Below are 72,089 nucleotides of genomic sequence, written 5' to 3'. Positions count from 1 at the left end.
CTGTAGAAATTTTCAATAGTGCACTGGGATCCTTCCTCAAGGAAGCTGAACTGTCTATATTCCAGGGGTTCTGGGTCTGTAAACTGGCTCAAGTCTGGCAAATGATGGAGGGACTGTGTCTGTGTTCTTATGATTCAAGGCAAATGTGTGTTCCTTTGTCCCAGAAATGTTTAGTTTATATACGTGAAGTAAGAAGTGAGTAGGCTTTCTGTCTGTTTCACTCCTAGGAATATCAGGAGGAGCGAGCAGATGCCATCAGGGCACCAGCCACACTACTCTGTTACTGAGGCTGATGTCCATTAAAGAAGCCACACCTGCCTCAAGGCCTTTGGCTACTGAGTGTTACCACTTCTCCATCTTAGAATCCAATTATGCTCATTATATTAAAGTTTTCACATTCAGAGACTGCAGTTTGTACTCTGAACTCCTAGCCTCATGGAAGCAGAGGAGGTAACAAATTCTCCAAGATTTCTCTTATAAAGTGTCTAAAGCACTCACATTCTGAGAACCTGTAAACAGAATGCTGGTTGCCAGGGGTCAAGGGGGTGGGGCAGTTTTGTTCAAAGGACATAGAATTTCCATTTTTCAAGATAGAAAAGTACTAAAACTCTCTTGCACACCATGTACTTATAGTTTAACAGTATGATTATATATATATATATATATATATATATATATATATATATATATATATATATATATATATTATATATATATATATTATATATTATATATTTAAATATGATTTTAATGATGAGTGCAGTGGTGCCCACCTGTAATTCCAGTGACTTGGGACACTAAGGCAGGAGGATTGCAAATTCAAAGACCACCTCAACATCTTAAGGAGACTCTGTCTGAAAACAAAAACAAAAACAAATTCAAAATTACTACAGATGTAGCTTAGTGGTAAGTTGCCCCTGAGTTGAATCCCCAGTACCCAGTATCCCCAGCAAAATCATTTGAATGGTTAATTTGAAGTATTTTTGCTACAATAAAATGTTAACCCTATCTTCTCTCTTTATTGTCGAGCCAACCTACATGCCCTTCAATAGATGAATGGATATACTCTGGTTTATACACACAATGGACTATTATTCAGCATTAAAAAATAATAAAATTAGGCCTTTGCAGATAAGTGGATGAAGTTGGGGAATATCATGCTAAGCGAAATAAGCCAATACAAAAAAAAAACAAAGGCCAAATGTTTTCTCTGGTATGTGGACACTGATCCATAATGGGGCTGGTGGGCAGGGGAAAAATAGAGGAACTTTGGATTGGGCACAGGGGAGTGAGCGGAGGGAGGGAGCATGGGACTAGGAAAGATGATGGAATGAGATGTACATCATTACCCTAGGTGCATGTATGATTGCATGAATGGTGTGATTCTACATCGTGTAAAGAGAAAGGAAAAGTTGTGCTCCATTTGTGTATAATAAATCAAAATGCATTCTGTTGTGTGTAACTAATTATTACAACCAATGAAAAAAAGTTTATCCTATTACTAATTTAGTTGTTTGTGTGTGTATGTGTGTGTGCGCATGTGTGTGCACGGGTGCACTCATTCTTGCTTCTGCCGATGGCACCCTAGGATGTTCTTACTGATTGTATCCCCAGCCCTCATCACTCCAGTTTTTGAGACAGAATTGCACAAAATTTCCCAGCCTGGCCTCAAAATTGTGATCTTCCTGCTCCAGCCTCCCAAGTAGCTGGGATGGTGGTTCTGCCTCAGATACAGAAGCCCAGTCGAGACGCAAGTATGTCAGAAGGGCCCAGAACATATATTTATTTTGAAGAAATAAAAAGTAAAAATAAAATAAATTAAAATCAACAAAGTCAGAACTTCTTGAATCTTACAAATAGCAATATTACCCAAGTTAAATTAATAAGTGCTCCACAGAAAATTATCAAAAGAAAATCAAAGGAGATTATTAACTCCAAGGAATGCTATACCAGGAACGAAATGGTATACTGGAAGTGGAAACTATGGAACTTTATATATTAGAATAATTGTCATGGAAACAGAAACAGAATGACTGAGCTGAACATAATTTATGTATGAAAACGTTGGAAGATGGAGGAAGGGCAGGAGTAAGAGAGAACAATTCCTACTGACTTCTGTGTCAGCCATGGTGCACTGCAACAGAGCCTGCAAAGGAAAAGGCCAGCAGCCTTAACAGAGGCCTTGTATTTAGAGTTACAGAGGCAAAAGTTTAGGGCCGGGTGTGCAGCTCAATGGTAGAGCATTTGCCCAGCTTGTGTGAGCCCAGAGTTCCATCTCCAGCACCAACAGAAACCACAAAGATGAAAAGTAAAACTGAAAAGAATCAGCTATAACACTCAAAGTGGTAGCACCTAAGAAAATAGAAAATCAAGAGGAGACAAAGAGGGTCCTGCCTTTTCATGAAATAACTAATGTAAATATTTGACTCTTTCTGTTACAAAAAAATAACTTGAATTAAAAATAGAAAGTTTATGTAAAATGAAAACTCAATATAACAAATAATTCTTCAGGATAACCCAAAACAATACTTAAATACTTAAATGTATAATATGCTTAAGTGAAAACATGAAAGATGATGTCAATAAATACATGTCTGGATGTATTTATTGAGTGTCTGGCTGTAGTACACACACCTGCAATCCCAGCTGCTCATGAAGCTGAGGCAGGATTGAAAGTGTGAGGCCAATCTGGGCAATTTATTGAGATCTTGATTGTCAAAAAGGGAAAAGGGCTGAGGATGTAGCTCGTGGTAGAGTGGGTTCAATCCTCAGAACAACCAAATAAAAAAAATGCATGAGTGAATTCCCTACCCAGCTTCCCTATTGTTTCCCCTAGGGAACACCAGCAGGAGGGATCAGGACCCAAGCAAGGTCTCTCATCAGGCTTTTGCTTCCAGGTGGAACCTGTACCCACTCTTGCAGCAGACAGAGTGTGCATACCCCTGGTAAGTCTCTGGGCTAGATGCCTCTGGAGACTCCAAGACCAGCAGTCAGGAAGGATCAAGATGGAGGGTGTAGGTCTGCCTCCCCACCACTCTGCCTGCTTCAGTCTGCAGATTCTGGTCACTTACTCTCATCATCTCAGTCCATAAGCACCTTCTAGTCACTATTTTCCATAAGCACACTGACCCCTATTGCTCAGCACCAGGATACCCCCCAAAGCTCCAACCCTGTCCCATCAACCAATGTGACCTTCCAGTTCTTCATAACATGAGAGCTCCAACTCTTCAGGGCAGATGTGCCTCACAGCATCACCCTGGAAGGTTGGCCCCAGCTGCAAGGTGCTGTTATGGTTCCTCATCACCATCTGCTGATGATTCAGGACTTGTGAGCTCGTGAGCTATGGGAGAAGGGAAGAGTCAGTGTTCAATTCGCGGCAGAATATGACCTTTATCTCTCAGAACCCCTGTCTTCTCAATCCCTCCAAATCAGATTCAGAGTTTCTGTGAGAAGAAAATGCCCCCACTAGTTTTACTCAGCAGCCTCCTCTCCTAAATCTGCCAGCAGCCTCACCTGCCTCAGTTTCCACCATGCATCACTCTAGGGAATGAAAGACCAAAGAAGTAAACAACAAGATCCCAAAGTGAAGCCCAGTGCCTGCTCCTCTGCCCAACCATTCCTGACAGAATAGGGACCTGCCAGAGAAGGCAGTTCCTTCTGCTAATTCTGGGCACAGGGTTCACACACAGGCCTTTACCCCCTTAATATCCAGGCCTCCTCTGCTGCAGGGGCAGGTGCTCACCCAGCAGGGTCTGCTCCAGCAGCAGCTCAGCATCCTTTCCTCTCAGCCCTGAGCCAGTAGCGCCTAACTGGAAAGCCCACCAGGAAGCCCAGGGGCACCAGCAGGTCCAGCCAGGAAAAACATGCTGCCACCTGGTCTACTGCTCACCTGACCTGAAGCAGCCCACACAGAGCAGATGCAGAATCCCCGACCCCCAACACTTACTCAGGTCTCTAATCTGTACTTTACCCTCCTAAGGCCTACTTGACCCATCTGCCCAAGGAAATCAGCTACTCCCCAAGGGTTCCTGCTTCCTGAGACTGCCTCACCTTCTTTCCCTCAGCTGCATAGGGACTCACAGAGGCCACAAGCCTGGAGGTGTAGCTCAGTGGTAGAGCACCCCTGGGTAAATCCCCAGTACTTCTAAAAGAAGAAGAAGGAAAAAGAGATGAGCTGAAATTAGGTGTCAACATGAGGAGCAGAAATTTGGAGATATGAGGCACCTGACTTTCACTCTTCCCAGCAAAAGCTCCAGGGAAATTTCAGGCAACTATTTTTCCCTACAGAGAACCAGAACTAGCATTCATATACCAGAGGCTGCAGGTGAGAGCTGCAGAGAGCACTGAACCATCAGCCCTGGCAGGAGAGTCACCTGGACAACTCCTACAGTGAGGCAGTCTTCCTAGGCCCAAGGGGCCAACCAACACTGAAACTGGGTTCAAGGATGAAAAACTAACCACCACCCCACTGCTGGCCACACAGAAGGGGCAGAAACAAAAGAAAGATCCTCTACATGAGTAATTGTTCATTCTTCAACTTGGTTCCCTGCTGAAACACCAATTTGCTGTTTTCTCTTTTCCTGACCCCTCAAGCAACATGACTGGTCATAGCAGAATGGTTTTGACCATCCCTTACTCCAAATGCACAGATGAGTGGCCATCTTAAAAAGGAAGAATGACCCAGGAATGGCAGTGTGATACAAGGTCATAGGGTACAGACCCAACACCGAACACACACAGCCCTTGGGGACTGTGCCCCCTGAAGGTGGACAGGAAAAACTCAAGTGTCACAGTCAGTTTTCACTGCTCTGACAAAATACCTGAGGTAAAACACTTAGGAGGAAAGATTTACATTGGCTCAAGTTTCACCACTTTCAGCCCAGAGTCACTTGGCCCCATTGCTGTGGGCTAGTGATAGGGCAAAAAATAATGGTGGGCAGCACATGACAGGGTGCCACTCCTCACCTCATGGTGGCCTGGAGGCAGAGAAAGAGAGAGCCAGGAGCCTGGGTCAAGATGTCCCCTTCAAGGAATGCCTCTTCCAACTAGGCCCACCTGCTAAAGCTTGCACACCTTCCAGTAGGACCAACACCTGCAGCCAAGCCTGCAACTCATGAGCCTTTGGGAGATATTCCACATGGAAACTATAACACCACGTAGGACAAAAACAGGGACCACAGCTTCCTCACAATGGCTGGTCTCTTTCCCCAGATGTCTGAAGCATCTGCTTTTTCATTTTTCCATAACATCTGTGAAGCCACTCCTGATGGATGACCACTGTGGTGGGGCTAGTGACCTAGTGGACACACACAGGAGAGACCCCTGAGGAGAAAGGAGAGATTCAGAGAAGACAGAAGAGAACTACATATGTTGAACCCCCCAGGCAGGCTCTACATGGGCTCTTCAGGGGCAGGCACTGTTTGCACGGGCTGAATGGGTCTTTTTATTGCTTTGCTCATGACAGGTGGAGAGACCATAAAAAGTGAGGCAGACAGGAAGGAACCAGAGGCATTAGCCTTTGTGGGATTCCTCTAGAGTTTCTAAAGAACACAAATCACAGATCCTTTTACTCTGTGTCTGCCTGAGTATGTGATAATCTAACCCACACCAATCAGCCCACCATTCCCCTGGTTAAGCCCCCAATGCCTGAGACAGAGAAGGGGACAAGGACAGAGCAGGAGTAAAATCACACTGAAGCTCACTCCTAACCCAGTGACAAGAATACAGTGCAGCTCGACCTTTGAGGATGTTCACGGCCCTGGATTTTGACAGGACTAAGGGGAGTAGCTGGAGACCTGGCTGGCCAGCCCCTCACAAATAATGGCACTTCTATCCCTGTTCCAGAAGGCTGGTCACCTCCACTGCTCTCTGTGCAGTGGGAGTCACGAGGGACCCTACAACCCAAAAACCTGCCATCTCCGTCCACTGCTCACATTTCTCACCTGAACCCTTTGCAGCAGATGTTGTCCTCTTCTTCTTGCACCAAAGGACATGAAGAGGAATAACAACATCAACAGCAGCATTCACAGCCAGAAAGGCACTCCATCAGCTGTGAAATGGCAGGGCCAATCCTGAAAGCACACATATTACCATCTGGGTTCCAGAGCCTCTAGATTTCTTCCCTCTCACCACCTTGGTCACTGACCTACCCACTTGGAACCCCTGCTGGGACACCCAGGTTCACCACAGGACACAGTGCCAGTGCTGTCTTTCCTGCTGGGTCCCACGGGGCAGCTGAATTTCTCGTCTTGTACTTGAGGAATCCTGGTGGACAGCCAGGTCTGGTAGGTCCCATTCCCATAGAGAAAGAAACTCCCAGACTGCTGTGTCTCCTGGTTCAGGGGTTCCCCATCCTGGTGTCAGGTCAGAGAGATAATCTTGGGATAGAAGCCAAAAGTCCAACCTGTCACATTGATGGTATTGTTCAAGGCCTCACCACAGGTCACAGTCACTGTTGAGGACACTGGAGAAGAAAAGCAGAACCAGTCAAGCATAGGATCAAACCTCACTCCCCTCTAAAAGAGGCAGAGGGAACAGGGCTGGTTCTCTCTACTCTTCTCTTTCTGGCCAAAGTCCTCATTGACACCAGGCCTGCTGCAAATCTGTTCTCAGCTGAGGGCCTCAGTTCTCTGACTAGCAGAAGGATTGGACTTTGGTTTGTTGATGTTGAGGAGGGGGTGTTACAGAGACTCCTTGTTTGTGAGGCCATAAGGGAGCATGATAATAGGGTTGGCAGGCAGGTGGGCAGAAGAGGCCTCAAGTCCTACCTTAACCCAGTCTCCTGAGGCTCAGGGTGCTTCCTGGTTATGGCCCAGACAGTGCATATGTAGCCATAACCTTTCTTTATCCAGTGGTTTAACAGGACAGGGAACTCAGAATACATCACAACAACAGAAAACACAAGCAACCCATACTACCCAGGAGGTCCTCTAGATCAAGGCACAGAGGAATGGGGGCGATTATCTCATTGAAGGCTATTCAGGAGTTCAGATATCTCTGGAATCTTCCACAAACTTTTCCCAGCCTGGAGCCCAGTAAGCCTTGCTTGGACTATCATCTGATTTCCATGGCGTCTTGACTTCCATAGCCAAAGTCTGAGTGGAGGAAGGGTACTTCATCCAGCTTGGAGTGTCCGGGTAATAGGAGAAAAAGGGCTCCTCATCATAGAAATCCCAGAAGCCCCTGGTGCCATTTTTCTTTTGTATCTCACAGCCCCAAGTCTCCTGGAGGGAATGAGACCCTGCCCCCACCCACCAGTCACTTCTACATCCTCGGACCTCTCTGCCTCCCTGCCCACCAGGCAGAAACTCCAGCCCACAGAGGACCCCAACATGGCTCTCTCTCTTCAATGTCCTTTATATTGAGCTCCACAGACCCCATTGCTTGCCCTTCTCAGACAAATGCAGTGAGAAGAGAGGTCCCTGCTCTCTGCAACCAGCCTTCCTGCAGAAAGCCTCACATCATGCTTGCCTCCACCCACACCCACCTTCTTACTGTTTCTGCAGGGCATTGATATCAGCCAGGGTCATTCTGAGGTACTTCCCACTTCCTGCCAAGTCTTAGGTCTCTGTGTTCCAGGTCTCAGCTCCCGGGACTATCTCTGCCTACAGTGCCCGAGGCTCTTCACTGCCTCTCTCAGTGTCCTAGTGCAGGAAGTGCTGATGATCCAAAAGAACCTTGGGTGTGCTAAGTAGTCTAGAGACCTCATTTTTAGGTTATAATGAAGACTGTGTGCTCCTCTGCAGGAAGATACCACAGATGACATTTCTTCCTGGAATCAAGAGCTCAGGAACGTTCACCACTTATTTTGCCTCCTAGGCCACACTGAGAGAATGAACAGAGACAAAGGCCCTTGAATATGGATTTCCAATATAAGGAAAACAGGATAGGAGGAAAGAAGACATAGGACCTGAAGAACAGAGGAAGGGAACATGGAAACAGGACAACATGTAGTTTGGAACCAAGACAGAGGCACAGGCTCACTAAAAGTACTGGTGGAGAGTTGAAGGGGGAGCCAGGCCTGTAGCAGAAGGCCTGCACAAAGATGAGAGGCTGCAGACAGCGCTTGTCAGAGGGCCAGAGGTCAGGAGGAGTCCAAGGTAGGAGGACCCATGGCCAGAAGGTTTGGAAACACAGGCAGGTCAGGGGACAGAGAGGAAGGTACAGCCCCTTTGCAAGCTCCTTAAAGACAAGCTGGGGCAAGTAGGGTATCTTAGAGGGGCAGGAGGGGATGCAGATCACAATCCAAAAGGAGTTTAGAGTGGGTTGGTTTTGAAGTATAGGGCTGGGTGCAAAGCAGAAGAGAGGCCATTTGTGGCCCTAGGTGGGAAGATAAGTGGTCCTGTCAGCATCCCCTGGGGACAGCCAGGCAGCAGTGTTCCCAGAGAGCTGCTGTATCTTTTCTACACATGGTGCTGTGAAAACTGGAGATTCCCATAAAAATAAGTGAGGGTGGAGCTTTTTCTTACACATACACAAAAATGAATTCAGTGCTGGAGATAATGCTCAGTAGCAGAGCTCTTGCCTACCATGTGCATGTGCTTGATCCCAGCACCACAAAAACAAAGAGACAAAGAAGAATCCCTATGGACCTCTATCCTAGCTGGTGACCTAATGCTGGGTCCGCAAAATCTGACTATTCCAACAATTTAAGCAAATGACAAAGAAAGCTTGCAAATATACAGAAGTACCTTTTGAATTATCCGGGGACGGCTCTATGAATTTATGTGTCCCTGGAAAGAGAGAGAGAGAGAGAGAGAGAGACTGGAATTCTTTACTCTTATAAAGGGGTGGTTCCAAGGAACATTCTATCCTGAAAAGACCAAAAGGGTAGGATTACAAAGGAACAGGTGAGTGTAACTTAACCCCAGCCAGTGACACCTACACCTGTAGCCACACCTTGTTACCTGAGCCAGGGAATGCCCAAGTTACTACAGAAGTCAATAATTGTTCAGTGCCTGGGGGCATCAGGACTTAAAGGTGTGTCCATCCAGGGCAACTCCTGACAAATCCCTATAAATCAAAAGGGACAAAGCATTCAACCTATTTGAAGCTGAGCAAAGGATCCCTACACAGTTCCTGAAAGAGATATACAAATGGTGCCCTTCCTAGGAAGGGCAGCAGAATACAACAGACACTAGTATGGCAGTATGTAAAAAAGTGGATGTGTAACCGATGTGAATCTGCAATATGTATGCGGGGTAAAAATGGGAGTTCATAATCTGCTTGAATCAAATGTATGAAATATGATATGTCAAGAGCTTTGTAATGTTTTGAACAACTAATAATAAAAAAAGAGATATACAAATGGCCAATAAAAACAGGAAAAGAGAGTTAACATTAGTAGTCATTAGGGAAATACAAACCAAAAGCACAAGATACTACTTTGCCACATCAGGATGGCTACTGTTTTAAAAAAGCATGCAGAAATAACAAGTTTGCAAATATGTAGAGAAAATGTCTCTGGGAAAACCAAATATCCACATACAGAAGAATGAAAATGAACACTCATCTCACCTTTCATCCAAGAATCAACTCAAAATGGATTAAAGACATGAATGGAAGAACTGAAGTTGAGTGTGTTAGGGAGAATTATAGTCCCAGCTACTCTAGAGGCTGAGGCAGGAGGATCACTAGAGCCCATAAGAGTAAGACCAGTCAGGGCAAACTAGAAAAACCCTTTACAAAAAAAAAAAAAAATCAAGTCCTAAAACTATTAAATTACAAGAAGAAAACATAGGGGAAATGCTTTCTTATTTGGTTCACACAGAGTTTTCTTAGATAAGATCCCCAAAACAAAGTCAAAATAGACTGTTGGAATAGCATCCATCTACAATACTTCTGCCTGGAAAAAAAAGAGACAAACCATAAATTGTGGGGAAAAAATTACAAATCATATGTTAGATAAGGGCTTAATACACAAAATATATGAATAACCTTATATTTAACATGGGCAAATAAGTTGAAGAGACATTTCTCAAAATAAGACATATAAATGGCCAACAGATATGGGAATTAAAGCAAATCAAAATTAAAACCACAGGTGATATCATGTCATACCTATTACACTAGTCATTGTGAAAATACATAGTAAGGAATATTGACAAGGATGTGGAGAAAAGGGAACATAGCTGATGCTATAATTTAGTAGAATCATTCTGGAAAACAGTATGGAGGTTCCTCCCAAAACTAAAAATACAATTCCTATGTGATCGAGCAATCCCACTACCTCATTCACACCAAAGGAATTGGAGTCAGGAGGCTGAAGGGAGACCTGTACTGCATGTCCATGGTGGCATCAGTCCCAACAGTCAAGATACAGAAACAACCTAAGTGGCCACCAATAGATGAATGGATTTAAAATTCCCCTTTAAGACAGGGGAGGCATTAGTAAAGGACAACAAAGTTTCATTTGGGTAAGAGGAAGAGTCTGGTGTTCAGTAGCACAGCAAGGCGACCCCGCTTAATGCTACAGAATATATTTCAAAATAACTAAGAAAAGATTTTAAATTTATTTGAATATTTAAACAAAAAATATTTGAGGTGATGTATATGTTAATCCCCCCCAAAATTGATTATCCTAAAATGTATCCATGTACCCAAATGTGATATTGCATCCCATAAATAGATACAACTATTAAATTTTTGATGAAAAAAAACGAACTAACAATCATTTTTTTCTTTTAATAAAAAGATTGGGTCTCTTGAAAGTTGGGGAATGGACAGTGGCAGCAGTGGATAAAGCTCCTTGTAAGCAGTGGCCCCTAAGAACAGGAGGAAAGACCTGCAGTGGGGAAGGTAGAGGATCAAGTGTGCAGAGAGCCTAGAAATGGATCAGAGAACCTCACACAGCAGAGGAGAGCAGAGGGAGAGGGGAGGCCAACAGGGCTGGGGAACAATGAGATTGCAGGGGAGCAGGCATGGAGAGATCTGGGGAGAACACATGCATATTAGAAAATTAGAGATCATATTTGGGTGAGAGGAATACAAGAGGGGCAGGACCCTCAGGGAAGCAGAAGCCCAAAGGACAATGTGGGTAGAAATGAGAAGTCATAAGAAGAACCTCTTGGCCCAGCTGTCTTCTGCTGCTCACCTCCCTCAGTCTCACAGTATCCCCACAGCGACAAGAAGGGCCGTGGGGGAGCTGGGATGTCCCTACCAGCTCAGGGCAGGAAGAAAGACCCCTAACTCCTGGTAATGAGGACTCCAGTGAGCTCATCAGAAAACACACTTATGACTCCGAGGAAAAGGTAGGGCTTCAGGAGCTCAAACTGTCCCCAACCCTGGTGGGAAGTGGTTCCAAAAAAGCACCTTTGATTACAGATTCACCAGGTGGGTTAGATGCACAGGTGAGCCCAGCTGGATGAAAGCTGGAGGAAAGGATTTTCAACAGCTGGCCCCACCTACCCTTAGAAGCACACCCCAAATCACTGCCAACTAGGTTGACTCCCTTTCTAAGGAGCAGTGTGGGTCTCCTCAAGTTTTAGTAGTCAGACACCCTAAGTGGCCATCCATAGCTCACTTGTTTCTTCCAGGACACCCCTGAAGAAGAGCCAATACATTGTGATTTTCCCAGCACAGTTTACAACCAAGCACAGCCTTCCTGGCAATGTCACCACTAAACATTTAAAGACCTCTTTACATCCATCTCTGCCTCTTAGAAGCAGCTTGCACATTCAAATCACCCAGGATCCAAACTCTCTTAGTACAGCCATTCCAATCTCCTCCTCCCTCTGGCTCTGAGAGCAAGTCAGTTCTCTGTTCTTCTAGCTACATCTAAGTACCTGAGATTTCCCAGAGCAGCTAACAAGCCCCAGGGAGGACTACTCTCTCAATAGCTCTCCCTCCAGTTGACCTCTCCTACATCAAGCACAGCCCCTTTTCCAACTCCCCTTAGGACACCTGTATCTCTCTCTCTCTCTTTCTCTCTCTCTCTCTCTCTTTTTTAATAATAATATTGGCTCTTATATTTACATTTGTTTTTGTACTTATGAGTGTTTTTGTTTCTTCATGTGGAGTTCATTTGTTGTCTAGCATGAAGAATTCCCTTTAGCAAATGTTGTAGGCCAGATCTGCCAGAGACAAACTCTTAGTTTTTCCTTTTCTGTGAATGAATGTTTCCATTTTAACAAATAGTTTGCCAGATATAGAATTTTCAAAATTTATTTATTCATGAATTTATTTATTTTTTGTGGTTCTGAGGATTCTTTGTTAACAGTGTTGTTCTGTCAGCATTTTGTATGTTATCCCCTATCCTCAGGCTTCTGTGGTCTCTAGTGAGCAATCATTTGTTAATCTTTTTAAGTATTCTTTGTAACTAATGATTTTCTATTCCCTTGCTGCTTTCCAGAATCTGTCTTTTTTAAAAATTTTTATTGTTGGTTGTTCAAAACATTACATAGTTCTTGATATATCATATTTCACACTTTGATTCAAGTGGGTTATGAACTCCCATTTTTACCCCATATACAGATTGCAGCATCACATCGGTTACACATCCACTGTTTTACATATTGCTATACTAGTGTCTGTTGTATTCTGCTGCTTTTCCTATCCTCTACTATCCCCCATCCCCTCCCCTCCCATCTTCTCTCTCTACCCCATCTACTGTAATTCATTTCTCCCCCTTGTTTTTTTTCCCTTTCTCCTCACTTCCTCTTGTATGTAATTTTGTATAACCATGAGGGTCTCCTTCCATTTCCATGCAATTTCCCTTCTCTTTCCTTTTCCCTCCCACCTCTCACCCCTGTTTAATGTTAATCTTCTTCTCATGCTATTCCTCCCAACTCTGTTCTTAGTTACTCTCCTTATATCAAAGAAAACATTTGGCATTTGTTTTTTAGGGATTGGCTAGCTTCACTTAGCATAATCTGTTCTAATGCCATCCATTTCCCTGCAAATTCTATGATTTTGTCATTTTTTAATGCAGAGTAATACTCCATTGTGTATAAATGCCACATTTTTTTTTATCCATTTGTCTATTGAAGGGCATCTAGGTTGGTTCCACAGTCTTGCTATTGTGAATTGTGCTGCTATGAACATCGATGTAGCAGAGGACACCTGTATCTCTATCCCTCAAATCAGGCAGGTTACAAGGCCACTATAACTCCCCACCACAACAGCCTCCCCACTTCTCTAATTTTCTTAACAACTTCATCCTTGGTCCCTTCCACTAGGCCTTTCTCCTTGCCTCTTAGGACTCAGAGACTTTTTCAGTCCCATGGTTGTTACTTTGGTCTAGACGTCATCTCTCTTCATCTTAGAATACTGCAAAGGCCTATTCCTAAACACTGTGCTGGGATATTCCCAGTTGCCACCATAATGTCCCAAGCCATCCATAGCTGCCCCATTTTCTGACTTAAACACAGGATGCCTCTATTCTCCCATCAAAGTCCACAGTTGCCACAGCCTTCTGTCTAGCATCACCCCCTTCCCCCCATTTCTCTGGTGACATCTCTGCTGGGCTGAGGTCAAAGCAAACTCCTCTGGTTTCTTCTCCCTGTCTCAACAGGATGTTACTACTAAGTCTCCCTCCTGGGAATTGCTCCTGCCTCTGCCTTCCAACCATCCAAACTCTTAATATCCTCAAAATCATCCCATGAAGATAGTAGTGAAGATGGTACAACCTCATGATTATGTTATAAACTACTGAATTGCACATAAGAACATCTCATGAAGATAGTAGTGAAGGTGGTACAACCTCATGATTATGTTATAAACTACTGAATTGCACATAGAAGGACATTTCTGGTAAGCATGATTATTACTACTATAATATAATCAAGATAGAATTCATATATCTTATGATATATGAAATATATATATATATATATATATATATATATGAACTTATGATATATGAATTCTATCTTGATAATAGTAGTAATAATCATGCTTACCAGAAATGTTCTTCTACTGTAAACCTCCTTTGTCCCAAACATATATCCCTTGGTCTTTGGAATGTGCAGGGAATCATCCTCAAACTTGGCTGCTTAGTAGAATCACTTGGAGAGTAGTTACTATCCATGACCAGGCCACAGCCAAAACCACTTGAGTAGTAAAGCTAGGTTTGAACTAGGCCTTAGCATCCATTAAAATCCCCTAGGTGATCACAATGTTCAGGCAAGTTTAAGAAGCCCAGGTCCAGCCCATGTTTTTGATCTCCATGATGGTAATAATTGCCTACCATGAATGACATTGTCCTGTGGACCACAAACAACTCTAGGGTCAGGAACTGTATTCATTTCAACTTGTCTTCCCTAAAAATGCCATTTCACAAGTGAACAATACCCAATACAAGTGAACTATTCCCTAAGGCCTATTTTACACTTTTTCTGTGAGTGGAAATAGCATGAATCACAAAGTTTTGGCAAGTTTTTGTGTCTTTGTGTTTATTCCTGTTGTGAGACAAATCATGTGAGAGAGCCCTCACTCTATGGGGCTTCCCCAATTTCTTTTTTGCTGGCTTGACACAAGTGATTCCATGCACCCTTATTTTACTTGAACTTGTTTGTTTTTGGTGAGATCATCCATTTTTTTGCTATAACTATAGTTCATGAATTTTTGTATCTGTAAAACTCCATTCTCCAATATTATATTTCTCTACCAGTGGTATCTGCTGAAAGTCCCATTGTTTTTCTCAGGCTCCCAGCTACCACTATGAACTTGACAAATACTTTGAAACAGAGTATGGCCAAATATAGCGCTCACATTCCTAGGATTTCCCTCCATCTGAACTCTGGTCTCATAGAGTCTTCAGTGCCATCTTGTATCTCCAGCACCTTCACATGGATTTTCTTACCTACTGACCAATTCATTATTGTTCCTGTGGGTAGGGAGGGATTGAAACAGGCTGGTCTGCCATCTTTGGAAGTGGATCCTGTCTAATAGACTAAGAATGTCTAAATCTTTACTCTCTAGTTACCTTGAATGATTTCTGAGCTGAGAGGAGGAAACATGCATGAATTAACAAAGAGATTCAATTCAGAAAGAAAGGAAGGATCTCCCAGAAGACCAAAATTGACCACAAATGTAGGTCCTTCTTCTCACAGATGAACAAGACACAAGACTGGAAAATTTGTTTTAATTTCTAGCTTAGAACAGCTACAAGTTAATGAATTTGCTCTGTCTTGGTGTCAATGACCTAAAAATGAAACACACACACTGGCCATAGATAAATTTGTGATATTTTTGAATATTTGTTTGTTTTACTTTTACAAGTTGTGTGTGTATATATGTATATTTGTGGAGTTTCCTCTCAGTTTTCAAGAGGGGTGCTATGTACCCCTAAGGAAGTCTTGATTTTAATTGCTACTCATTTTAGATGGAGGGAGATATTATTTCACTCTGGTGTGCATTTGTGCATATTGACATTGGTAGTGATATGAGTCAACAATGTACAACTATTCAAGTTTAAGGCACATGTGCACTGTAGTGCAAATCATAGTTGTGCTTGTTCCTATTAAAGCAAGTGAACCTTATACATACATATACATAGTGATTTATGTAATGAGAATATATATATCAGTTTGTCTATATTGAAGTGTATTCTTTGTAATTTTTAGTGCTAGGAGTTTTGATAAATGCATGGAATCCTGTCTACACTATTCCATGTGTTAGTCATCTTTCCAACCTATGATAAAACATCTGAGATAAACAACTTCATAGGTGAAAGATTTGTTTTTACACATGGTTTTAGAAGTTTCAGACCATAGATGTGCTGCAGTCCGGCTGCAGCAAAATAACCGGGGGGTGACGAATAACTTGTAAACGTTGATACAGCAGGAGTAGGAGCCGTTTATTGCAGGACAGGAGCAGTATTTATACATTCCACAGAGCTTATCTAATTAGCATAAACTAGATACATCAGTCAACCAATAAGGAATCTCCACACTTAATGGTTAGCTTTTGTTACTTCTCAAACCACTCCCTCTGGCATTTTGCCAGGCACCATCCAGACTTGTTTACGAACTCTAACATTCCCCTGGCTAAATGCCAGGTGTTATTTTTGACTTGTTTACAGACTCTAACATTTCCCCCTTTTGTTTAATTTAAATAAGACCATAGTGGTTTTTACAGAAACACCATAAATAACCTGCTACAAACAGAAAGGGAGGATACAAAATGCCACAATACCAAGCCAATTGATGGCTCCATGCAAGAAGCCCTTGGAAAAATTATACCAGCAATGACACTGTTAGCAAAGATACCGAGTTACAATTTGTTATAGATTACAGTTTGTTATCTCAGTCCAGGTAAAGCAGTGTCTCAATAGATTAACTCACAGTCTAGGTAAATCACAGTCCAGGTAAGTTCTGCAGGCAGCTAGCTTAAATCACAGTCCAGGTAAGTTCTGCAGGCAGCTAGCCTAAGCTGTAGTAGCAGAAACAGCAACAACTCCGAAGTCTCGTCCGTTTCTCAGCCGAAGTTTTGTCCGGTTCTCAGCAACACTGGAAATTCTTCCACCTTCGTCTTCACTGACACTGGGACGAAGGCAGGAACTCCGGATGGCTAAAGAAAATCCTGTAGTATTCCAGCAGGCACTAAGAAAACAACCTTCTGAACAATTTAGTACATTATCTCAAGGTTTTTTTGCATTTGAAATAAGCATTAATAGTGCTCATTACTCATCAGCTTCCAGGTGTGGGAGAACCATTGTAGCTTAGTTATTGGCATTGAAAATGACCAAACATCAGGGACGCCTGTAGCTCTTCTGCGGGCTGTAGCGTCCCGGGCAGCCCCAGATGGCCCTGGGGAGAGTCCCGGACTCAAACTGCTACTGGGCACAGGGAGCAAGAGCCTACGAGAGTGTGCCTCCTGGTCAGGTCTAGATTTGGGCTCCCGGCAGTGGAAGAGCCAGCTCCCCGGGCCAGGAGGCGGGGAAGGGCCAGTCGCCTCCGCCTCTTGGAAACTCCTTGCTGAGCTGTGACCGGCTTGCACACTCGGCAGCCGCCTCTCTGCTTCATGCACCCTCCAGTAACGAAAAGTATTTAGTAATAGCCTTTTGCTGCAACTTTTTTCCTGATAATCCTTCCTCCTCTGATAATCTTTCTTCTTCTGAACTTTCTGTTTCTTTCTGACTAGAGTTCCTGGGCTTCTATCAACATATGCCCTAACTATTCTTGATTCCACTGGGGTGCCTTCTTCCCTTAGAAATTTACTTCTCACCCCTTCCATATTTTCATCACAAAGACAATACAACATTTCAAGACAAAACAAGACACAAACATACTGTATCAATCTTCTCCATTTTCTTGAAATGGTCATTTTTCCTCCCGTCCTATCTATGGACAGGCAGCTTTTTTTCGTCACTTACCCCCAAGTGTCCCGGGGCTCCCCGTACGGGCCACCATCTGCTGCAGTCCGGCTGCAGCAAAATAACCGGGGGGTGACGAATAACTTGTAAACGTTGATACAGCAGGAGTAGGAGCCGTTTATTGCAGGACAGGAGCAGTATTTATACATTCCACAGAGCTTATCTAATTAGCATAAACTAGATACATCAGTCAACCAATAAGGAATCTCCACACTTAATGGTTAGCTTTTGTTACTTCTCAAACCACTCCCTCTGGCATTTTGCCAGGCACCATCCAGACTTGTTTACGAACTCTAACATTCCCCTGGCTAAATGCCAGGTGTTATTTTTGACTTGTTTACAGACTCTAACATAGATGCTTGACTCCATCCCTGTAGGCTTGCAATGAGGCAGAACATCATGGTGGGGAGCATGTTATAGGGAAAACGGCTCACTTTACAGAAAGGGGCAGGGGAGACAGAGGAAGAGAGAGAGAGAGAAGAGAGAAGAGAGAGCATGCAACAGGTGCTGGGGACAATATCTACCCTTCAATGGTACATACCCCACCCCCCGCAATGCACTTAACTACATTCTTCAACTAGGTCCTATATCCTAGAATTCCCACCACCTCCCCAAAGTGGTGTCAGTTGGCAATCAAACCTTTAACATATGAGCTTTTGGAGGATATTTAATATCCAAACCATAACAACCTAGAATTGTGTAGAACAAGTCCTTCATACTGAAATTTTTTCTTGAAACCTGTTTATCACTCTCGTCCAACTGTTGATAACAACCTCAATCTGTTTTTCTTTTCCCAGAATGACATATGAAAATAGTCAGATAACATACAATTCTCAAACCTATCCTCACTTTAAGTCACCTGGGATAGCTTCAAATAGCCCCAGACCAGGATCACACATTAAACCCTTCAATCTGATTCACCAAAAGAGCAATTCAGGTACCAATCATGTCTGTGAAACTCGCCAGGGGATTTCAATGAGCAGCTAAGAGAAGAAGCAGTGGCTCAGAGCAGAGGATTTCAGTATTAGATGTGAATCAAAACCAGCCAGGAATTGAAGCAAACCAGTATTAGATGTGAATCAAAACCAGCCCAGAAATATCCTTGTCTGCTGTGTAGAGAATTTTGTGAAAACCACCAGCCAATACCAATAAAGATGTATTGCAGTTATGTAACTCAGATAAATCCTAGAGGAATGTGTCCACAGCAGCTCAGAGATGGGAATGTGAGAGGCAAATATTATGTAACTCCTGTCTCCTAAGAGAATACAGTCCTATGTTCATCTTGATTAAATTTGCCTTGGCTAATATTCATGTATATTTCCATATAAGGCTTAGAATCAGCTAACCTAGTGTTTCAAAATGTCTAGTGGCTAATTACTTGAGATTTATTAGAATTCTTGCAACATTTTCAGAAATTAATGCCATTGTGATATTGAACCACAAGCCAGATTTTTGGCAATTCTCTTCAGTTAATTAATTGTCTTCTCTACTGAATAAGGTTGATAAAATGTTCCATTTGCTATTTGGAGGAAAATTTGCAGGTCTCATTCTAAAAGTGTGTAAAAGTGTATTTTTACTATTTCAATAATTTTTTGTTAAATTCACATTCTGTTTGCTTCTGGAATATAAAACACTGAAATAAACATATTTATCTAGCAACCACAGGAAACTGTTATTTTTTAAAAATTTTTTTATTAGTTGTTGATGGATCTTTATTTTATTTATTTATATGTGGTGCTAAGAATCGAACCCAGTGCCTTACACATGCCAGGCAGGTGTGCTACCTCCAAACCATAGTCCCAGTCTGAAACTTATTAATTCCAAGGATTTGAAATGATTTGGGACTTTATGAATTCAACATATTATAATTTGAAATTTATGAGAATTCTGTATCTCTCTTCAAACTCTTCTAAATTTATTTATTTTCTCTTTTGTCTACATTAACGAGGTCTTCAATTATAATGCTTAATAAGAGTATCTGAAAATAGCACCTTAATGCACATTTTGGTATTCAGATTTTCGGATCATGTATGTTAAAGTAGAGCTGTAACCCACAGGAGAACTGGCTGACTGATTCTAAAGGGACAGCCCTTGGGGCCCATTTCAACACAAGGGATCCCTGGTGTCCCACATATGCCCTTTGCAGCTTTACCCTCAAGCCCTGAGAGGCTCCCAGGCACTGTCCCAGCCAGAGACACACCCAGGACAAAAGCACAGTGTACTTAACTTCTTATTCTGGATTTCTGCCTCTTGTTCCAGGCCTAGTAAACCTTCAATGCTTTTTCCACCTGTCTGCCCTTTAGCATATTTTTTAAGTATGTGCTTTTCCCCTCAGTTTTCCAGTTGTATTCCATGGGAGGAATGGTCCAAATTAATTGGCCATTGTGAGAAACCAATGAACAGAGTACAATTTTATATGTTAGCATCAAAAATCAAGGAAGAAAACCATAAGCACCAATAATGTCCATTTAAGCAAGTGTAACTTGGATGTAATGAAAACAAAATGCTCCATAGCATCTCTATATGCCATAATTAAAATACATATCAATAATGATGACTTAAAAATTGTAATTTAGCATGTGACTATGATCCTGATTGACAAGCATGGAGTAAAGGAAACATATTTGAACACTAAATTGAAAAACACATGCACAGTAAACATCTGGAAGTTGGAACAGTGAGTGGCAGTGTGAGTTGAGCATGTGCCAAGGGTCCAGGGACAGCAGCAATGGCCTATGTTACACAAGGGCATGAAGACTGTGTGGGCATTCTGTAGAGGTTTCTCTGACATTCTGGAGAGGCCCTTGCATATTGAAGTTTCAACACCCAAATGACAATCTTGCTAATGAAAGGAGGAAGTAATCTGATCACAGCAGGGTTTACCAGCCCCTTCACTGTACAAAGTAAACCACACAAGAGAGCTCTGGATTTGTGCATGCCATTCACATTAGGCTATAAAAGAGGAAAAGGTCTTCCTTGGAGGCTGTAGTTGAAGTTTTGTGCCTTTGTCATCTTCAAATTCTTGCTAAGCAATCCCTGGGAAAAGGAAGTTATGCATGTTCAGGGTGCCCCATGAGAAATCCTCCTGGATGGCTCATCTCTGGCAGGCTATAGAGCAGCTGTCTTGCAAAGGACTAGCACCAACACCTCAGCTGTTATAAAGACACTGCCAAATTCCTCAGAATTTGAAGCTAGCACATTCATTCAACATCATCTGCAAAATGCCAGACTCTAGATATGAAAAATTGTGCTCTGTATGTGTAATAAGAATTATAATGCATTCCGCTGCCATGTATTTAAAAAATAAAATCAATTAAAATATTTTTTAAAAATGCCACAGACTCTGGCTCTCTTCACTGTCTATGTTAAACATATGTTTAACTCTCTGTACAAAGTAAACCACACAAGAGAGCTCTGGATTTGTGCATGCCATTCACATTCCTAGCCTGGAAAAGCATGCCTGCCACACAATCTGTTATAACCCTGACCTACAACAGCCCATGCAGAGGAGACTCAGAATCACTGAGCCTCTGCACCTGCCCAGGCTCTCAATCTGCACTTTTGCTTCCCCTACCTGCGTGGTTTACCTACGGCTGGGAATCCAGCTCTTCCCCAAGGGTTTCATTTTCCTGAGGCTTCCCTGGACTCCCTTCCTCCATTCCTAGCAGGGACTTCTGCAGGCCACAATCCTCACAGTCCTCAGAGGTCTTCTTCCCAAAGAAAACTAGGGTTTTCCTGAGATTCTGCAGTGTGAACTGTAGGCCCATCTTCTGTTCCTTTGCATTATTGTGGTCACAATCCAGGTCTCTCACAGGGTGCACTCCTGTAGAAGGATCTCGAAGGGTGACATTTAGTGCATATTAGTATATGAGTGCTGGAGAACTGCTTATTCACATGATACAGTTGGAACTGGGAACATCCTTACTGATTCAACATTCAAAGTGCAAAAATAAGCAACAGGCCTTTCCCACTCTTTCCCTGGGCACTGCCCTAGTGACATTCCAGGCAACCATTTCTGACCACAAGAAAGTAGAACTAGCATTGCCCTTGTTCCCCCTCTTGGAAGGCCATAGATGGGAGGAGCAGAGACCACAGAGCTGCCTACCCTACTTGTAGACTCACCAGAATGGGCCCCTGCTAAGGGACTGTGTGCCCTAGCCTGTGGAGACCAACACCCCTAGGGGCTACACTGGAAAATTCCAGACATAAGAGGAAAACAGTCACCACAGCTGCCCTAAATAGGCTGGTCTCTCTCCCCCGATGGCCAAGGACATAAGCCATTCTCCTGTCCATGTCATCTGCAAGGCCACTCCAGAAGGAAGAGCTGTATAACGGGGACAGGATGGTGACTGGCATGCCCAAGTGACCAGAGGAGACACTCAGGAGACAGCTCCTAGGAGGGCCTGCTCTACACAGGCCTCCCAGGGGCTGCATTGACAGGGCTCTGGCCCTATGGATCTTTTTCCTGGTTTGCTCCTGACAGCCAGAGACAGTGGGGGAGAGTGAGGGGAGGGACCAGTGGCATCACCATTCATGAAATTCCTCTCCAGTTTCTAAGCACCCAAAGGTTACAACTCATTCATTCTATGTCCCCTGAGGACAAGATAATCTAGCCAGCACCAATCAGCCCTCCATTCCCAACACAGTCCTCTGGTCAACCCAGGAAAGCCTGAGAGACAGAGGGGACAGCAGAAGCCATGGCCCCCACTGCTGCTCACTCCTCACCCTGCAGCCAAAGAGGCTGCATCTGGACCTTCAGAAATGTTGTCAGTCCTGGCTTTTGGCAAGATTAAGGGGTGTGGCTGGAGACAGTACTCCATCCTCTGTTCCAGAAAGCTGGTCACCTCCACTGTTCTCTGTGTAATGGGAGGCACAAGAGACCCTACATTCCAAATAGGCCCTGCAATTCCCAGCCAATGAACGCTTTTCTCACCTGAACCTTCTGTAGTAGATTTTGTCTTCCTTTTCTTGCAGGAGCAGACACAAACAATAATCATAATCAGAACACCAACAGCAGCAGCCACACCCAGGAAGGCAGCCCATTGGCTTGGAAGCAGCAGTGCAGTCCCTGAAAGCAGGATTGTTACACTCTGGGTACTGAGCCTCAAGGCTTCTCCCCTCTCACCACCCTGGTCACTGACTCACCTGGTTGGGAAACCCTGCTGGGACCCCCAGGCTCACCACAGGACACAAGGCCAGTGCTGTTGTTCCCACTGTGTCCCACATGGCAGCGGAACCCCTGCTCCTGTCCTTGGGGAATCCTGGTAGACACCCAGGTCTGGTAGGTCCCATTCTCATAGGAAAAGATACCACCAGACTGCTGGGTGCCCTGGCTCAGGGGTTCCCCATCCTGAAGCCAGGTCACAGAGATATTCTGGGGATAGAAGCCAAAAGCCCAACATGTCACATTGATGGTGTCCTCCAGGGCCTCAGCACAGGTCACATTCACTACTGGGGACACTGGAGGGACATAAAGGCAAAAATATTCAGGCATGTGACCAAGCCTCACTCCCCTTCTCCATGCTTCTGACTCTGGCCTAAGACCTCATTGAACTGAGGTCCACAAGTCTGTTTTCAACCTGGAGCCCGAGTCCTCTGACTGGCAGGAGGATGGTCACTGGGCTTGTGGCCTCACATTCTCACTTTAACGTGTTATGTTAAATAGGGGGTGTTATAGGAATTCTGGTTTGTGAGGTGATGAGGGGTATTTTGGGGGGTCCAGGGTTGTGGGGCCAGGTGGGAGCTCTCTATTATAGCAGGCAGGCAGGGAGGTGAGGGCTCACTAGTGTCTGGGCACATACACCCTCCTGTCTCTATCTAGCGGTGTGACAGGACAGGCAAATCACAACACGATAAACGCACACAAGGTCCTCTGGGCAGAGGCTCCAGGGGAGTAGGAAGAGCCCTTCCAGAAGACTAGATATCTCCTGAGTCTTCCACAAAGCTCTCCCTGCTCATGGGCCCAGTAATCTTTGCTTTGCATGCCATCTGCATCCCAGGAATTCTTGACTTCCATAGCCAAGTTCTGAGCTGAGGATGGCTCCACTGTCCAGCTGCGTCTCTCTGGATGATAGGAGAGGAAGGGCTCCCCATCATAGTAGAAATTCCAGAAGGCCCTGGTGCGGTTGTCCTTGTGAATCTTGCATCCCCAAGTCTCCTGGAGGAAATGAGACCCTGCCCCCACCCACCAGTCACTTCTCCATCCCCTGGGCTCTCTGCCTCCCTGCCCACCAAGTAAAAAATACTAGCCCACAGGGCACCCCAAACTGGCTCTCCTCCAAGTCCACTGTGCTGATCTGTATAAAGCCCATTTCTTGCCCTCCCCAGTCAATTGCAGTGAGAAGACACAGGTCCTGGAGAAAGCCTCACATCACACTTGCCCCTGCCCACACTCACCTCCTTTCTGCTCTTGCCAGGCATTGATATCTGCCAGGGTTGCTTTTAGATTCTTGCGGTGCTCTGCCAACTCTTGGATCTCTGTGTCCCAATTTTCAGTTCCCAAAGGTTTTTCTGCCCATGGCCCCTGGGGCTTTACACTTTCTTTTTTGTCACTATCAAAATGAAGGAAGAGCTGATGGTCCCAATAACCCTTGGCACAGGACCTTGATTGCACTGATCCACCTTGGGACCTCACTGTGAGGTTATAGTGAAGACTGTGGGTCCCTGTGGAAGAGGAAGCAACAGATGACCCTTCTACCTGTGAACAAGTGCTCACCAATGCTCACCACAAAGGCTGTGCTGTCCTGAGCACCTGAGGAGGCAGCAAATGTACACAGACAAAGGGACAGAAGAAAGGTTCCCAATACAAAGAAGACAGGAAAGTAGAGAGGAAGGAGAGGGGAAGTGAGGAACGGAGAAAGGGGAAATGGAGAGGGGCAGGCAAGTTGGCCAGGGTCCAAGACATAGGCATGGGTTCTTAAGGGTACAGGTGGGTGTTCAAGGGGAGAGGTTGGCCTGCAGAGGCAAGGGAGGTGTGGGAGGGGCAGAGGTGCATGGCAGGGCTTGTCAGAGGGCAGAGAGGGCACAGGAAGGGCAGAGGGTAGGTGGACCTATGGTCACTGAAGTGGAGCCCAGGCAGGGCAGGTTTCCAGAGGGTGTGTGTGCTGTCTATGTGCAGACTTCTCATGGATAAGGTGAGGCAGACAGGGGGTCAAAGTGAGTGTGAAGGTTGTGGCCCCAAAGTGTTGAGTGGGGTTGTACCCTAAAGGGAAGTGAAGCAGTGGGCTTGGTCCAAAGTAAAGGATAAGCATCTGGAACCCTCAAGTGGGGGACTTAAATTGTCCTAGTAGCATCTCGTGAGAAAAAGCAGGTGGCAGTGTTTCTAAAGACCTGATATAGCTTTTCTTTTTTCTTCATGTATTTATTTATTTATTTATTTATTTATTTATTTAATTTGTTCTAATTAGTTATATGTGACAGTAGAATGTATTTTGACCCATCATACCTATATGGAGTATATATAGCTTCTCATTGCTTTGGTTGTATATGATGTAGAGTTATACCGGTCGTGTAATCATATATGCACATGGGTAATAATGTCCGATTCATTCTACTATCATTCTTTCTCCATACCCCCTCCCTTCCCCTCAAGGGTAAAGGTGGGTGTTCAAGGGGAGAGGTTGAAACCCTCTTGCCTATATATACAATGGAGCAGCTGCTATGAAAATGGTATGGTGGTTCCTCCAAATATGGAAAAGATACTTTCCATAAATAATATAGAAATTTCTATATATAATATAATATACTTTCTATATATAATTCTATATATAATATATATATACATAGAAAGATACTATATCTATCTATCTATCTATATATATATATATATATATATATATATATATATAATAATCCAATTATTAAATGGGCGAATGAACTAAACTTATCAAAAAATACAAATGGCCAACAAATACATGAAAGCATTATTAGAAATTATGGAAATGCAAATCAAAACTACACTAAGATTTTTGTCCCGCTATAATTTGACTGACAGCCATCATGAGTATGTCACTTGCCTCTATCTAATCCAAAGTAACTCTATTTTTCCATAGCCCCCCACAAACACATTGTATCTCACCAATAGATGTGCTAGAAAATTTGGATTTTCACAAACAATGAAGATGGATCCTTTAGTTACTCATGTATAGAAATTAACACAGGTCTGGGGATGTAGCGCAATGATAGAGTTCTTGCCTAGCTTCTGCAAATGCCTGCATTCCAATACTCAGAGTGTGTGCCCTCGTGTGTGTGTGCGCACACACACATACACACACACCACACACACAAACTCAAAGTGAAAAAAAATGCAGACTATAAAACCAAACATTCTTATAAGAAAACACACTGACTGGTACATATTGTGATATGTGCCTGTAATCCCAGATACTCAGGAAACTTAAGCAGATGAGTGGAAGTTAAAAGCCAACCTGGACAACTTAGCAAGAGCCTTTCTCAAAATAAAAATTTAAAAGGCCTGAGGGTAGCTCAGTGGGGACCACATACTAGAATGTGAGAGAACCTGGGTTCACCTCATGGTACAAAAATAAAACAAATAAAAATTATGTATAATATATGATAATCTTCAAAACAAAGGATTTAACCACATTTTCCATATGGTGCCAAAAGCACACAGTAGAGAAAAAATTGATAAATTAGACTCATCAAAATGAAAACATAAAAACATCTATGCACCAAAGGTCACCCACAGAAATGGTGACGTGTGAAATGGGAGAAAATATCTGCAAGTCATATATCTAATAAGAGATGAACATTCAAATATATCAATGTATCTTGGGTTGGGGTTAGCTCAGCTATAGAACACCTGCCTAACATGTACAAGGGCCTAAGATTGATCCCAGCTCCATAAAACAAGCAAACAAAAAAGAATCTCAAAAACTCTAAAATAAGAAAAATGATGAATCTATTCAGAATTGGGCAAAGTATCACTACAGCCAGTTGTCTGATAGATATACAAATAGCCAATAAGCACATAAAGAGACACTCAACATCAGCAGTCATTAGGGAAATGAAAATAAATGCACAGTGACATTCTACTTTGTACCCATGAGGATGACTACTATTTAGAAAAAAGAATGCAGAATGAACAAGTTCATAACTACAGAGAAAACTGCAGCACAGTGCATTGCTTGCCTACATATACAATGGAGCAGCTGCTATGAAAATGGTATGGTGGTTCCTCCAAATATGGAAAAGATACTTTCTATATAATGCAGTAATTGTATATCTGGACATAAACACAAAAGTTGTAAAGACAGGGAAATCCAGAGGTATGTGTACACCCACATTCATAGCAGCATTGTTCCCAAAATCCAAAAGGTACAAGTAACCACAGTATTTATCAACTGATGAAAACCTAATCACAATATGTCTTATATGTGAAATGAATATTATTTAGCATTGAAAAGGAAGGACATTCTGACAATTGCTACACCATGGATGATCTTGAGGACATTAGCTAAGTGGAAAAGCCAGTCATGAAATGGCAAATTCTGTATGATTGCACTTGTATGGGATCTAGGGAGTTAAATTCATAGAGACAGAAGGTAGAATGCTGGCAGAGAGACGACAGGGACTGGGTTGTGGGGATGGATGCTTACTGTTTAATGGGTACAGAGTTTCAGTTTCCACAAAAATGTGAACACACTGAATGGCACTGAATTGTACACTTAAAATGGTTAAAATATGAAGCTGTATATTATGTCTATTTTACAATTAAACACCAAATAGAAATCAGGGCAGTGTACTACAGATTAATGCAGAATCAGAGAGAAGACGGAAGTAGAGGCCTGGGAAGAGAGGATCAAGGCAGGTGGACAAGTTGCACAACCTGGGGGAGGCCATTCAGAGTGGGAGGGGGTGTGATAGGAAGAGTTGATGTGAAGATAAAAGAGCCAAACAATTAAAAGAAAAAGAGAAAAGACTGAAATTAATAAAATTAGAAATAAAAAAAATGAAATCACTACAGATATCCCAGAAATCCAGAGAATTATTAGGGACAGTTTTGAAAACCTATATTCCAACACTTGGAAAACCTAGAAGAAATGGATATATTTCTAGACCCACATGACCTGCCAAAATCAAATCAATAATATAGAAGCGGAAGTAAAAGCCATCTGTTATGCTTTAAATACAAAGAATTCCCAGAAGCTCATGTGTGAGACAATGCAAGGATTTCTAGAGGTGAAGTGATTAGAGAGGCAGTGACCTAAGCAGTGGATTAATTTAGAGGTAACTTTAGGTGGGTAGGGTTGGCTACCTGGTTTAAGTCACTGCAGATGTGCCTTAGGGGCTTATATTGTATAAATGAAGCTCTCTCTGCTTCTTGATCGCTATGTCCTGAGCTGCTATTCTACTCCATGCGATTCCATCATGATATTCTGCCTCACTTAGGGCCCAACATATTTAGTCATATATGGATTGAAATCTCTAAAATCATGAGTGCCAAATAAACTTTTCCTCCTCTAAAACTGTTCTTGTCAGAACTTTTGGTCACAGTAACAAAAAGGCTGACTAAAAGACCATTCAACAGAGGAAACCCCAGGAACACAATGATTCTCAGCTGAATTCCCCAGAACTTCAAAGCAGAACTCATGTCCATGCCCCTCAAATTACTTAAAAAATAGTATGCGGAAAAAAAACACTTCAAATTCATTCTATGAAGACAGTATCACCATCAGACCAAAGCCAGTATCACAACAGATCAATATCTCTGATGAACTTAGATGAAAAAATTCTTAATAAAATAATAGCAAACTCTATTCAACAACATATTAAGATGATTATACATCATGACTAAGAAGAATTTATCCCAGTGATGCAGTGATGGTTCAATGTTCTCAAATCAATACATGCAATATACCACATGAATTGAATTAAGGAGAAAAATCATACTCATCATAATAGATGCAGAGAAAGCCTTCAACAAAATTCGGCATTCATTCATGATAAAGACACCAAGGAAACTAGGTATAGAAGAAACTTACCTCATCATAAAGTCTATATTCAGAGAGAGAACTGGGACCAAACACAGAGCAGGCCCAGCAGCCTGCTGAGGGGCAGAGCCGCCCCCCACCCCCCTCGCCTGCCAGGTAGGGGAAGGGTGACCACCGACAGAAAAGGCCCAGTGGCCCAGGGCGGGACAGAGCTTCCAATCACTCCTGCAAGGTAGGCGGGCCTGCGACCCACCGGCAGAAGAGGAGCAGCCGCCTGCTGAGAGGCTGAGCCGCCCCCTCCCCCTGCGCCAGCATAGTAGAGGGAACTGGGACCAAAGACAGAGCAGGCCCAGCGGCCTGCTGAGGGGCAGAGCCGCCCCCCACCCCCCTCGCCTGCCAGGTAGGGGAAGGGTGACCACCGACAGAAAAGGCCCAGTGGCCCAGGGCGGGACAGAGCTTCCAATCACTCCTGCAAGGTAGGCGGGCCTGCGACCCACTGGCAGAAGAGGAGCAGCCGCCTGCTGAGAGGCTGAGCCGCCCCCTCCCCCTGCGCCGGCATAGTAGAGGGAACTGGGACCAAACACAGAGCAGGCCCAGCGGCCTGCTGAGGGGCAGAGCCGCCCCCCACCCCCCTCGCCTGCCAGGTAGGGGAAGGGTGACCACCGACAGAAAAGGCCCAGTGGCCCGCGGCGGGACAGAGCTTCCAATCACTCCTGCAAGGTAGGCGGGCCTGCGACCCACCGGCAGAAGAGGAGCAGCGGCCTGCTGAGAGGCAGAGCCGCCCCCTCCCCCCCGCGCCTGCAAGGTAATCGGAACTGAGACCACCATCAGAACAGGTCAGACCTGCAACCGAGAGACAGAACAGGCCCAGTGGCCTGAGGAAGGGTAGAGCCGCCCCCCCCCCACGCCTGCAAAGTAGGCGGACCTGCGACCCACTGGCAGTACAGCCCCAGAGGCCTGCAGAGGGGCAGTGCCGCTGCCTGAGCCTGCAAAGTAGGCAGAACGGCGACCACCGACAGAACAAGCCTAGCGGCCCGCAGAGGGACAGAACCGCCGCCCGCGCCTGCAAGGACGGCGGACCTGCTACCGACTGGCAGAGCAGGCCCAGCGGCCTGCCGGCGTGGTAGGCACATTGCCCCAATTGGCGGAGGGGCAGAGCCGCCGCCCGTGCCTGCGAGGGAGACTTTGCAACTATACAAGACCAATATAAATATATAGGGGGAAAATTCAATAGCACAACAGTTTCACCAAGAAGAAAGGAACGCGAACAGTATGAAGAGACAAGGAAAGAAAGGACCACAAGCATTGCAGGTCAACTCAACTTTAGAAGAGGTAATAGCTGCAGCTGATGGAATGTCAGATAAAGAATTCAGGATATACATGCTTCAGATGATCTGGAGTCTCAAGGAAGACATCAGACAGCAAAATCAGACAATGAAAGATCACTTCAACAATGAATTACATAAACAAATCCAAGAAGCAAAAGATCAACTATACAGGGAAATAGAGGTTATAAAAAACAAACAAACAGACATCCTAGAAATGCAGGAAGCAATAAGCCAACTTAAAAACTCAATTGAGAATACTACCAGCAGAGTAGAACACTTAGAAGACAGAACATCAGACAATGAAGATAAAGTATTTCAACTTGAAAAGAACATAGACAGCTCAGCAAGACTGTTAAGAAACCATGAGCAGAACATCCAAGAAATATGGGATAACATCAAGAGACCAAATTTAAGAGTCATTGGGATACAGGAAGGAACAGAGTTTCAAACCAAAGGAATGAGCAATCTATTCAATGAAATAATTCGAGAAAACTTCCCAGACTTGAAGAATGAGACAGAACCCCAAATCCTAGAAGCCTACAGGACGCCGAATGTGCAAAATCATAAGAGACCCACACCTAGACACATTATAATGAAGATGCCCAACATACAGAACAAGGAGAGAATTTTAAAAGCTACAAGAGAAAGGAAGCAGATCACATTTAGGGGTAAGCCAATCAGGATAACAGCTGATCTTTCAACACAGACTCTGAAAGCTAGAAGATCCTGGAATAATATATTTCAAACACTGAAAGAAAATGGGTTCCAACCAAGAATTGTGTTTCCAGCGAAATTAAGCTTCAGGATGGAAGATGAAATTAAAACCTTCCACGATAAACAAAAGTTAAAAGAATTTGCAGCTAGAAAACCATCTCTTCAAAACATCCTTGGCAAAACATTACAGGAAGAGGAAATGGAAAATAACAATGAAAACCAACAGTGGGAGGTAGGACACTAAAGGGGGGAAAATAATCAAAGTGGAAAACAAACCATGTTTAGTAACATAAATAAACAAATATGGCTGGAAGAACAACCCATATCTCAATAATAACCCTAAATGTTAATGGCTTAAACTCACCAATCAAGAGACACAGGCTAGTAGAATGGATCACAAAACAAGACCCAACAATATGCTGCCTACAGGAGACGCATTTGATAGGAAAAGACATACATAGGTTGAAGGTGAAAGGTTGGGAAAAATCATATCACTCATATGGACTTCGGAAACAAGCAGGAGTATCCATACTCATATCAAATAAAATAGATTTTAAGCCAAAGTTAATCAAAAGGGATAAAGAGGGACACTACATACTGCTCAAGGGAACCATACACCAACAAGACATAACAATCATAAATATATATGCCCCAAACAATGGTGCAGCTATGTTCATCAAACAAACTCTTCTCAAGTTCAAGAGTCTAATAGACCACCATACAATAATCATGGGAGACTTCAACACACCTCTCTCACCACTGGACAGATCTTCCAAACAAAAGTTGAATAAGGAAACTATAGAACTCAATAACACAATTAATAACCTAGACTTAATTGACATATATAGAATATACCACCCAACATCAAACAGTTACACTTTTTTCTCAGCAGCACATGGATCCTTCTCAAAAATAGATCATATATTATGTCATAGGGAAACTCTTAGACAATACAAAGGAGTAGAGATAATACCATGCATCCTATCTGATCATAATGGAATGGAACTGAAAATCAACGATAAAAGAAGGAAGGAAAAAGAATATATCACTTGGAGAATGAACAATAGGTTACTGAATGATCAATGGGTTATAGAAGACATCAAGGAGGAAATTAAAAAATTCTTAGAGATTAATGAAAACACAGACACAACATATCGGAATCTATGGGACACATTGAAAGCAGTTCTAAGAGGAAAATTCATTGCTTGGAGTTCATTCCTTAAAAAAAGAAAAAACCAACAAATAAATGATCTCATACTTCATCTCAAAATCCTAGAAAAAGAAGAGCAAAACAACAGCAAAAGAAGTAGAAGGCAAGAAATAATTAAAATCAGAGCTGAAATCAATGAAATCGAAACAAAAGAAACAATTGAAAAAATTGACAAAACTAAAAGTTGGTTCTTTGAAAAAATAAACAAAATCGACAGACCCTTAGCCATGCTAGCGAAGAGAAGAAGAGAGAGAACTCAAATCACTAACATACGGGATGAAAGAGGCAATATCACAACAGACACTTCAGAAATACAGAAGATAATCAAAAATTATTTTGAATCCTTATACTCCAATAAATTAGAAGATAGTGAAGGCATAGATAAATTTCTTAAGTCATATGATCTGCCCAGATTGAGTCAGGAGGATATAGACAACCTAAACAGACCAATATCAATTGAGGAAATAGAAGAAACCATCAAAAGACTACCAACTAAGAAAAGCCCAGGACCGGATGGGTATACAGCAGAGTTTTACAAAACCTTTAAAGAGGAACTAATACCAATACTTTTCAAGCTACTTCGGGAAATAGAAAAAGAGGGAGAACTTCCAAATTCATTCTACGAGGCCAACATCACCCTGATACCTAAACCAGACAAAGACACTTCAAAGAAAGAAAACTACAGACCAATATCTCTAATGAACCTAGATGCAAAAATCCTCAATAAAATTCTGGCCACTCGGATACAAAGGCACATCAAAAAAATTGTGCACCATGATCAAGTAGGATTCATCCCTGGGATGCAAGGCTGGTTCAATATAAGGAAATCAATAAATGTTATTCACCACATCAATAGACTTAAAAATAAGAACCATATGATCATCTCGATAGATGCGGAAAAAGCATTCGACAAAGTACAGCATCCCTTTATGTTCAAAACTCTAGAAAAACTAGGGATAACAGGAACATACCTCAATATTGTAAAAGCAATCTATGCTAAGCCTCAGGCTAGCATCATTCTGAATGGAGAAAAATTGAAGGCCTTCCCTCTAAAATCTGGAACAAGACAGGGATGCCCTCTCTCACCACTTCTGTTCAACATAGTTCTCGAAACACTGGCCAGAGCAATTAGACAGACGAAAGAAATTAAAGGCATCAAAATAGGAAAAGAAGAACTTAAATTATCACTATTTGCAGATGACATGATTCTATACCTAGCAGACCCAAAAGGGTCTACAAAGAAACTATTAGAGCTAATAAATGAATTCAGCAAAGTGGCAGGATATAAAATCAACACGCATAAATCAAAGGCATTCCTGTATATCAGCGACAAATCCTCTGAAATGGAAATGAGGACAACCACTCCATTCACAATATCTTCAAAAAAAATAAAATACTTAGGAATCAACCTAACAAAAGAGGTGAAAGACTTATACAATGAAAACTACAGAACCCTAAAGAGAGAAATAGAAGAAGATCTTAGAAGATGGAAAAATATACCCTGTTCATGGATAGGCAGAACTAACATCATCAAAATGGCGATATTACCAAAAGTTCTCTATAGGTTTAATGCAATGCCAATCAAAATCCCAACGGCATTTCTTGTAGAAATAGAGAAAGCAATCATGAAATTCATATGGAAAAATAAAAGACCCAGAATAGCAAAAACAATGCTAAGCAGGAAGTGTGAATCAGGCGGTATAGCGATACCAGACTTCAAACTATATTACAGAGCAATAGTAACAAAAACAGCATGGTACTGGTACCAAAACAGGCGGGTGGACCAATGGTACAGAATAGAGGACACAGAAACCAATCCACAAAACTACAACTATCTTATATTTGATAAAGGGTCTAAAAGCATGCAATGGAGGAAGGATAGCATCTTCAACAAATGGTGCTGGGAAAACTGGAAATCCATATGCAACAAAATGAAACTGAATCCCTTTCTCTCGCCATGCACAAAAGTTAATTCAAAATGGATCAAGGAGCTTGATATCAAATCAGAGACGCGCCGTCTGATAGAAGAAAATGTTGGCTACGATCTACAGTCGGTGGGGTCGGGCTCCAAATTCCTCAATAGGACACCCATAGCACAAAAGTTAATAACTAGAATCAACAAATGGGACTTACTCAAACTAAAAAGTTTTTTCTCAGCAAAAGATACAATAAGAGAGGTAAATAGAGAGCCTACAACCTGGGAACAAATCTTTACTCCTCACACTTCAGATAGAGCCCTAATATCCAGAGTATACAAAGAGCTCAAAAAATTAGACAATAAGAGAACAAACAACCCAATCAACAAATGGGCCAAGGACCTGAACAGACACTTCTCAGAGGAGGACATACAGTCAATCAACAAGTACATGAAAAAATGCTCACCATCTCTAGCAGTCAGAGAAATGCAAATCAAAACCACCCTAAGATACCATCTCACTCCAGTTAGATTGGCAGCCATTATGAAGTCAAACAACAACAAGTGCTGGCGAGGATGTGGGGAAAAGGGTACACTTGTACATTGCTGGTGGGACTGCAAATTGGTGCAGCCAATTTGGAAAGCAGTATGGAGATTTCTTGGAAAGCTGGGAATGGAGCCACCATTTGACCCAGCTATTCCCCTTCTCGGTCTATTCCCTAAAGACCTAAAAAGAGCATGCTACAGGGACACTGCTACATCGATGTTCATAGCAGCACAATTCACAATAGCTAGACTGTGGAACCAACCTAGATGCCCTTCAATGGATGAATGGATAAAAAAAATGTGGCATTTATACACAATGGAGTATTACTCTGCATTAAAAAATGACAAAATCATAGAATTTACAGGGAAATGGATGGCATTAGAGCAGATTATGCTAAGTGAAGCTAGCCAATCCCTAAAAAACAAATGTCAAATGTCTTCTTTGATATAAGGAGAGTAGCTAAGAACAGAGTAGGGTTGAAGAGCATGAGAAGAAGATTAACATTAAACAGGGATGAGAGGTGGGAGGGAAAGGGAGAGAGAAGGGAAAATGCATGGAAATGGAAGGAGACCCTCAGAGGTATACAAAAGTACATACAAGAGGAAGTGAGGGGAAGGGGAAAAATAATACAAGGGGGACAAACGAATGTCAGTAAAGGGGGCAGAGAGAGAAGAGGGGAGGGGAGGGGAGGGGAGGGGAGGGGGGATAGTAGAGGATAGGAAAGACAGCAGAATACAACAGACACTAGTATGGCAATATGTAAATCAATGGATGTGTAACTGATGTGATTCTGCAATCTGTATATGGGGTAAAAATGGGAGCTCATAACCCACTTGAATCAAATTGTGAAATATGATATATCAAGAACTATGTAATGTTTTGAACAGCCAACAATAAAAAAAAAAAAAGAAAAAAAAAAAGAAAATAAAATAAAATCCCCATGGCAAACTCAAAAAAAAAAAAAAATAAAAAAAAAATAAAGTCTATATTCAACAAAGCCAAAGCCAACATCATAGTGAATGGGAAAAAACTGAAAGCATTTCCATGAAAATTTAGAACAAGAAAAGGATGTCTACACTCATCCCTCCTATTCAATATACTACTAGAAATTCTAGGCAGAGTAAATAGGCAAGAGAAGGAAATCAATGGGATAAAAATAGAAAAAGAAGAAGTCGAATCATCAATGATTGCAAATTTAACAATTCTATACTTAGAAGATCCAATACCCCAATAATGAATCACCTGAGAAAGAAATCAGAAAACCAACACCATTCCTGATAACCTTGAAAAAGAAAATACCTTGGAGTATTAACCAAGGCGTTAAAAGATCTCTACAATGTAAATCATAGAACATTGAAGAAAGAAACTGAAGAAGACACAAGAAGATGGAGAGAACTCCCATGTTCAGAGATAAGCAGAATGAATATTGCTAAAGTGAACATAAAACCAAAAGTAATACACAGATTCAATGTAATCCCCATCAAAATACCCCAATGAGATTTTTTTCACAGAACTACATAAAATATTTCTAAAGTGCCTTTGGAAGAATGAAAGACCCAGAATACCCAAAGCAATTCCAACCCTAAAAATCAATGTTGGAAGGATCACAAGACCTGACTTCAAACTATACTACAGAGCAATAGTAACAAAAAGTGCATGGTACTTGCCATAAATCATATATATATATATGCTCTTGATATATACATATACAATCATATATAGAGACATATATGTATATATATAAAGCGAACATATATATATGAATATATATATATAAAATGACACATAATGACACAGAGACAAACTCACACAGATTATAGTAATCTGATCCTTTATAAAATTGCTAAAACACACATTGGAGAAAAACAGCCATTTAAACAAATGGTGCTGCAAAACAGGCTGTCCCTATGTGAAAAAATGAGGCATAATTTTTTTTTTAAAGAGAGAGGAGAGAGAGAATTTTTTTTTAATATTTATTTTTTAGTTATTGGCGGACATAACATCTTTGTATGTGGTGCTGAGGATCGAACCCAGGCCGCACGCATGCCAGGCGAGCGCGCTACCGCTTGAGCCACATCCCCAGCCCCAATGAGGCATAATTTTTATTTCTCACCCTGTACAAGTCAACTCAAAATGGATTAAAGTCCTAGGAATTAGGCCAGAAATTATGCAACTCCTAGAAAAGAAAGGAGGTTCAACACCCTAACATATAGGTATAAGTGATGACTTTCTCAAGAGGACCCTTAAAGCTCACAAAATGATGCCAAGAGTTAATAAATGGGATGGCATCAGATGAAAAAGCTTCTTCTATACCAACAAAATAGTTCAGAATGTGAAGAGAGAATTTACGGAATAAAAGAAAATCATGGATAGCTACTCCTCTGTCAGAGGATTAATATCCAGAATATATAAAGAATTCAAAAAACTTAATATCATAAAATAATAATCCAATTATTAAATGGGCAAATGAACTAAACTTCTCAAAAAATACAAATGGCCAACAAATACATGAAATCATTATTAGAAATTATGGAAATGCAAATCAAAACTACACTAAGATTTTTGTCCCACTATAATTTGACTGACAGCCATCATGAGTACTAAATGCTGGACAGAATGTGGAGAAAGAACAACACTTTTATACTACTGGTGGGATTGTAAATAGTACAACCACTGTGGAAATCAATATGGAGGTTCCTCAGTAGACTAGGAATGAAGTCACTACCCAGTTGTACCACTCCTCAGTATTTATTCTACAGAATTAAACTCATCATACTATAGTGATACATACATACTCATGTTTATAGCAGCACAATTCACAATAGACACAGTAGGGTACCAGCTTAGTTTTCCATCAATAGATGAATGGAAAAAGAAATTATGGTATACATAAACAATGGAATTTGACTTACCCATAGGGAAGCAGGAATTTTCCCATTTTCAGGAAAATGGATGGAACTTGACAACATTATGTGAAGCGAAATAAACCAGACTCAGAAAGTGAAGGGTAACATGTTTTCTCTTTTATGTGGAAGCAAGAGAGGAAAACCAAAGAAAGGTGGGGAGGGTCTCATGAAAATTGAAGAAAGATCAGTAGAGTAGAGGAAAGGAACCAGGGGAGGGAAGAGGAGATGGAAAGGGAGAAATACTGGGGAATGACATTAGACAATGACATTGTTATATTGTGTACATGTACGAGTATGTAACAACAAATTCCACCATTATGTACAACTATCATGCACAATAAGAAAATATAGAAAACAAAAAGTGGACAAAGAGCCAGGCACTGTGGTGCATGCCTGCTACTTGGGAGGCTGAGGCAGGAGCATTCCTTGAGATAAGGAGTTTAAGGCCAACCTGGTCAACATAGCAGACCCACCTCCAAAAATCAAACAAAATAAAAGAACAATACACTGTGGCAAACACACAGGAAGAATACTAATCAGTTTTAACACCACCACCAACAACAAAATGGTCATTAGAGCTGAGGATGGAGCTCTTGTGTAGAGGAAATGCCTACTAGACATAAGATCCTTAAATTAATCCCCAGTATTTTTATTATAAAAAAAAAAGATACCCTCAAACCAGGTAATTGTGTCATTTGTGGTCATATGGATAAACCTAGAGGAGACAATGAGAGAATAAAACAGACACACAAATGATCCCACTTATAAGTGGAGATTGGGGCAGGCAGGAGGGGTGCTGGTTAGCACAGGTATAGAGTAGATAGAAGAGGGGAGACACTGATCAAAGCACACAAAGTTTCAATTAGATAGGAGGAATAATCTCTGTGCCATACTATAGCACATCAAGATGACCACAGTAAATATTAATATAGTGTATGTTGCAAAATAGCTAACACTGGATTTTAAATGATCTGATCACAAGTAAATGGAAAATATTTGAGGTGAGGTATGAGGTTTGTGCTAATTACTCATTTGATCATTATAAAATGTATACATGTATGAAAACACTGTACTGCATAATTTAAATTTATTTCACTATGTGTTAACAAAAAGAAAATAAAACTTGAGCTCATGTAGTTGTCCCCTCCTGCACTCCCACTTTGACAGAGGGGAACCCCTAGCAGAGGCTGCTTAGGCAGCTTTGGTAGGCTGTAACTTGGACTCTCCCTGGGAGGAGCTGACGCTGGCCTTTTCCCACATCACCATGCTCCCCTTTTTGACATCACCCACTATCTGCTGTCTGTGATGGCACTGAAGCATCAGCTGCTAGGAGTGGAAGGGACATGGAAGAATCCTGTTTCAAGCTGGTTTACTGCTATGCTCCACTGCTTTGGTGGAGGATTTTTATCATGTGTACTGTTTACAGAGCTTCCACTTATTGCAAACCACACTAATATTTTACTGGTATATTATAATTTTTTGCCCATGGGACCTAATTTCCTAGGGCTATTCATTATTAACCTGCTCAACTTCTGGCTGTGGGGATGAAGGAGTGACCAGAACGTGGAATATAGTAGGTGTAGTCACACATGCTAATAGTTATTAAAAAAAATGGCTGGCCAGTCATGATAGCTATTGGATGGGCCCAAGGTACAGGTGGTATCCTTTTCACAAATTTCGAACAGTTGGTAAAGGGAGATTGGAAACCGGAGATGAGGAATGGCTGAAGAAAGTTGTCTTATCTTTCCAAGGTAACCCTTCTGGGGTCCCTTATCTTCTTCACATTTCAGTACACCATGTATCTGACCATATCAAAGCATAATTTTATGTTCCTTTATACCATCTTTCTTGTGGCCACAAAGATAACCATGATGGTTACAGAGACTTCTGTGACTCTTGCTCCTTTTGAGCATATATTGAGTCAGCTGCTCTTTGGCTGGCAGCAACAGTTTTCATTGTAGGGTAAGAAATGTGGAGCAAAATCATCTTCCAATGGTACTGGTTCATCAGTCCCCAAACCTATGACCAATGGTTCAGATAATGTTAAAAGGAAACATACTAAGAACACTGAGTAAATTTGCTTGGGCTCTAGAAGGCAAAAAATAAAAAACCTTTTCTACCTATCAGATTGTGATAAATATTTCTATGTAGATGACTTGCAATAAAACTATATATAAGGAATGGAGGTAACAAAAGAAATTCTTTCTGTTTTAGTATAATTATTGCTTTCTTGATCATAATTTTTGAGTATCATTTGTGCATCATGGGAATTTTTTCTGATACAAAGTATCTCTTGTGATTATTTGACTGGTTTTACATTGATAAAAATTATAAAAATTTAAAACTTTTAAAAATTGGGTATTTTCATATGCCTAAAAAATCTGAATCTATTTGAGATTTAGTTCAGCAGAATTAAACTTTTATTTTACATTACCATAATAATTCCTAGATATTGAAAATTAGCTAGTTAAAAAATTGAAATTTCTATTTATTTTTGAGCACTGAGGACAGTAAACATTTCCTAAAAAGTTATATTATAGATGAATATAAACTGCTAGTTTATATTTGCTATATAAACATTGTAATTTTGCCCACATTAAATGGAAAGTACCTTGGCTGGGGATATGGCTCAAGTGGTAGCGCACTCATCTGGCATGCGTGAGGCACTGGGTTTGATCCTCAGCACCACATAAAAAATAAAATAAAGATATTGTTTCTGCCTAAAGCTAAATAAATAAATAAATGGAAAGTATCTGAAATTTAACTTAATTTTATCTCTAATAGTATTTTTCAGTAAAAACACAATATTGTTAGAATGAGTTTCAGTTTGAAATCTTTTTCATTCCCTTCAAAAATTGTTTTTATTTTTCCCTCAAAAGAAAATCAGGGGTGGGTGCAATTTTTGATAAATTACTAATTCCATGTTTAGTACTTTTCAAAAGTTTGTAGTTTTCCAGAATTACAATTTGCGTGTTCTCTAACCCCTTCTCTCTCCTTAAAACACATTTATTTCAGCTGTAGAGAAAATTTTCACATTTCACATGTTCTTTCTGACCTTAGTTGTTCTGAATACATTGGTAGCAGTTGTCTTAGTGATTTTTTTTTTAAAAAATGTATTATTTCTGTTAGGTCTGTGGTGGCCACTTGGTGGCGACTTAGAACAAAGCAGCCCACGCGGGAAAGGAACATCAATCAGGTGCCAGTGGAAATGCCTGTCAATCAGCGAGATCTCCTGACTTACACCTGTCAATCAGCAGGACCCCCTGGCCAATCCTGGAGTTCAGCCAACTCCTCTGACCAACCGGACAAGGGACCCTAAAAACACCTTTTTCTGTCCCAAGCCCTTCCCTTCCTGCTGAGCCCCATAAAAGTCCAGTCCTGTGGAGCTCCCATGTGGTTTTTTCCTCAGACCCTTCTCCTGTCCACTCTGTGGGTCTGATCAAGTTCCGCCAGGGAGTGACATCTCAATAAAGCCTCGTTTGGCACCCCTTTTTAAATCTGCCTCCTTTGGTTGCTACTTGCCTTGCCTGATCTGACAATTTCCATTTATTTTTTTTTTTCTTCCATGTCTCCTTTCTAGTGGCTTTCTCAGTTTTTTTTTTTTGTTGTTGTTGTTGTTCAAATGTCCCATGTTAGATTACAAATGGTTATGTTTAGTTTTAATCTACATGTATATGTATTATTAATTTTATTTTAAGCAAAAACTGATTAGCTTCATGTGAAAATGCTCAGCTCTGATGAGAACTATCTGTGTACAACTGATAGTAATCAGCTAAGAAACAGATTAACAGAAATCTCATGGTCATCTTATTTGATTGAAGAATGATAACATTAAATCTAATTTCTTATTGGCAAATAAAAAACAAACCAGAAAAGGTACTAAATGATGCTGGAGTTTCTTTATCTTGTGGTTCAAAAGTACACGTCTAACATTCAAACTCTGTGACATGATTTCAGATGCCAAGACTATGAGCCTACTCCCTGTATCAAGTACAACTTTTAGATGGCTTAAGTACTCAAATCATATTCAAGTTGAAAGTTCTCTGCTTTTAACTTTTAACAACTGTAAACACCAGCAGGTACTATACTTGCTTAAGAGAAATGATTTTTTTGTCTGTGTATAGAAGGAGCAATTTGATACTCTTGGAATGATAAGAAGTTTATTTTAATATTGTAATAGCATTGAATTGAATTCTGTATTATATTTGATATCCTTATAGTTAAAAACTTAAAAATTAACTTGTTATTAACTATTGGTTAGTTTTAAAATTTAGATTTAACTGTAGTTAAAATGGTAGGGATCTTTTTTTACACTTGTATTAAAAGACAAATTCATTAAAATAAGTTGTTCAACAAGAGGAGGAGGAGGAGGAGGAGGAGGAGGAAACTTGAGAAAAACAGTCTAACTAAAAACTTTTTTGCTTGTTTTAAAAAGCAAAGGTTGGGTCTGCCTAGGAGGGGGACAGGTTTTTACAACAGCATTGCTCCTTGTGGACAATGAATGACTCACAGGGAAGGAGGAAGGGCCTGCCTGGTGAGGGAGAGAAGTCATGCTCAGATACATCTTAGAAAATGAATCAGAGAACTACTGACCGGAAGGGAGAGCAGGGAGGAGGAGGGCAACCGGACTGGGTGAGGGGTGTGAGACAGGCAGCTGAGGAGGCAAGGAGAGATGTGGTGGGAACAATGGAGTTCCTATTAGGGTAAAGCAGGGTGCAGGAAAGCAGGGGACCTTGAGGGTGGAGATGAGAGAAGTCACAGGAAGAATCTCTTGGCCCAGAAATCCTCAGCTTCTAACCTCCCTCAGTCTGACTAGAGAAACCACAGTGCCCATAGCAACAGAAAGGAGAGAGGAAGACCCCTAACTCCAGATACTGAGCGCTCCGTGGGAGCACGCTGCTGACTCCAGGAAGAGGACAGGGCTTGGGGGTGGGGGGCTGGAAACTGTCTCAAAATCTATCAATTTTGATAAAGTGGTCCCATGAAAGGCAGACCTCTAAGGGAGTTGAATCTCTCTCAAAGATGAAAGCAGGAGACAGAGCTAGGACTCAGGGGCGTCAGAAGAACCAGGCTGTTGGAAAGGAAGAGCAAGGCTGTGAGGGGAGGGAGGGGAGCAAGGTGCATCACGGATGCAGATGCGGGAGGAGGTGGTGGGGTATGCCCTGAAAAGAGGAGTTGAGATTTGTGGCAGATTTGCTGCGTCTGGGCCCGCACTTCTCCCCGCAATTCCAGAGCCCGCCAAGCTGGGTAGAGGCTCCTTGGATTCGCATGGCATCTCCCGCTTTGAAGAACCACCATGAACCCACTCACCAACGGCGGAACCCAGAGGTGCACAAAGAGCAGTGCCGACCAGGAGCAGCAGAGCGCCCAGTCTCATAGGGTCTGCCATTCTCCTAGGTGATCAGCAGAGAGAGGCTGCCTGACAGTTGCCTGGAAGGGAGCCACACTGGTGGCATGCACAGGGCAGGTGTCTCAATAAACACTCATGCTACAAGGATTGATGCCTGACAAGACCAATCAGGAGCAGAGAGGGAGGAGCTATGCTTAAAGGGGAACTTCCCTTCAGGATGAAGGCTGAACTAGAGGGAGGAGCTACGCTTAAAGGAGAACTTCCCTTCAAGCACAGGATGAAGGTTAAACTACTCCAAAGACATGGGGAAATATCCACTATGTCACACTTGCCTTAACCTCCAGAAAAGGGCCTCTGATTTAGGATTCCCCAGGTAAGATAGATAAGGGCAGCTAGGTGAATGCTGTAGGGTCAGATTCTGAGCAACTGCCATGACTCAACCTTAGAAACACTGCCACATCTCTGGGAACCTAGTGGAATTTAGCCCCCAGAAAAGCATGGGTCTCCCCAAGCTCTTGTTGGACAATAAGGTGAGACACCATAACACACTCTCTCACTTTCTATCTCTCTTTTTGTTGTTATGGGGGATTGAACCCAAGTGCTTAACCACTGAGCCAAATTTCCAGTCCTTTTTAAATTGTTTTTTTTTTTTTTTTGGGGGGGGGGGAGGTACCTGGGATTGAACTCAAGGGGTAGTAAACCACTGAGCCACATCCCCAGTCTTATTTTCTATTTTATTTGGAGACACGGTCTCACTGAGTTGCATAGTGCCTCACTGTTGCTGAGGCTGGCTTTGAACTCATGATCTTCCTGACCCAGTCTCCTGAGCTGCTGCAATTAGAGGTGTGTGCCACCATGCTTTTTTGTTTAATATTTTTATTTGGAACATGGTCTTACTACATTGCTTAGGGCCTTGCTAAATTGCTGAGGCTGGCTTCCAACCTGCAGTCCTCCTGCCTCAGCTTTGTAAGCTGCTGGGGTTGTTTACATGTTTGCCACCAGACCCAGTCCACCATCTCTTTACCTCCAGAGATGTCTGGGTCTATATCTTAAAAACATGGGTTTCTTTTATTTTCTTTTTGCAGAACCAAAATACAAATTTCAAAGAGGTATCATCCTTCTTAGACCAACTTTACTAATCCATAGTTTACATACAATAAAATGCATATTTAGAAATGTACAGCTCGTTGCGTTTGGGTATTCACACATGCTTATGTCACCACCAGTGAGTGAAGATGAAGAACATTCCCATCATCCCCCAAAGTAAATCTATGCAATAGAATTCTAGGTGGCCATTAAAATGAGAAAAATATATGTAAATGTATTGCTGTGAAAAGAGCTGCCCAACATATTTTAGGATTTTTTAAAAGGTTAGTAAAATACTGGATTAAATGCTGCCACTTACATAGTATGTATTTATAATAGAGGGAAAAACTAGATGATTGCCTTGAACAGTCTGACAGTGGTTTCTCCAGGGACTGGGAAAACAGTGCCTTTCATGTTCTGTGAGTTGCTAGAATTGTATTGAAATGAAAATAAACATTGAGTCTTGATTTAGAATCTGATTGTATCCAAATATAATAAATAAATAGAATACAATAAATGGGGACTGGGGATGTGGCTCAGTGGTTTAGTATAAACTGGGATTTGTACAATGTGTCAGGGAGAATATTTTTGGTTTAAAATACAATAAATTAAGTGCCAGACTCAAGAGAATACTGTTTTTAAAAAGCAAAATATTAATTATAATCCAACACCAGAAGCTCTGTCTTAGAATAAGTATTCATATTTTCATAGCATTGGATCTTCCCTCAACTGCTTTTGAAAATGAGACTTTTATTTATTTATTTTTTTTCAGTTTTATTCTTTTGAGTTTTACATGACAGTGGAATATATTTTGACATATTATACAAACATAGCATATAACTTTTCATATTCTTGTGATTATACATGTTGTAGAGTTATACTGGTCATATATTCATATATGAACCCAGGAAATTAATGTCTGATTCATTCTGATTGATACTTTTATTTTTAAAATTTCATTTCTGTGGCGTTGGGATGAAACCCTGTGCCTCAGGCTGCTAGGCAAGTGCTTTACCCCTGAGCTGCACTCCAGACCCCAAAAGGATACGTTTTTAGTAGACAGACATGTAATAAATATGACCAAAAATGCAAAACAGAGTGTGAAGGTCCACATCGCAACAACAGAGGGTGGGGGAGGGGAAGAAAAACTGAGTGGAGGCACAAGGGACTCTGTTACATTTTACTCAAAACATGTTCAAAGCCTGCATTGCCATATTGTCCACAGGTCATGGGGAAAGGCCCAGCATATCTCCTTCTTTGGGCCTCAGTTTTCCCTTGACAATTGTCAGAGGAGCAAGTGTAAATAATGAGATTGAATTTGTGATATAAGGAGTTTGAAGACTATTTGGGCAATGCCAGGATCCTAGAGAGAACCCAGCCAACGTGGGCGATGCCTTTGGGCTTCACACAGTGGCAGTCACCAGGGAGGACAGCTGTCTTGGAATTGCCTCCCAGGTCTGAAATGGAGAGTGGATTCCACATATGGAACCTCCTGTGCTTAGCTCTAGGGGGATTGCGGTTGCAGTGGAGGGAGGAAGCTCAGGCAATAACTGGCAGAGGAAGGATTAGGGGGTGAGGGCTAAAGCCTATGGACCCCTCCATCTTTTGCCTGTGGTTGACCTTCTAGGGGAGCAAATAGTCCTGGGAGGGGTGGTGAGTGCAGACAGGGCTTACCTGGAGATGTCTCTTGGTGTCCCCCACCATACCTTGCTCCCTTATCCTAGGGATTACAGATTAGTGCACACTGGGAGCAGACTATGTGAAGCTGACAATGCTGATACACCCTCAACTGAGGCATTCTCAAAACACAGACTTTTTTCTTTCTTTTCTTTTTCTTCTTTTTTGTCTTTCTTTTTTTTATACTAACACTTAAACCCAGTAGTGCTGTACCACAGAGCTACACTGTCTTTTAAATTTCAATTTTGAGACAGTGTCTGACTAAGTTGCCCAGGTTGGCCTTGAACTTGCCATCCTCCTGCCTCAGCCTGCAGAGTAGCTGGGTTTACAGCTGTACACCACCATTCAGGCTCACACAGTGTACACTTGAAACTTCATTTTTGTTCAGCATTATATTGTGAACATTTTCCATGTTATTAGGAAGTGTTAAATAATCTCCAAATTACATGGGAAAGATCAAAGTTTCCAAACTCCAAAAGAATAGTACAATGGTGACTATAGACCTAATTAGTTCAGTATTTTGTCATGTTTGTTTTAAGATGTAAGAAATTATAGTTGTATAATTCTTGCTGAAACACTAGAAAAATCAATCATTGTGACATTCATTCCTAAGTAAATCTGTGCTCATCTCTTAGGAAATGACACTTTTCTTTCAATAATAATATGGTTATGACACTAAAGAAAATTACTATGAACTCCTAATATTATCCAATGTCAAGGAGTATAAAATTTGCCTAATTACCTCCCACATGCCTTGCATTTGGAAGCATGATCAGGGGCCCTTGACCCTATCTGAGGATCCCATTTAAAGTTGCAACCCTGATTCCCTTGAGAGCAAGACAAGAGAAAAGTAGAAACATTCTCTCTACTCCTTATTTTTCAGTTTTTGGAAATACATTTTTGGAAACACCCTGTTCACTAAAGTTTTTAAAGAAAAATGGTCTCTTACTTGGGAACAGTAACTCACTGCCCACCTAAAGGATATGTACACTATGACTATCAGGGCAAGGTCACAGCCTCTGTCTCCCCTGGCCTCTGTCCCCCTTAGCAGGACATAACAGGACTCTGTGTCAGGGTCTCATATGTTATACAGAAATGGCACCTCCAACAGCAGGGGTCAGCAGACCTGAGCCTGGAGGTGAGCACCCAACTCTCCTCAGTTCAGGAATGAATTATGCACAGCCTAGCCAACCTCCACCCTCAGACACTCCACCTGATGATCAGTGGGCAAGAAAGATTCCACAGTGGCGCCAAGACCCAACAACCCAAATCTTATTTTCATCCACAGAGAAAAGGCCCAGACGCACCTACTCCCACAACTTCCCCTCTCCCAGCCCACCTCACTGTTTGTCCTAAATCCACCAGGACAAACCTCCTATGTCTTTCGCTGTTTGATTAGCCATGCTAGGTCCCCTTCAATGTCCTGCACTGTCATCCTCACAATGCTCTGCACATTCCTGTTCTGTCTCCTTTCACACCCTCTCCCCAAATTCTGGAATCTTCCTATGGTACCCCCTGTAATTATCAGCTTATGAAAAAACAACTACCAAAGTCCTCTCAAGATGTCCTTGCCTCCCAGCTCTAACAGAAACCTGGTCTCCTGGACAACACTGTCTTCTGAAGTCCCCTCCTATGAGGGATTCCATGGGTATCATGTACACCTGGTCCAACAGGTGGGTAGGGGTCCTTACTCCTCACTGAAGTTCTCAGACCATTCTGCTCCCCTTCCCATTATCCCCTAGCCTGTCATGAGATGGTAGGCACTCCCCTCATGGTAGACATACCCAGGGACCCCAAGCAATTTCCCCATCTCTGCACTCCTGGCTCCTTCCTGTCCATCACCCTCTCAAGGAGTGCTATCTCCTTGCTCCTCACTGATTTTGGCACAAGAAGGTGTAGGGACTGAAGAATAGTCCCTAAAGTTGCCCAGGCCCTAATCCTTGGAAGAGTTAAGAAGTTGTATCATATGTCAGAGGGACATCACAGATGTAACTAAGGTGAACATCTGAAATTGGGGAGATTGTCCTGGGTAGCCAAACCACATCATTCAAGCTGAGACCCTCCTCTGGCTGGAGTCAGAGATGTGCTACAAGAGAGGCAGGTGGAGGAGATTCAGCAGAGAGGACATCAGAGGTTCTAATGAAGAAGGATGAGACGTGCTATAGAGGGCACTTATGAGGACCTGGGAGAGGGGTCCAGGAGCTAAAAGTGGCTCCTTCACAACAGTCAGCAAGAAGATAGGGACTGAATTCTCAAAACAACCATGTTGATCCTGGAAGCAGATTCCTCACCAGAGCCTCCAGTAAGGAACAAAGACCAGCTAACACCTCGACCTGAGCCCTGTGAACCCCATGAGGGACTTGGAACCTATGTAACTGTGAGGTCATAAATGGAGCTACATAAAGCCACTTGGGTTGTGGTAGTTTCTGTGGTTCTGTGACCTCTGTGAAAACAGGAAAAACTGATGTCCACCCCTCAGCCAGTGGACACACTTAGATGCTCAAGAAGACAATGGAGAATGGAATACAGAGGCGGAAGGAAGAGGCCACAAGACACAACAGAGCATTGAATTCCAGTGTCCCAGAGGACACTTTCACCAAAACCCACAGGAATATGCTGGTGACAAGGGCCTGCTTCACTAAAAAGGTGGGTGTTTTCCTTTTCAGGCTGGGATGAGGGTAGGAAAGGGGGCTCATTCACATTCATGGGGAGGGTCTGGCCCTAAAAAAACTTGAGACCAAATGGTGGACGTTAACCAGCACTGACCAGAGGGTGTGCCCACCACAGCAACTCCAGAGCAGCAGTCAGGGGTGCTCTGATTTGTAAGGGGGTTGGGAAGGTTCATAGAGGGTTGTGTTCATAGGGTCAAACAGATGGTGATCAGCAAGTGCCCTTCTCAGTATCAGCAATTAACACAAAAGCGGAGAGCAGGAGGCTGAAGGTACTTGAACCAAAAAGAAGTCTTGATTCCATTCTCAATTCCCATATCTGAGCCGATGTTCAGATTCAGAACCCAGTGACTGAAGAGGTGTCCACATCCAGGGAAGAAAGAGCCTAGAACACCATGACAAGAACATGTGGCCATGATTCTCTCATTCCTTCTGCCAAGGAATCATCATTAACTCAAGAGACTGCATGGTGAGAGGGAAAGAGGCAGGAGGCTGGGGAGTGTCAGGCACTTGGATTGAGTTGGCACCAACACCCACAAACCCACAGCCTCACCGTCCCTGCCCTCTGTGATGCAGTGTTAAGAGTCTGGACTGGATGCACATCCCATAGAATATGAAGTCAGTTTATTTCATCCCACATCATGCTGCCTGGGATGGATGAGCAAGAGGGGGAAAGTGCCCTGGAGCTCTTTATGAGGCACATGCTCCTCAAAAAGTGGAAGATAAAATGTTCAGAGATTCAGGAGTGGCCCCTTCATTGGGATTTAGGGGTCCAGCTATTAAAGACAAGCAGAGATGTCCCCTCCATGGTACTGGACCAGCTGATGCACCTGGCACCTCTCACTGCAGGGAAGGAAGCAGGAGGCCTGGTCCTCTTTGGGTTCTGACAACATCACCTTCCACACTGAGGCACAGTGTTTGTGCCACATATTTGGTGACATAATAGGCCAGCTTCATGTGGGACCTGGACAGAAATGGACACTGCAACAGTTCAGGGAATGGTTCATCACCCCTCAGACTCTGCAGATATGGGAGCGTCAGTAATGTGAGAGGTGCAGGATGGAGCTGAACAGGGGGAGAAATACTATCAAAGGTCCAGGGGTCTGAGGGAGGCCATGCCTTCCACACACAGAAATGTGCCCCTCTCAGTAATCAGCTTTGTTGTGTTGCTAGGCCTGGTGAAGAAGAATGTTTGATCATGGGACACTAAAGAACACTGGAATGACAGGAGCCAACATGGACTGGGTTCTGTGAAGCTCATTAGGCCACAACCTGGACAGGTCTGGGGCAGTCCATTATCACATGGAAATGGTACATCTGGGCTTGAGCCTGAATCACATGCAGAAAACATCCACCCTAAAGTGGCTCTGAACAGCCAAGTAGACCAATGGACAGGATCCAACTGTTACTATTTGGGTCTTGAGTGTCCCAAATGCACATGAGTTACAGATTTCTTCCCCATCCCATGGTACTATCTGGAGATGGTGGAACCTTGAGGGGGTAAGTCCTACTGAAGTAAACTAAGACACTGAGTGTGTGTCCTTGAAGGGGATGTTGGGATCTGGTTTCTTCCTGTCTCTCTTTTTGCTTTCTGGCTGCCTTGATGGGAGAAGCTTTCTCTGCTAGGTGCTCCCCATGTTCATGTTCTGCCTCACAACAGGCCCCAAAGCAACATTTTGAAATAGCAAGTCCAAATAAACCCTTCCTCTTTTTACAATGCTTTCCCCAGGTATTTTGCGAGAGTAACAGAAAGCTGACTAACATATTTGTGTTCATTACTGGCCACCCAGTACTTGAATGATAGGCATGTGAATGGAGCAAAGGCAGAGATGCACCCTACATTTGAGCCTGACAGAAGTGATTCCTCTTACTAAGGGAGATCCAGATGCTGCCACCTCTTAATATCCAACCTCTCAGAATTAGGAGCCAATGCTGATCCTGGAGATACTATTATTTCTTTATGGGATCAAGTAAACACTAAGTAACAAATTGATTTCACTGAGCCAGTTGCATCCTAGAAGGGCATGAAGTTCATCGTCCTAGAAATAGATTTCATGTGCCAGTTTTCCCTTCCATGACTCAGACCCTCAGCAAGCATGTACCACTATGAAGGGTTGTCATCATGTCATATGCACAGGATCCAAATTGCTCTTATTTGATATCTGACCATTACAGCACTCACAGAGAGCCAGTTGTGGTATGAGCCATGACCATGGGACCGACAGGTCCTATCACAGTCTGCACCTTGCAGGGGTTGCCAGCCACACACAATGCTGGATGGGCCTTCTAAGGCACACACCTCAGCACAAGCTTTGGGGAAGCCCTCTAAAGGACAAGGTGACTTCTTTTAGGACACAGTGTATTTATGGAATCAGAGACCTCTCTATGGTACTGTGCTCTCAAAAGAAAGAAACTAAGTGGCTCCATTCACCATCACTTAGATTCACCCACTGGGGATCTTGCACTTCCCATCTCTCCCACTCTGGGCTCTGCAAGACAGGAGGTCCTGATATCCTGAGGAGAACATTCATACCAAGGGTCACAAGGTTGCCACTGAAAAGAGTCCCAGACACCTCAGGAGTGTTTGGGTCACACCCTCAGGAAGTTTTCCAAGAGCCCTGCTCCTCTACTGTTGCCACAGGGGAGGTTTGAACAGTGTTATGGTTTGCATGTGAGATATTCCACAAAAGCTCATCTTTGAGACAATGCAAGAAGGCTCAAAGTTGAAATGATTGGGCCAAAACAGCCTTATTCCAATCTGTGAATTAATTCTTGATAGAGATTAACTGGTGGTAATTTAAGGCAGGTAGGGTGTGGCTGGAGTAGGTGGGTCATTGAGATGAGTCTTTGGAGTATATATTTTATTATTGAAGAGTCTCTCTCTCTCTCTCTCTCTCTCTCTCTCTCTCTCTCTCTCTCTCTCATTTCTTCCTCCTCCTTTTCCTTCTTCCATCTTCCTTCTTCTCCTTCTCCTTCTTCTTCTTGATTGCAATGCCCTAGGCTACTTTCCTCCAAAACACCCTTTCACCCTTATATTCTTCCTCACCTCAAGCCCTGAGGAATGGGTCAACCTTCTATGAACTGAGACCTCTGAAACCATGAACTCAAAATAAACTTTCCTCCTGTACTTGTTCTTGTCAGGTCTTTTAGTCACAGCAATGAAAAAGCTGACTAAAACAACCAGTATGACCTCCGGGACCAGCAAGGGGTAGGGGACACCCTCAACTCCTTTCTTGCCAGTGGTGATGGAATAAACTAAGGAGGAGAGAAGGCTACTGTCACACAGTGAGGGCAGAGAGGTGATCCACATGGGTTCCCCCTCATTCTCTTTGTCTTATTTCAACTGGGAACTAATCCTTGTATGAACTTTGCCTGTCAAGGTTTGATTTCCAAAATCCCAGACATCTCAGGAAGGTCTGGGTCACACCCCCAGGAAGTCAGCCAAGAGCCCTGCTCCATGTTGAGACCCAGGGCAGCACTGGTGCAGAGGCCCTGCTTACCAGGGCTGCTGAGGCCAATGACTTGTGGTAGAGCTTGGACCTGGGATGTCCCACAGGAGCCCATGTGTTCAAGGCAAACTCTCCAGCTGGGCACAATGGGAAGGTGGAGGAAACCTGAAGAGGTGGGGCCTAGAAGGAGGTCTTCTGGATAGAGACATATCCCTGGAGGGGATCAAGGAACTGTGCCCTACTCTCTCTTCCCCCATGAGGTGAATGGGCTTCCTGAGTCATGCACACCTGCCATGATGAACTGTGCTGCCACAGGCCCAAGACAACAGGGCCAATAGTCAAACTCCCCAAACTGGGAACGGAAAAAGACCTTTCTGCTTTTAAAGTTGATTATCACAGGTATTTGTTTCAGGGGAAAAAAAGGTCAAATCCAAGGCACTGAAGCAGGTCTGTCCCTGGAGGCATGGGACTCCTCTGATGGCCATCACAGACAGGGCACTTCTGTATCCTGGTTGTACAATCCTTAGGTTGCTTCTGGGACCAATCCAACAAGCTCTTCTCCCTCTGTCCATCTCCCATACCTCAATCTGAAGGCTTTCCCAGGAATTTCTGGCTCCTTTCTCACATTCTCAGACAGGTGTTTTCCCTAATAAAATGCTAGTGGGCTCAACCCACCTTGCAACTTTATGTCTTGGAGGACCTAACAAATCATTTCCATTTGTGTGTTATTTTTATTATTATGATCTACTTATTACTCATTCCAGCTTATGAAATCCTTCCCTTTATCCAAATTCTCCCTCCTCCTGGACTCCATGTTGATGACCTATGTGTTATTTCTGTGATTTCATGGATATTTCTTCTTTTGCCAAATCTCTTCATATCTGTTGTTCTATATGTCTCCATCTCCTTACTTCCTTGCACTGTGATAATGCCTGTTATCCTTGCTCTTTCCACTGATGCTTCTCCTGTTCTCTTCCTTATTTTTGCATTTGCCCTTTCCTTCCCCTCCTCCTCCTTCTCCTCTCTCCATTTCTCCACGCCTCCCTTCTTCCTTGTTTTCCTTTTTATGGAAGATTCCAGGTACATGACAATACCCTGTGGTTTACTAGAAGGAAGCAGGATCTTGACCTATGTGCTGATAGTTTGAGGCCTGAACAGTTGAAATAAAGGAAGGAGAGGAAGTTTCCTGATGGGCATATAAAGCCTGGGTAGTTCTGCATCCAAGACTGTGCTCCAGACTCCTACACCCCATCTTCTAGGTTATCTTTCAGAACTTCAGCAACATGAACTCTCATATGTTCCTGCTAAGAGTTAAAATTAGAACAAGCACTTTGAATATAAGCATTATCCATGTAGTTGAAGAAAAGAATATGATAAGATGGAAAGTTGTATCTCCCAGTAGCATCTTAAATTCCAGTAAAATGACTGTTTCCTGAACAGCTATTACTTTCTCTGATGTATTTCATGAACCTGAAGTGACTTGCCCACCATCTTCTGATCCCTCCACAGAGAAATGACCCAGCCTGAATTCCTCCTATAAGGCTACACACCTCTTTGTTTTAAATTAGTGCATATTAATTATACAGAATAGTAAGTTTCATTGTGGCATATTTGTACAGTTCTCACCTTTATTATGGTATTCATCAAGTTTATATTACATCTATATTACAGCTTGCAAACACATTTCTTACCTCCCTTACAAGACTGAAAGATTCTTGAAGGTAGTCATCCATGGATTTATTGTATATACTAATACCCCAATAGCGTCTTAGAGAATGTCTTATAAATAGTAACTGCATATATACACAATAAAATTGTTTAACTGAGGATTTAAAAAATACTGGATTAAGACAATTCACAGAAGCCAAAATATGCTACCAGTCTAGGTGTCTATCAATCGATGAATAGATAAAGAAAAAGTGGTCTATGTACACAATGGAGTTTTATTCAGCCATAAAGAAAAATGAAATTATGTCATTTGTAGGGAAATGGATGGAACTTGAGAATATTAAGCAAAAAAAGCCAAACTTGGAAGGCCATGAATTGTATATTTTTCTCTAATATATGGAAGCTAGAGGGGAAAAAGGGAAAGAAAGATGTGAGATAGAGTCTGATGAAAATCCAGGGGAGTTCAGCAGAGGAAAGGAAACAGGGGGAGGAAGGAGAAAGGGAAAGAGATACTGGGGAAGGACGTTGACCAAATTACATTGTTTTATAGTGTGTGTGTCTAAATATGTAACAATGAATCCCACCATTAGGTATGATTTTAATGCACCAATAAAAACATGGAAAAATAAAATAACTAATTAAAAATAAATAAAATACATTACTCTAAAAAAAAGAAAGAAAGAAAGTTCCTTCTCATGATCATATGCCTGGGGTGATCTTATCTGTGTGTGCACTGATGCTTATGGCAGAGTAGAATCAGACACATATACATCATCAGACAAGTGGCACACTGTGTATAACCATAAAAAGTAAAACTTCAGCAGCAAAAATAAAGGAAGGACAGCTGGTGGCACACACCTGTAATCCCACTGGCTCAAGAGGATTGAAAGTTGGAAGCCAGCCTGAGCAAGTGAGACCCTGTCTCAAAATATGTGTTATACTGTTTTTTTATATCTGAGAAATTCAGAGGAAAAGTAAAAAAAAAAAATCCAGCCTAGTGGAATATATGTTCTAGTGGCTAGAATAGGATGCACTATAAACATATTAAATAAGCACAATCTTCATGTAGGAGGCATAAGTGTTACAAGTTTATTCAGAGGGTATGTGGTGGTGGGGGCAACAGGGGAGACAAGTATTTGCCAAAGTACTCAGTGCCTTGATGAAAAGATGACCCTTGAGGTAAGATTTGAAGAATATGAATAATAATCTTGATGGTGTCAGTATCAAATTCTTTCCAGGAAGGATAAACAGCAGTGCAAAGGCACTGGGGCAGGAGCATGTCCTTGTGTTCATGGTAAACTGAGAACTGTGGTATTCCCTGAGCAGAGTCACTGAGTAGAGGGCAATGATATGATCAGATCCTGCAGGGCTGGAAGTTCCTGGAAGTCTTTGAACCTTTACTCTGAGTGAGCCAGAGAGTTAGAAGGCAGTTTGACCACAGAAGGATCACAGCAGAACTTCCCCTATAAAAAGACTTGTGTTGTAAAAGGCACTATGGCTTCTGTGCTCAGAAGAGAATGGCAAAGTGGGGAGCCAGATTCTTAGGATGGCCTTCCCAGCACTTCCTAATGGACTGAAGCTGGGGTATAAGAAGGAAGAGTCAGTGGTGCACCCCTTATTTCAGACTACATTATGGAGTAGCCCTCAGTGGACAGCAGAAGATTCTGGAAAGGGACATGGCAGGCACTCAGCATAGACACTGAACTGAGATATATCCTGGAAATGCAGGTGAGGTCGTCACATTGACCGTGGACAGATGAATGTGTCCAGAATGGAGAAATGGATTAAAGTCTTGAGCACAGTGACCACACCAAGGGAGTGATGGCCAAGTAAAGAAAGGGACAGGCACTGAGCCCTGGAGCTCTGTGATCTCCCAGTGTTTGCCATCTGATCAGACCACACATCCACAGCAGAGTGCACAGTTCTGCTGCCACACCCAAGACACACATGGATCAGGGAGTCCCAGATTTCCTGTGCACATGAGTCCCCTGGACATCAACCCAACACGGAGAGTGTGGAGTTAGTAGTAGATGCCATTTCAATGTCAAGGTGGTGCTGATGCTGCCAGAGTGTAGTTCATACTTTCAGAAGCTCAAATAATGACCAGGATTCCCAGACTGTGCATCAGATCTCCTCAAGCTTACAGTAAGTGATCCCTCTGTCTTGTGCCTACTAATCTGGGAGATGTGGTCTGTGGCTAGGAGCAAGTGTTTTGTAACAAGCCCACCAGACATCCTGGTGCTCAGCCAGATAGGGACCCTTGAGGTCAGTGATCAGTGTCCAGAGTGGGAGGGGTCTTAAATCCACATTTAAATGTGTTTTTTCTCTTGAGGAGAAAAGGAATGTGTATTGTCAATGATGAGGCCTGATGTTGAAAGATCATGTTGTTCTCTCTCCCATGGGTACAGCCAGGTGGAAGATGCAGGTAGTTTAGTCACAGCTCAACAGAAAGAACATCTCTCTGCTTCTCTCTGAAACTGTGGCCCAGACTCATTCCTCACTTCTTGGAGCAAACAATGCAATCCATGTTTTTATTACTTACACATAAGTCTTATATAGAACGAGGAAATAGAGATGGCAGAGTAGAGGAAGGCTGCACTTTCCACTTGCTCCACAGCTCAGAATTGAAGCAGCAGGAGTTCTGCTTCTCACTGAGGTGGTGCCTGAGGGAATACACTAAAGTTCAATATTGGACAGTAAGAGCCTCAGAAATTCTGCTATTTTGTATAGAGCCCAAGAAAAGGGATATTGGAGCCAAGGTAGAGACAGCTGTGGGGTCAGCTCACCACAGAGGGGACGGGGGAATAAAAAGGGAGAGAGGAACACAACTGAAAAATTTGGCACAAGAACTCTGTGACTTAGGAGGCTGAGGCAGGCTGATCACAACTTTGAGGCCCTCCTGAAGAACCTAGTGAGGCCCTATCTCAAAATAAAAAATAGAATGAATTGTGGTTTTAGTTCATTGGAAGAGCATGCCTGGGTTCATTCCAAAGAAAGAATAGAAGAAAGGAAGGAAGCAAGATGATTATAATTAGGAGGATTCAAGTCAGAGACAAGGTGGTGAGTACAGCTTGCTTTCCCTTTGAGTCTGATGGTCACATGATAAACTATGAGGGTCAGAAAACTGAAAAAGTGGGTGGAAATGCATTTAGGTACTGAGCTTTGAAAGGTTATATTCATTGGTATAAGTATGCTGTGCCCTCAAAACCAAAGTTGGTTGATTATGTGCCTTAGGAGTCGAATTCTCTGGAAGCACCTGTAACCCAGATACCCAGCAGAGATCAGCATCTGCCCAGCCCTAGGGGTGTTTGGATCTAATTTGGAAGAAAATAATTGTCAACCAAGACTACTATACCTAGCAAAATTATCTTTTAAAATCAAAGAGACATTAAAAAAACCTTGCCAGATGAGCTGATATAAATAGAATTCCCAAAGCCAGATGCAGTGGCTCACACATGTAATCCCTGTGGCTTGGGAGGCTGAGACAGAGGATTGCCAGTTCAAAGCCAGGGTCAGAAATGGCAAGTCACTAAGCTACTCAGTGAAACCCTGTCTCTACATAAAATACAAAATAGGGCTGGGGATGTGGCTCTGTGGTTGAATGCCCCTGAATTCAATCCCCCAGTAATAGCCTCCCCCCCAAAAAAAAGAAACAAAATTCACAACTCAGAAACCAATATTTCAGAACATGCTTAAGGAAAAACTCCACATGAGAAATTAAGAGAAACCCCAGCAGCTGCATGTGTGGCTCGGTGTCAAAGACTTGCCTAGCATGTGTCAGGCCTTTGGTTCAACCCAGGGGAGAGGGGGAAACAAGCAAGACTCCATGACTGGAGAATACATTACAAGTGTTGCTAAGCAAATAAGAAACAGAATCACATTAAACATGAGAAATCAATCAACATGGCAAGAATTCATGCACATATCTCTTCTCTTTATAGGAACACTGAATGTAAGTGGTCACATCTCCAACTAAACAATGGACACCATCACAAAGTTTTTTTTTTTTTGTTTTTGTTTTTTTTTAGTAAGACCCACTTGTGTGGTGTTTACCAAAAACTCATCACAAGACAAATGCTCTCACAGGGTCTTTGCTTTTTTAACTTTTGATGATCATGACTCTGTGAATAAGATTGTCATTTAGAAATACCATACTGTGAAGGTCACAACTGTGAAGTAAGGAAAGCCCTGTCAACGTAAGAGCTGGACAAAAAAGTTGACATGGTTGTAGAAAGTTTGGTGGTGACTGTGGAGGTGGTTTTGGTGTAAATGACAATTTTGGTCGTGGACAAAACTTCAGTGGCTTTGGTGGCAGCCATGGTGGTGTTGGATATGGTGGCAGTGGGGATGGCTACAGTAGATTTGGTAGTGACAAAAGCAATTTTGGAAGTGGTAAAGGCTACAGTGATTCTGGCAATGACAACAATCAGTCATCAAATTTTGAACCCATGAAGGGTGGAAACTTTGGAGGCAGAGAAACTCCGGACCTGATGGTGGTGGAGGACAATACTCTGCCAAACCACGAAACCAAGAGGCTCTGGTAGTTCCAGCAGCAGCAGTAGCTATGACAATGGAAGAAGGTTTTAATGTTGCCAGGAAACAAAGCTTAGCAGGAGAGGAAGTGACAGGGAAGCCACAGGTTACAACAGATTTGTGAACTCAGCCAAGCACACTGGGGCAGGGCCTCGCTGCTACAAAGAAGACATGGTTTAGACAATACTCACGTGTATGTGCAAAAAAATTCAAGTACTGTATTTGTGACTATTGATATAACAGGTTATTTTAGTTTCTGTTCTGTGGAAAGTGTAAAGCACAAAGGGTTTTAATGTAGACTTTTTTTTTTTTTGCACAAATGACGTTAATTGCTAAATGTAATAGTCTGATTATGACACTGAATAAATATGTCTTTTTTTATATGTGCTGTGTAAAGTTAGTCTACTCTGAAGACATCTTGGTAAAACTTCCACAAGAGTGTGAAGTTAGAAGTCATTCGGGATAATACCAGGTTCACACAGCTTGGTGTAGTTGTGACCTTTTGAAGTTCACCATTGAAAGGGTCACACAAGCACAGTCATGGAATTATTTGGTTATAAAAATGATTGTTGACACATCCTATGCAATATCTAAATTGAATAATGATACTGTACACTTAACAGATGGGAATGAAGCTTGTCCATCATCCATTTTCATGTGTAATCAACAAACAATTTAATTCTCCTGAATGGAAAAAAGAAAGCCCTCAATTCTTTCTACCTACCCACTGTGTTTAACATTATATTCAATTTCCATTTATGCATCCACAGTACAGTGTTCTGGGTAAATTAATGAATTACATGAGGTGTCCTTCATTTTGTTATTATCATTTTTTATACTGGGAATTAAACTACAAGTTCTTCTTTTTTTTTTTTTGAAACAGGGTCTTGATAAGTTGCAGAGACTGAACTTGAACTTGGGTTCCTCCTGCCTCAGCTTCCTGAAATGCTGGGATCAGAAGCATGCAATGCCACACTGATGTCTGTCATCTTTTATGTCAAAATTGATACATTATTAAATATTGGTATGTTATATTCTAATAAATAATTTACTGTGTTTACACAGGCTTGCCTTCCTTTTAATTATCTTTTCCCCATGTGACATAAAATTACTGTGCTAGATTTTAAAATTCCAGATGACATAATGATTTTTAGAGTGGCCTAGACAATTATAAGCAGTTTTCATAAAGAATTTGGTGATAGAAAACTACTTAGTTAAAGAAAGAAAGAAAGAAAAAAAGAAAACTACTTACTTTACAAATTTCCTAGTTACAGCAAGATTTGGGATTGGAAAAGTCAGTCAGTTCACATATAAATGAAAATTAGTTACTACACCTACAGAGAACAGTGATAGATACATTTCTTGTGATTCAAATATTTTATTAGCTTCTGAATTTAATAAAATCTCATCCCTGAAGAAAGCTTCAATCACCTGTGTTGACATTCTTCCCCAAAGTTTCAAGGATGAAGCCGTCAATGATAGCCATTGGGGGACTAAAAAACCCAGGGACAATGGACCCTTCATTCATTTTGTTTCTCTAATGCTGTCCTGTTCACATGTAACTATCTAAAATTAATTCAACTAAATTAAAGAAAATGTAAGATCCAGTTCTCACTTGTACTAGCCACATTTCAAACCTCAGTCACAGGTGGCTCCTGACTGTGCTGATGAGCAGCACAGACAGAACATCATCATGGCAGGAGGGACCACAGGACACTGGTGTTCTAGTGAGTTCTGATTCTATAGATGGGCTCCTGAGTACAATTAAGAGATGACGATAATTCCTCATTTCAATTACTCTTCATGATCTCTTCTCTGTTTATTCTGGGTCCATCTGCTTTTTGACCAAAAAATTAATTTTTCCAGTTATAAATAAATATTTAATATTACTTTTTAAACTGATTTTACCCCATAAACAAAAAGAGCATGAATTATAGTTATATATTATCAAAAGGTTTTAGAAGAAAGTACCATGTTAAAAAATTAGAAATACATAAACACACCAGTTTCTGTACCAATTTCCATAGCAATAACAATCCATTGCTCCCCTGAGAGTTACCCACCATCTTGTTCTAGAATCATCCTCTTCAGCCTGGTCCATGAAGTTTTAATCCTATTGGTGCATCTCTAAACAACACAGATTACTTAAAACTCTATACACATTTTTATTTTTTTATACAAATGTGATCATGTTATCTTTGACCTCACTTTGGCTCAATGTGTGTTTGTTAAGTTTTATAGGTATGTATTTATCTTTGCTGCATTATAGCTTTCCATTAAATAAGCAATTCACATGTTAAATTACCCCTTCTATTCTCTGTGGTCATGTGGTTTGTTTTCAGGCTTGGGAAATGATAAACAAAGCTGCTCTAAGCCTCCTGGTACATGTTCGTTGCTGCACATGAGCATGTGGCTCTCAGAATTATGTGTCCAGGAGTAGAACTACTGTGTGTGTGTAACATCCAACCTAATAGGCGATGCCACACTGCTGTCCAGGTGTCTGAACCCCTGTGCACTATGGCACAGTGTAAGGAAGCTCTTGATGGTCCAACTTCTCATCCACATGTAAGCATCAGTGATTGTAATTTAGAAATTCCTTTGAATTTTTCATGAGATTTATTTCTTACAACTTGACTGAGTTATGATTCACATACCATTCACACATTTAAAGTCTACACTTCAGTACATTCACAGAGTTGTGCACCAGTCACCACATTCAATTTTAGAATATTCCCATCACCCCATAGTCACCCCTTCCCCTGTCCAGGACTTCATCCTGGCACTAGGCACCTGCTCTTCTGCTCTCCATCTCTATATGTTTCATTATTCTGAACATTTCATGTAAATGGGGTCCACATTTCATGTAAATGTGGTGTTTTGTGGCTGGCTTCTTTCACTTAGCCTGTTTTCAAAGTTCATCCAGGTTGTCATTGTGGTTTGGTGGGCATTTCCCTATTGGATAATGGGAAACTGATGAGCTAATGAAGTGAATTTATGTTTCCATAGATTTGTTGGAAAATAGATTTATTTTCATTTTAGAATTTTCCATTCATCCTTCTCCTGAACACACCATACTCTGTGAGCTGGGGGCTCTTCTTCTCAGTTTCATAAGATGTTTGTAATTCCAAATGTCCCCTCACCTTCTGCCCCCCATTGGATTTGGTAAGTTGGGATCCCAAGTCCATCTCTCTTTGAAGCAGACTGCCTTAGACTCATTGGCTGACCCCTTTTTATATTTTCTATTTACCAGTCCTTGTCACATGGATGCTTGGCAAATATTTTCTCCCACTCTACCTTCTTTTTTCACTTTATTTATTTATTTATTTGGAACTGAGGGTTGAACTCAGGGGGCTTAACCACTGAGCCAAATCCCCAGCCCTATTTTGTATTTTATGTAGAGAGAGGGTCTCACTGAGTTGCTTGGCACCTTGCTGTTGCTGAGCCTGACTTTGTCCCCCAGTCCTCCTGCCTCAGCCTCCTGAGCCAGGGATTATAGGCATGCTCTACCATGCCTGGCTCACTGGTGACTTTTTAAAGTTGAACATACTCTTTTCCAACGTTCCACAAAAAAAGTTATTTCTATTTTTGGTTGGAATTACACTTAATAAATAGGTTTGAAGACTGCTAATAATTTTTTTCCACATGGAGACTCATACATAATTCATGGATGTGGGGTATTCCCCTATTAAAATATTTCAATAAAACATTACTGTTTACACTGTCTATCTTCTGGTGGCTTCATTTCAAATATCTTGAAAGCTTACTCTTGTGATCACGGTCTCTCGCAATTACATTTTTGAAGTATTAATTGTGTCCTGTAGAAATACAAGTGATTTTTGTCTCTAGTTCTTGTCCAATAACAACTATAAAATTTTGTCAGTTCTTATATAGTTTATATTTTCTCTTGCTTGATTACACTTGCTAGGAAATCCAGTATACTTTTGAATGTAGTGGAGCTAGCAGGTGTGCAGGGTATGTCCTCTCTGCCCTGCTGATCCAGTATCCATGTAGGTCCCTGCTTGTGTCCTGGGAATGGCCCTATAGGGAATGCCTGATCTGCAAAGTCAGCCTTGCTGTCTGTCCCTCAGTTAGCCTGGGCTCCACAGGAGCACTGTGATGGAAGAGAGGGTGAAGGAGCATTGGTTTGTGCTCTTTCTTCCCCTGGATTCCTCTTACAGTATTGGAACAAATAGAAATGAGACATGATTGGTCTGAATTCTTTTCTGTGTCCTCTCAGTAAGCATCTCAGATTAAATGTGTTGTTCTGAGTGCCAAGCTTTTTTTTTTTTTTTTCATCAAACAGTTTAGCTAAATTCATCTGTGCACTAGACCAATATTTCTCAAACTTGCCTTCAAGTTAAGTCATCTGTAGACATTTTAAATAAATGTAGGCAAGGATCAAACATCAAATTCTTAAACCTGATTCACCAGAAGCATAATTCAGGTACCAATCCTGTCTGTGAACCTCCCCCAGGGGATTCTAATGAGCAGCCAAGGGAAGAAGCAGAGGCTCAGAGCAAGAGCCTCAGTAATGGGTGTGAATCAAAACCGCTGGAAATTGCAGTAAACTCAGAGTCCATACATTATTCTAGTCAGCTGTGCAGTGAACTTAGTGAAAACTACCAGCCCATATCAATGAAGATGTGTTACAGATATATATGTCAGATAAATTATACAGAAAGTTGTCTTCAGCAGTGCAGAGAGTTGGTAATGTTGGATGCAAAGTTTACGTACAACCTGTTCAACTCTTTCCTCACCAAATATCCTCAGAGGGCTGGAAGATCCTGCCCAAGAAGTAGATGTGCCATTTGACACATGTAGGTGTAAGAATGTATGTTCTGCATAGTAACTAACCTCGAGTACCATGTCTTCTGAATTCTTACCCAGTTCGAACCAAAATCAATTTATATGTCAGATGCCATCCACTGAGTGGAAGTCTGGTGCCTTTAAGAAAGATTCCTATAATTCATTCTGAGGTATATTCTCCTTACAGGATCTTTCAGAGGGACATTTAGCTGTTACCACTGTCCACTGAGGAATGGAAAGTCTCCAAAAGATTTGTGGAAGCTGTCTCCCTTAGGGCAAATGCTTTACTGTAACTTGAATAAAATAATTTCCAATATTTAGGTCATAAGGGTAGTCTATATAATATTAAGTAATATTTTGAAAGAGATGCATATAATTCCATTTTTTCCATATGGACCAATTATATTTAAACCATTTGTTCAAAATTTGCCATTTACACAGCAGACTCTAATGATTCCAGTGTTGTACATTTACACTGTATGTTACATACATTATCAGTTTTTATGTATACATGTGTTATATGTCTCCATCTGTCTCTGTCATATACACAGTCACAAATGCCTAATGTCTACATGTGTGTTGTTTGGTTTGTGGCTTCCTACTTTGTTCTAAAATCTACTTGTCTAACCCTGAATCAACACCCTACTCTCTATCTACAATAACTCTAATGTAAGTTTTGATATCTACTAAAACAATAACTGTGCCCTTGTTCTTTTAGTTTAAATGTGTCTTGCCTATAATTCATAAATATTTCCAAACAAGGCATAGAATCAGTTAACCAGGTATAACAAAAATGCCTAGTGGATATTTAATTAGATTTATTAGAATTCTTGTAATATTTTAGGAATTTAAATGTCATTATAATATTGAATCACAAGTGAGAATCTTGGTAATTCTCTTCAGTTAATTGTTTTCTCTAATTTTCCAAATAAGGTTTTTAAAATACCCCAATTTTTATATTGAGGAAAATTTGTAGGTTTCATTCTAGAAGTTTGTAAAAGAATATTTTTACTATGCCAATGACTTCTCTGTAAGTTTTCACACTCTGCTTGCTTCTGGAGTATAAAACAACTAAGAGGGGAAACTATGTTATGAATTCCAAGAACTTGTAATGATTTGGGATTTTATAAATTCAACATATTATCATTTGTGACTTATGAGACTTCTGTATCTCAGTTCAAATCCTCCTATATTTATTTATTTTCTCCCTTGACTGCAGTGAGGAGGTCCTCAATTATAATGCTCAATAAGACTGGTAGGAAATAAGACTATACCATACATTTGCTCTTAAGATTTCCTGAATTACCCCTGTTAAAGTAGAGCTGTAACCCACAGGAGAACAGGCTGACAGATTCTTAAGGGACAGCTTTTTGGACCCATCCCAACACAAGGGATCCCTGGTGTCCCCTAAGTGCCCTTTGCAGCCTTTAACTCTAACTTTACCCTCCTGCTCTGAGAGGCTCCCAGGGACTGGCCCAGCCAGCAGACACCTTAGGACAAAAGTGCAATTTGCTCTATTTCTAATTCTCGATTTCTGGATCCAGGCTTTGTAAACCTTTAGGGCTTTCCTAGGCTGTCCACACCTTCAACCATTTCCTTCAAGTAAGTGCTTTTCCCCTCAGTTTTCCAGTTGTAGTCCATGGGAAGTGTCCTTTAGAGTAATTGGCAGTTGCAATTTTATGTGTTAGTGTCATATATCAAGGAGGAAAACTGTAGGTACCAATAAATGTCCACTTAAGCAAGTGTAACTTGGAAAAAAAAAACAAAAGTTTCCATATCATCTGCATAGGCCCTAAATAAAATATGTCAACAAATAATGACTTGAATATTGCAATTTAACATAGATGATGATCCTGATAGATAAACATGGGAGTAAAGAAACATTTGAACACAAAATTCAAAAACACATGCACAGTAAGTGTGGGAAGTTGGAGCAGTGAGTGGCAGTGTGAGGTGGGCTTGTGCCAAGGGTGCAGGTGAAGCAGGGGTGGCCTGTGTTACACAAGGGCATGAAGACTGGGTGGAAGTGTGGTGTCTGTGACCTTCTGGAGAGGCCCTTGCATGTTGTAGCTAGAATACCAGAATAACAATTTTGCTAAAAACAGAATTAATCTGATCACAGCAGAGCTCACCAGCTCATCACTGCCCAGTGTAAACCACACAGAGAGCTCTGGATTGTACATCTCATGTTGTTTACATGAGACGCAAAAAGAAGAAAAGGTCTTCCTTGGAGGCTGTAGTTGAATTTTTGTGTCTTTGCCATCTTCAAATTCTTGCCATGCAATCTCTGAAAAAAAGGAAGCTATCTGTTCAGGATGCCCCACAGGACTTCCTCCTGGCTCGCCTCATCTCTGCCAGGATACAGAGCAGTTGGGCTTAAAGGTCTTGCCTCAGCTGTTATAAAGAACACTGCAAATTCCTGAGAATTTGAAGCCAGTACGTTCATTCAACATCATCCACAAAATGCCACAGACTCTGGGTCTCATCATCATATATGCTAGATGAATATAGTAAATTAAATAGTTGTGGGAGACCAACCTTACACGTGACTGAGTCACACTCCCCAGCTGGGTGCTGAGGTGCTCAGTCACAGAAATGTGGCAGTTTTCCTCACCCTTCTTGGGTGCGAGGGTTGGTGTCTCCTGCGTGGGTGTGTCTTGCTACAGCCCCATGGGTGGAGCTATGCTCATCTGTTCCTTTGTAATATAACCCCTTGCCCTGTTTAGGATAGAATTTTCCATGGAAGTGCCTTGTGTGTGTCCCCTTCTCTAACTGTGCCCTTGGGTGTGGCCTACCCAGGTGTCACTGCCAACCTGCTGACAGTGGACATCATGAAGATAGACTCAGCCCCCTGAAACCTAACCCCTTGCCAAATTTGAATAGTTTCTCCTCAATAAAAGGGGTCAGCATGTGCTCTCGCTCTCTCTCTTCCTGCAGACCCTTAAGGTCAGAGGACCAGTCACAGTGACCCCAAAGAAAAAGGTATTTGCATCTCTTGTGTGGTTATTTTGTGCAGCCCAGTCAGCCCAATTTAACTGGAGTGACCCCTGAGCCTTTTAGTTGCTAACCGAAACCCAGCAAATAGTGGAATTTTGTTTCTTGAGGCAAAGCTGGGAATCAAAAAAGGGCCTCACATGTGCTAGGAAAGTTCTCTACTACCGAGGTTGTGGCATTTTAAATTCAGGTGTTTCAAGGAAATGGAGAGGATCCCAAGAGTTTCTGACATCATTATACCAAATACAGAGACATGGTGACAAGCTTTGGTTGAAGCACTTAGTACTTAGACAGACAGTGAAATCATTACTGGACTTGAACACATACAGATAAATTCACAGGAATCAGAGGGCTTTTTATTTCTATCGTGAGAATGGTGAAGACTTTGCAATATATTATGGTAAGAATAAATCTATTAAACATTAAAAAAATGACAATCCTTGTTTTCATGCTGGTCACATGGTTACAGTTCATTTGCTCTGCTCCCTGATCTGTGCTCTCTTTGCCTTGAGCAAACACCTCAGCTGGTCATACTTCTTCACCTGCTGGGTGAAGAACCTTGCCCCAGTCCTGTAACCCAGTACAACCTGGTTGGCACTGTAATGACTTAGTCAAAAGGCCCTTCCACCGTTCTTCCAAATCAACTGCATCAGGATGGTAGAGAGCATGGTTAAGATGTGTGACTTCAGGAACATTGGACCATTGTCTCAATTTTGGGGCTGTGAATTGAGTTCTTTGATACATAACAATGGTGTAGAACACCATGGTGGTGGAGAGGGCATTCTGTAAGCCCACAGATGGTCATTTTGCCAAACATATTGCATATAGGAAGGGAAAATCCAAATATGAACCAACTGTCTATGTTCTCAATGGAAGAAAACACTGATCCTTCTAACACAGTAGATGTCCAGCATAATCCAATTGCTACTAGAGAACTGGTGACATTCATGTCATTTTGGGATCTCGGGGTTGTCACTGCTGCTAGCAGATTGGAAATTGCTACATGGTCCTTGGTGAGTGGAAGTCCTTGTTACTAAGCTCATGCATAACCTTCACCCATGGCACAATTGCCACATTTTGCACAAACCCACTGGGCAATGGCCAGAATAACTGGGGAAAGAGGCAGGCTGGTATATGCAAAATAATTCACCCTATCCTCTTGATGATTATAACCTTCCACATGAATCCAGCCATTGCCCCAGATTCCCTTGCCCAGGAATTACTACAATGTCCCTTCCAAGCCTTTACCTATCCAACTAATCTGTTGGCTATATCTCATGGACTGATATGTATTAGATATATGCTCATCACTCCCTCCAAGCAAAGAAAACAACCAGTTTCACTGCTTCAGGTTCTGCCCACTGGATATATTCCTTCAGCAGAGTCATTCCAGGATGTCCCAAGAAGGGACTGTATGATGGCAGCTGTCCACTTTTGCATGGTACCTGAATATCATGCAGAAACATCTGTAAACCAGACAGATTTCACTTATGCTTTCAACTGGTCATCAAAAAATGAGTCTCAAATTAAAGGCTGGGACAGGAGATAGTATAACAGGAATGAAGACTATGGTCCTGGGGCCAATTCTACATGTAACTGACTTTAACCATGAGGGCCTGCTCGGTCTGATCAAATGCACACCACTAGCATTTGATGATGGAGTGCTAGTGTGCACGCATAACTTTAAGACTTGGTGGTTGAGAGAGCACACAATTCATGCTGGGCAGCTCTGATGGAGAGTACTTATCTGTGGGGGATGGAGGGCTTTGCTCCAAAGTCATCAGGAGCCTATGCTGCAATTCACCTATGGGAGCTTCCAGAGGCTCCAAATAGCAGCTGTCCATGCTACTTCCACAGCAGCCTGCACTGTCACAGTCTTCCCTTGTTCTGGGCCCCACTCAGAAACAGGAGCTTTTCAGGTCACTCCATAAATGGCCCAGAGTAGCACTGCCAAATGATGAATATGCTGCCTCCAAAATCTAAAGAGGCCCACTGGGCATTGTGCCTACTTATTGGTCATAGGAGGGGCCAGATGCAACACCCTCTCCTCACTTCAGGAGGGACTCTGGACATGTTTCACAGCATTGGGCTCTCCCAATGTCACTGAGGTAGAAGGCCCCAGGTTTTTATCAGTTGTATTTTCACCCTCTAACATGAAAATATCTGCTGAAACTTTCAATGTAGTTGTACTTCACATTCACTGGGTTCAATCCGTCGAAATAACATCATCACTGTAATGGACAAATGTGATGTCTCCAAGGAGAGAAAGGCAATCAAGACCATTAGGATTTAAATTTTGAAACTGGCCAAGGCAGGCTGGGGTTGTGGCTCAGTGGTAGCAAGCTCACCTAGCACATGCAAGGCCCTGGGTTCTATCCTCAATACCACATAAAAATAAATAGAAAATAAAATAAAGGTATTGTTTAAAAAAAAAAAAACTGGCTGAGGATTTGGTATACCCTGGAGCAAGACATGGTATGTGTCCTTTTCACCAAGGTGGTGCTGAAAAGAAAGAAGGAAACTCCTCCCCTATCATAGCCTAAGCCAAGGCACGGACCACCAAGAAGGCTGTGTGGAAAGGCGTGCGTGCACACGATCCAGAAGTTGTGTAATTCCATGTCACCATCACCATGAATGAGGACTCAGGTTCATTCCTCAGTACAAAAAAAAAAAAAAAAAAGTAGAGGAAGAATAAGATTAACCTGTCATACCTATCTTATGGGGGGGCCAAAGAACACTGCCTGACACTCAGGAGGCAGCCCCCAAATCCTGAGAAGATTGCCCCAGAGAACTTTGTTGGACCATGATACCATCATCAAACTCCCTCTGACCACTGAGTCTGCCATGAGGAAAACCAAAAAGAACGATAACACACTTGTGCTCATTGTGGATGTCAAGGCCCAAAAGCGTCATACATGTGGGCACACACTAGTAATCCCAGCCACTCGGAAGGCTGAGAAAGCAAGATCACAAATTTGAGAGCAGCCAGGGCTACTTAGACCCTGTCTCAAAAATAAAATAAAAAAAGTTGGGACATAGCTCAGCACTAGAGCACTTCCCAAGCATATAGATGGTCCTTGAGTTCAGTTCCAACTCTTCCAAAAATATATGTATATTTTTAAGTCCCTCCAGGTGGCATTAATCTCTGCTATCCATCCAAAAACAAGAACCACCAATCAACCAACAGCAACAACAACAAATGGGGTGGGGGGGGGGGCAAAATGACCAGAGTATACAGCTCTGAAGAAGCTCTATGACATTGACCTAGACAAGGTCATTATCCTGACGAGGCCTGAGGGGGGAAAAAGTCATATGTTCACCCGGTTCATGAATATGATGCTTTAGATACTACGAATAAAATTAGGATCATCTAAATTGTAGCAACCTGACAATTCTAAATATATGTATATTTATATGTAAAGAAAATTAAAACACTGCTCACTTATTTCTGGTCTTCAGAGCTGGTGGACCTCTTGAACACTAATGGAGGGAAAGACGTTGAGCAGCATATCAGATACCAGGGTGCGTGTTACTTTGCTCAAACAATAAAACTTCGTCTAATACAGCAGTTACAATTGGAGTCACCACCTGGATAATTTTTTAGCAATCACCATGGTCCTCCACTTTCTGCACAGGCCAAACAGGTGGGCTGAATGGGGTAATTTTTAAGTCATTAATCTCTGCCATCCATCCAGGAGTGCAGTATTATTTGCCTAGGAGGAGGTAGTTCTAGTGGCTTCTGCTTGGTCTCCCTACCACAAAGCACCCACAGAAACCACCCTGGAGATCATGCCTGTTGCTGAGGTGGTTTTTTCTAATTGGCAGCTGTGGGAGTACCACAGGGTAGGTTTAGGAACTCCGTGTCAAACATGGAGACAAACATGTCATTTTCACAGACCCTTTCATGCTGTCCCTTCCCAGAAGATAAATTAAAACACTGACCAGATATATGTCATATTTAATAGCATTTAAAAATGTGGAGTGTAAACCTATCCAGATAGGAGGTAAGACAGAGTGTCAGAGAGGGCTTGAAGGGCCCTCAACAGTCAAGGAAAGCCAGTATTTGAAGTTTCTTGGGAAGAGACAGAACAAGGACAACTACAAATAAATCTCACTTGTTAAAATATCATAATTTATATAAATGATATATTAAAACATAATAAAATATTGAGGCTACCTAGTACAGTAGAGCTGTACTGGGCTGGACTAACCCCCTCACATATGCTCCCCAGCGCCAACAGTTAGTAAACATGTGTGTCCATATTGCAGCGATGAGGTAACCAAGGCACCAAGAGGGAAAGTGCTGGTCAGTTGAGGGCTGCACCCTCTGTACTTCCTAAGAAGCCTCAGGAGCTCTCAGCAGAGGCTGACACTCCAGCTGTGTGGATCCAGTGTGGTCACTTGGTGCCCTCTGCTGCTGATCCAGGACTTTTAAGCTCACGAGTTCTGGGGAAGGAGGGAAATGAGTCAGTGTTCAATTGGTCGTAGAATATTGCTCTATGCCATTGGGATCTCTCTGTCTCCTCAGTTCAAATCAGATTTGGCCCTTCTCTGAGGGAAGTAAATGCCCTGACTTTTTCTCCCTCCCATCCCATTTTCCTGCCCTCATCAGGCTCCTCTGCGTCTCCATCAGCAGCGTCACCTGTCTCTGTTTCCACCACAGAAGGGAGTGAAAGGGCTGCAGGATTCCAGGTCAAGACAAGGAAATGAAGCCCAGTGCCCCCTCCTCCAGGGACAGTAGTGGCCTCCCAGAGAGAGCGGCTCCTGCTCCTACCACACTGGGCACCAGGCTCACACACAACCTTTCTCCCCCTTAGTTCCCAGGCCTCCTCCCCTGCAGAGGCAGGTGCTGACCCAGCAGGGCCTGCCCCACCTGCAGCTCAGCATCCCTCTCTCCCTGAGCCAGCAGCTCCTAACTGGAAAGTCCACCAGGAAGCCCAGGGGCACCAGCACACAGACCCAGCCTGGACAAACACATGTGCCACATGATCTGCTGCTCCCCTGCCTACAACAGCCCATGCAGAGGACACTCAGAATCACTGACCCTCTGCACCTGCCCAGGCTCTCAATCTGTACTTTTGCTTCCTCCTACTGGTGTGGTCTTCCTTTTTCCTGAGGCTTCCCTGGACTCAATACCTCCACTCCATCAAGGACTCACATAGGCCACAACCCTAACAGGTCACATGGGTCTTCTTCCCAAAGCAGATTAGGAGGTTTCCTGAGATCCAGCAGTGTGGATTGCCATGGCCATACTCCAGGTCTCCCACCTGGGGCTCTCCTATAGAGTGATCTCAAGTGTCACATTACTGCACATTACCGCATGGGCACTGGAGAACTGCTATTCACATCATAGAGCTGAAACTGGGAACATCCTGAGAGTCAACATTTAAAGTAGAAATTTGCACAAATAAACAACAGGCCTTTCCCACTCTTTTCTTGGGCACAGCCCTAGTGATATTCCAAGCAAACATTTCTGACCAGAGGAAAGTAGAACTAACATTCCCCTTGCTCCCCCTGCTGGAGAGGCCACAGGTGAGAGCAGCAGAGAGTGCACAGTTGCCTGGCCTACTAGTGGAGTCACCTGGAGGGACCCTGCTGTGGGGCAGTCTGCCCTAGCCTGTGGGGACCAACACCCCTAGGGGCTACCTGGGAAAATTCCTGACATCAGAGAAAATGAATAACCACTGCTGCCCCCAAATGGACTGGTCTCTTTCTCCAGATGGTCATGGTCATCAGCTATTCTTCTGTCCATGTCATCTGTAAGGCCACTAGGAGGAAGAGCTGTGTGGTGGGGACTGGGAGGCCTGAGTGACCCAGAGGACATATTGAGGAGGCAGCTCCTGACAGGGGGGCGGAGGTGCTGCCCACAGAACAAAGGAGGTGCCTGTGCTGCAGAGCCACGGGCCTGCTGTATACGGGCCTCCCAGGGCCTGCACTGGCAGGACTCTTGCAATGTCAGTCTTTTTCTTGTTTGCTCATGATACCTGGAGAGGCTGGCAGAGAGCAAGGCAGACAGGAAGGAACCAGAGGCATCAATGCTCATGGGATTCTTCTTCTATTTCTAAGCACCCAAAGATCATGACACATTTATTCTGTGTCCCCCAGAGGCCATGATAATCTAGCCCACACCAATCAGCCCACCATTCCCAACACAGCCCCATGGACAAGCCAGCAGGGCCTGAGAGAGAGACAAGGACAGAGCAGGAGCCATGGCACCACAGCTGCTCACTCCTCACCCTGCAGCTAGAAGAGGCTACCACTGGACAGTGAAGGAGTTGACAGCCCTGGCTTTGGGCAGCACTAAGGGGTGTAGCTGGAGGCATGTCTTCCATCCCCTCACAGATACACAGACCTCCATCCTCTCTTCCAAAGGCTGCTCAACTCCATTGCTCTCTGAACAGCAGGAGGCATGAGGGGCCCTACATCCCAGACAGGCCCTGCCATCTTCAGCCACTGAATGATTTTCTCACCTGAACCCTCTGCAGCTGATGTCCTCCTCTTCTTGCAGGAAGGAATACAAGAAAATAATCCCAGCAGTAACAATGGATACCACGACAAAGGTGGCCATTGGCTCTCAAGCAGCAGTGCAGTCCCTGAAAGCAGGCTTGTTACACTCTGGGTACCACAGTCTCAAGGCTTCTCCCCTCTCACCACCCGGGGTCACTGACTCACCTGGTTGGAAACTCCGGCAGGAATGCCCAGGCTCACCACAGGACACAAGGCCAGTGCTGTTGTTCCCTCTTGAAAAACCAGCCTCTATCTCAGAGTAAAGCCTGTCCAAGGAAGGGACATCACCTTTGTCCTTGGAAAAACCCACAGAGCACTCCTAGGCACATTCCCACCCTGCTAAGTTGTTTATCTACAAATAACAGGAGAGATCTGCTGTACCAGGTGTCCCTGACTCAGTCAGGCTAGGTGGGGATCCATAGCAACCCCCTAGCAGCCACCAATCAGCATGAGACAGGGAAATA

General features: G+C 42.5%; 1 protein-coding gene and 1 pseudogene across 4 annotated transcripts; one reads left to right on the top strand and one right to left on the bottom strand.

The window, feature by feature from the left end:
- Window positions 1-18,986: 18,986 nt before the first annotated feature.
- On the bottom strand, window positions 18,987-42,339 carry LOC139701355 (MHC class I polypeptide-related sequence B-like). Of its 4 annotated transcripts, none has more exons than XM_071613560.1 (7): window positions 42,197-42,339; window positions 23,711-23,977; window positions 23,177-23,488; window positions 22,460-22,774; window positions 22,248-22,382; window positions 20,889-21,149; window positions 18,987-20,350 (listed from the first exon to the last, which is right to left on the bottom strand). In XM_071613560.1, the coding sequence occupies exons 1-6, from the start codon at window positions 42,273-42,275 to the stop codon at window positions 20,902-20,904; spliced, it is 1,356 nt and encodes a 451-aa protein (XP_071469661.1). In that variant the 5' UTR covers window positions 42,276-42,339; the 3' UTR covers window positions 18,987-20,350; window positions 20,889-20,901. The 4 variants fall into 4 exon arrangements, with proteins under 4 accessions (XP_071469661.1, XP_071469662.1, XP_071469663.1 ...); XM_071613561.1 differs by having other exon boundaries at window positions 20,902-21,149; XM_071613562.1 differs by having other exon boundaries at window positions 20,889-21,137.
- On the top strand, window positions 37,794-38,961 carry LOC139706070 (trimeric intracellular cation channel type B pseudogene; annotated as a pseudogene).
- Window positions 42,340-72,089: the final 29,750 nt, after the last annotated feature.

This window comes from Marmota flaviventris, chromosome 6 (genome assembly GCF_047511675.1).
Source record: "Marmota flaviventris isolate mMarFla1 chromosome 6, mMarFla1.hap1, whole genome shotgun sequence".
Lineage (NCBI taxonomy): Eukaryota > Metazoa > Chordata > Mammalia > Rodentia > Sciuridae > Marmota > Marmota flaviventris.
The sequence above is the reverse complement of the archived record's forward strand: the minus strand, read 5'-3'. Positions and strand labels throughout refer to the sequence as shown.

Coding starts and splice junctions, on each gene's coding strand:
- LOC139701355 (XM_071613560.1), bottom strand. CDS start 42,275: ATGGCAGACCCTATGAGACTGGGCGCTCTGCTGCTCCTGGTCGGCACT. Junction 22,775..23,176: donor CTCTGCCCAGAGGACCTTGT/GTGCGTTTATCG, acceptor ATGTCCCTCCAG/TGTCCCCAGTAGTGAATGTG. Junction 22,383..22,459: donor CAGCAGGGTTTCCCAACCAG/GTGAGTCAGTGA, acceptor TCCTGCTTTCAG/GGACTGCACTGCTGCTTCCA.